Source organism: Aulostomus chinensis, chromosome 5 (genome assembly GCF_037954235.1).
Source record: "Aulostomus chinensis isolate RoL2024-O1b breed Wild chromosome 5, RoL_Achi_v1.0, whole genome shotgun sequence".
Classification (NCBI taxonomy): Eukaryota; Metazoa; Chordata; class Actinopteri; order Syngnathiformes; family Aulostomidae; genus Aulostomus; species Aulostomus chinensis.
In genome coordinates this window covers 10,838,962-10,899,909 of record NC_141324.1, presented here as the reverse complement: position 1 = coordinate 10,899,909, position 60,948 = coordinate 10,838,962, and the positions used below count along the sequence as shown (strand labels likewise).

Here is a 60,948-nt window from a genome sequence, read left to right as displayed (position 1 = left end):
GAGATGCTGTGGATCAGACCACCTCACCTCTCAGCCTCATTCATTCAGGCCTCCTCCTTGTTGGTTGCTGACTAGACTGGAAACTAAACTGTGTGAAATGTTGGTCACCCAGCAACAGTCACCTTCATACTTGAGACCAGGATTGGGAATGCTGACTATTCAATCCACCTGACATGATCAAACAGACAAGTCTTACTGAACAATGTACCAGTATTCCCTCTGATGAAAATATTCAGGGGATTTTAATTGCCTGAAATAAACAAATTCACGTTCATTTTAATGCAGGTTTGCTTTATTCTACAGGGAAACATCTACAGAGAGCAGTTGAAGAAGCAAGAAGGTCTCAGAGGGTCAGTGATGTCACTCCTCATCCAGTCCTTTCTGTAAGGAAGAAAAACACAGAGAAGTCTCACAAGATGTTGGAGTTGTACTGCAGAGCTCCTCTGTTCTGAAATGGTTCATGCTCACTTTAATACACTTGTGACATTCATGTGAATGTTATATTGATGGAATCATGTATGTATGACATTTTGTGTGTGTGTGTGTGTGAGTGTGTGATGATATCTCGACTCTAAACCTGATCCAAGTGGACACAAACTCAGGTCTGACTAAGTGTATTTATGTTTACATCAGAGCGAACCTGCTGTGCCATCCAACATGTGCTTGGCATGTTTATAGATATGATGTCATTAACATTGATATGATTTAAAATTGTATTGCAGTTGATGAGCCATTGATGTGAATGCATACAAGACTGTGTATTCAAAGTAGAGTTCTTCTGATTGTAATACTGCTCTTGGAAATGCCATTGATTCCAACAGATATTCTGTCATTGCATCAGTGAGCACTTTCGGCTTTGCCAACCCGGCACTACATTTTTATTACAAGAAAAAAAAAATTTATTTTATTAGAACCAGAACTTTGCTAACCCTGGCAGCGCTGCCGAAAGTTGCTGACCAAACAAAAAAATTGTTAGCTGCCTTAAAAAACCACCACAGGAGTTGGGTTTGCAACTCCTGTATTCGAGCAGTGAAGAAGAAGCAGCTAGCATTGGCTGTTCTGCTAGCTTACACTCCTGGAGACCTACGGCGTTCCTGTCAGGACACCCTCAGGTCTCAGAGTCAGGTCCCACAGCTCAGGTGAAAAAGCATCAGGTGTCAGGTACCCTTCACCAGCTGGTCCAAAAAAAGAACTCAGAAAAAAGTCCTAAAAAATAATGGGAAAAAAACGGCACCATTTCTTGATTTATTAACACATTAAATGACACTTGGAAAACAAAAAATATGGAACTCCAAATGTCCTTAACTGTTGTGTGTTATTTACCCACAATCCCACAAGATCACTTTGTCTTCTCTTATGTCCCATCACTCATTATTTTACAGCAGCAGCGTAGAGTTGAACATGTTGAAAGTTAAAATAATGAAGCATATGAGCAGGTTATGAGGTGAACAAATGTACGATTAATCTTGGAAGAAAACTCCTGCAGCAAGAGTTACACACAAGGCTTTTGACACCTACGCGCCGCCGCTCAGCAGCCGTCCTCCTAACAGCTGACTGGTTCCTGGTTGCTCTTGATGTGATGATGTCATGTCAGGACCGGAGAGGCTGCTGACATCCTCTCACACACGTCCATGCGAGCAGCAGAACTAAAACTGTAGTTGTCAATGCTACTCCACTTGGAGCTGCTGGAGAGGAAACCATGGTGGTTCTGCTGAATGGAATTCCAGACAAGAAGCTGCTCTGAGACCTGAGGGAGTCCTGATCGGACCACCGTACTCCCTCACTGTCTATTTTTATGTCTTTATCTGAAGTCGCGGCTGCACTGCAGTTGTAGAAATGACAGTAACAGGAGAAGAATCTTCGATCCGTCTGGATTGTGGCTCCACTCACATTTGCTCACGGTAAGTGAGGATCAGTTATCAATTCCTCAATTTGTGCTGTTCCTCAGGAGTGACTGCTTGTCAGATTGAACCTAAAGAAGCTCAGTGGCTTTAATTGTGTGCATTTGTTCTTCAAAGGTAGACAGATATTACCACATCAGTACAGGGCTAGTACTTTACAGCGCTTCATGATGATATTACTGGATAGAAATATATTCTAATGCACTGGTATCCAATTGGTCCTGGGTATCAGCAGATACTTGTAGTTCAGGAACCAGAATCTCTATCAAGATGGAAAATGGTACTGAAAGAACCTCTATAATGTGAAAGTTTGGAAGGATTTACAGTACGACAAACCAATCTGCACTCATCCATCCTTCCATCCATCCATTCATCCATCCATCCATCCATCCATCATCCTTCCATCCATCCTTCCATCCATCCATCCATCCATTCATCCATCCATCCATCCATCCATCATCCTTCCATCCATCCTTCCATCCATCCATCCATCCATCCATCATCCTTCCATCCATCAATTCATCCATCCCTCCATCCCTCATCCATCCATCCATCACCCATCCATCCATTCATCCATCCATCCATCCCTCATCCATCATCCATCCATCCATCCCTCCCTCCATCCATCCATCATCCCTCCATCCATCATCCCTCCATCCCTCCATGTTCCCCCTCTTCTCCTGTTCAGGGTGGTGGGGGTGGAGCCTATCCCAGCTGCCTTCCCCCTGGACAGGTCACCAGTCCATGGCAGGGCTTACACATATGGACAGACAACCACTGGCTCTCCCAGCCACGCCTACGGTCAATTTAGAGTATCAATCAGCCTCGTCCCCTCTTGATGTCTTTGGACTGTGGAGGAAGCTGGAGTACCAGAGAGAACCCACGCAGGAACAGGGAGAACATGGAGACTCACCCAGAAAGACCCCGTGCTGCAGCCGGGGCTCCACCCACAACCTTCTTGCTGGGGGCCACAGTGAGGACCACTGCTCCACCGGGCCGCCCAATACACTCATTTTAACTGGCTAAATAAAACACATTCATCCAAAAGAAAATCAATCTGCTCTACAAGTCTGCTTGTATTTATTTACCTTCATCATCTTTCGGGTGAACCCGAAATGAGTCAAAGTGAACCCAGAAATAAGCTATCGTTGTCCGATCTTAATGTGTTTGATGGTTCAGTTCTACATCAAATCCACAAGTAAACACCAGACCGGTGGATGGTGGAGGTTCAGTTCTACATCAGATCCACCAGTAAACACCAGACCGGTGGATGGTGGAGTTTCAGTTCTACATCAGATCCACCAGTAAACACCAGACTGGTGGATGGTGGAGGTTCAGTTTTACATCAGATCCACCAGTAAACACCAGACAGGTGGATGGTGGAGTTTCAGTTCTACATCAGATCCACCAGTTACAAACCAGACCGGTGGATGGTGAAGGTTCAGTTCTACATCAGATCCACCAGTAAACACCAGACCGGTGGATGGTGGAAGGTTCAGTTCTACATCAGATCCACCAGTAAACACCAGACTGGTGGATGTTGGAGGTTCAGCTCTACATCAGAGCTACCAGTAAATACCAGACTGGGGGATGTTGGAGGTTCAGTTCTACATCAGATCCACCAGTAAACACCAGACTGGGGGATGTTGGAAGCTTCAGTTCTACATCAGATCCACCAATAAACACCAGACTGGGGGATGTTGGAAGCTTCAGTTCTACATCAGATCCACCAGTAATAACCAAACTGGGGGATGTTGGAAGGTTCAGTTCTACATCAGATCCACCAGTAAACACCAGACTGGTGGATGTTGGAGGTTCAGTTCTACATCAGAGCTACCAGTAAATACCAGACTGGGGGATGTTGGACGGTTCAGTTCTACATCAGATCCACCAGTAAACACCGGACCAGTGGATGTTGGAAGGTTCAGTTCTACATCAGATCCACCAGTAAACACCAGACAGGTGGATGTTGGAAGGTTCAGTTCTGCATCAGATCCACCAGTAAACACCAGACCGGTGGATGGTGGAGTTTCAGTTCTACATCAGATCCACCAGTAAACACCAGACTGGTGGATGGTGGAGGTTCAGTTTTACATCAGATCCACCAGTAAACACCAGACAGGTGGATGGTGGAGTTTCAGTTCTACATCAGATCCACCAGTTACAAACCAGACCGGTGGATGGTGAAGGTTCAGTTCTACATCAGATCCACCAGTAAACACCAGACCGGTGGATGGTGGAAGGTTCAGTTCTACATCAGATCCACCAGTAAACACCAGACTGGTGGATGTTGGAGGTTCAGCTCTACATCAGAGCTACCAGTAAATACCAGACTGGGGGATGTTGGAGGTTCAGTTCTACATCAGATCCACCAGTAAACACCAGACTGGGGGATGTTGGAAGCTTCAGTTCTACATCAGATCCACCAATAAACACCAGACTGGGGGATGTTGGAAGCTTCAGTTCTACATCAGATCCACCAGTAATAACCAAACTGGGGGATGTTGGAAGGTTCAGTTCTACATCAGATCCACCAGTAAACACCAGACTGGTGGATGTTGGAGGTTCAGTTCTACATCAGAGCTACCAGTAAATACCAGACTGGGGGATGTTGGACGGTTCAGTTCTACATCAGATCCACCAGTAAACACCGGACCAGTGGATGTTGGAAGGTTCAGTTCTACATCAGATCCACCAGTAAACACCAGACAGGTGGATGTTGGAAGGTTCAGTTCTGCATCAGATCCACCAGTAAACACCGGACCGGTGGATGTTGGAGGTTCAGTTCTACATCAGATCCACCAGTAAACACCAGACTGGTGGATGTTGGAGTGGTGGAGTCTTAAAACCCTGGGTTGCTAACAAGAGTCTAGAGGAGCCTACAGAGGTGGCCTGCATGATCTGTGTTTCCCCTGATGAGGGGAAACACAGGAAGCCTGCAGCTTAGTGGTGGTGACCTTGAAGTCATGTGACCCTGTTGTAGCTCCTTCGTAGGCTAACATTAGCTTAGCACTGCTAACCGTAGCATCCAGGCTTCCAGCATCATCAGAGGGTTCATTCGTGAAGATGATCTTCATGAACTGGACCTGGAAGATCATCAACTTTTGTTTGCTGATTTCCTGATTCAATCACCCACAATGACATGGAGCAAGATGACCACTTCCTGTTGGTGGAGGAATCATGAGGTGACCAATTCCTATTGGACTGGAAACATACCTCATCCCTGATGTGATCATTTGCTGTTTAACTACAAAAATTACCCATCGCTCGCATGATAACTTCCAGCTGTACCACAAAAAAAAAAAAGTGATTCCTGACACAGCAAGTTCTTGTTAGAGTGCAAAGATGCATTAGCCAATATATGCTAACTTCCTGTGGGACTACAAAAACACCTAATTCTTGACATGCTAACATGCTGTTGTACAACAAAAACACTATTTTGAACGCAGTATTATTATATGTTCTGAATAGGTAAAGAATTAGAACAAACGCATAGAACAATGATTGTAAAAAGGGGCCTGGGGAGTTTCTATGAAGTTTAACGCAAGGTATAGATCAGCCTCTCACCTTTGAGCCGACATCGCGGCTCTTGGCGCGCAGCTTGTTGACCTGAGATTCAGCGATGTCGGCTCTCTCCTCAGCCTCATCCAGCTCATGCTGCAGTTTACGGAACTTGCTCAGATGAGTATTGGCCTGCTCCTCCTGCACAATTAACCACATAATTACACATAATTACATTACTAAGACACTGTGTACCTGGGGGAGTGTGTTTTGGAGCTATTCTGATGACTTTAGCCTCCACAAGACCCAATTTTGTAAACAGGCAAAGATGAGAAAACACATTGACACACTTACAGCCTCCTCAGCTGATCTCTTGTAGGCTTTGACTTTCAGCTGCAGTTTGTCAACCAGATCCTGCAGACGCACAATGTTCTTGCGGTCTTCCTCAGTCTGTAAAAGTGCAGGGAAAAAGAGAAAAATTCCATGAATGGGTGTTCACCTCTCTTCACTTGGCACCTTGATCTTTGATCAAAGAAGAAAGAGTGGGAAACACTGGGTGTGGTACATCAGAGTTGATAGTTTTCTTGATCCACACACACCAGGTGTTGTTGTATGACAGCGTTCACACCTGGTAAGTGAGTTCCTTGATGCGTCTCTCATATTTACGGATTCCCTTCACAGCTTCGCTGCTCTTCTTCTGCTCAGACTCCACCTCGTTCTCCAGCTCTCTCACCTGAAAACAGCAGTTGCTTGAACATTCAGCTGTTGCTTTGTGTCAAAGCACTTTGTGACTTTGTGTCTAGTTTCTAAAGGTGCTGTATGAATAAAGTAACTATTACCATTATTATTATCAATCTTTCATCTTTTTTGCAATATTTAAAGTAAAATATCTCATGAAGTCCTAGTAAATATAAAATATAACAGAAATGAATATACATACGTAAATCTGAAGAATATAAGACAGAAACAAGTGAAGACTGACTCTGCTTAAACTATGTATGAACATAGCCTGAACCATCCACCCATCCATCCATCATCCATCCATCATCCACCCATCCATCCATCATCCATCCATCCATCCATCATCCATCCATCCCTCCATCCATCCATCCATCATCCCTCCACCCATCCATCCCTCCCTCCATCATCCATCCCTCCATGTTCTCCCTCTTCTCCTGTTCAGGGTGGTGGTGGTGGAGCCTATCCCAGCAGCCTTCCCCCTGGACAGGTCACCAGTCCATGGCAGGGCCAACACATACAGACAGACAACCATTGGCTCTCCCAGCCACGCATGATGGATATTGGATACTCTAAATTGACCGTAGGTGTGGCTTAGTGGCTTAGTCCCTGCCATGGACTGGTGACCTGTCCAGGGGGAAGGCTACTGGGATAGGCTCCACCCCCATCACCCTGAACAGGAGAAGAGGGGGAACATGGAGGGATGGATGGATGGATGGATGGATGGATGGGTTAGTCTTGTTGTTGTTATTAGATTATAATTTCAATTGTGATTTAAATAATTCTTGTCAGTCTGACTCTGCTGAGGCATCCGTAGCTGAATCCAGTCGCTATGCTATTGTAATCTTAACTTTGGTCATTGCGGTGGCACCATGACTTTTCCTTCACAGTCTATTATGTATGTGCATAATGAGCATAATAAATGTAACATTACTACACACAGAATAAAATTGAAAAGGAAGTATTTTTCAAAAGGTAGTTACTCTTAATTTGTGATCGCGTTTAAAAAAAAACAACTTGTTTCAACAATTGTACGTACAAGCTGTTTTTGGACATGTACAGTGGTTATCGACTACTTGGCCTAAACATCCCTGAGATGTAGGTAGGCTCCTGCCTACCTGGACCCGTCATCCTGGTCTACGCGCCCTGTCGTCGCTATGCTCTGACTGTGAGGGAAGGCTGGTGCTCCCAGCCCATCGTGGCTCTGAGTCTCTAGCCTGACTCCTCCTCTGTTGGTCCCTCATGGTGGAATGTACTTCCCAACTCCATACGACCCTCAGAGCCCCTTTTTACCTTTGAAAAACGTTGGAAGGCTCAACTGTTCAGGGAACACGAGGCCCTCAAACCTGAGCCTCCTCCTCCTGGTCCTCAGGGTGGACCGAGTCAGGAGGTCAGAGACCGGCTCTGAGTGAACACTCAGCACTGACAGTGGTGGATACTGAAGATACTGTTGATGTGGAATTGTTGGTTGTGGTCAGTTGTGGTTGCATTATAAACAAAAAAAACTGTCCCTTCTTCTGCCACTGGATGGCAGCACCTGTGGCCAATCAAAGTTGAAGCACTTTGTTGTGCTTACTAAGGTTTTTCCCTCCGGTCTAAATTCTTGCTTGTGTTGTACATCACTTTGGACCAAAGCATCTGCCACATGAAATTGTTGATTTGTAGAATTCTTTAGAGCATAAAAAAGAGCGAGAAGGTCTTTAAATTGTAATGATTTTTGTGTATAAGGTGGCAACAGGATGAACATTTTGCTTCATGTCTGCTGGAGAGTCATAGATGTATGCAATACATGTATGTACATGTACTGACAGCATGATGGTGGCCACAAAAAGAGACCGCAGTGTTATAAATATGAAGCTGATCTTGTTCCTACAGTGGGAAAACTCACCCTGGCCTCCAGCTTCTGCACCTGCTTCTTCCCTCCCTTCATGGCGATCTGCTCAGCTTCATCCAGACGGTGCTGCAGGTCTTTGATGGTTTGCTCCATGTTCTTCTTCATGCGCTCCAGGTGAGCGCTGGTGTCCTGTTCTTTCTTCAGCTCCTCTGCCATCATGGCAGCATCAGTAATGGCCTTCTTGGCCTTCTCCTCAGCATTCCTGCACTCCTGAACTGCTTCCTCCACCTCAGTCTGAAGCTGGGACGCATCAGCCTCCAGTTTCTTCTTCTGGTTTATCAGACCCGTGTTCTGGATATTTTTTAGGACAACAGATGGAAGAATCAGAGAAAATATGTTTGCTGAACTTCAGAAAAGTAGAACTTGTGAGTTCTTTACAATATCCAAGACCATCTGAGAGTGAAGTGGGATTGAGAGTGTTCTCTGTGTCCGACCTGGGAGTGCAGTAGCTGCACCCTCTCGCTAACATCCAGCAGCTCTTGCTCAGCAAGTTTCCTGCTTCTCTCTGTTTGCTCCAGAGCAGCCCTCAGTTCCTCCAGTTCAGCTTGCAGCAGGTTGTTGCGTCTCTCCACAATGGCAATGTTCTCTCGAAGATCATCATTGGCCCGAACAGACTCATCCAGCTGAATCTGGCAATCCTGAATGGGAGGAAATCCACCTCATTAATGTTGAGCATCACTCTGAATTGGAACCGTCCATAGCAGGTCAGTTTCTCTCCCCACTTTACCTTCAGATGTGCGTGAACGGACTTCAGTTGTTTCTGGGCCTCAGCTGCCTGCCTGTTGGCCTGGCTTAACTGGATCTCCATCTCATTCAGGTCGCCCTCCATCTTTTTCTTCAGACGGAGGGCCTCGTTCCTGCTGCGGCACTCAGCCTCAAGAGAACTCTGCAGGGTGTCGATGGTCCTCTGCTGGTTCCTCTTGCACTGCTCCATCTCCTCGTCTTTCTCGGCTAGTTTACGCTCAATGTCAGCTTTAATCTGGTTGAACTCCAGCTGGGCTCTCAGAATCTTTCCTTCCTCGTGCTCCAATGAAGCCTGGTGGAGAAGGAGGTATGTTATCCATGGCAGTACCTTGTTTCAATCATACACTACGTATTCATCAATGAGGACCTTTACCTCAGCTTCCTCAAGAGCAGACTGGATCTCATTCTTCTCCTGCTCCAATTGCTTCCGTAATTTCTCCAGTTCGTGGATATTCTTCCCGCTCTCACCAAGTTGCTCAGTGAGATCAGAAATCTCCTCTGTGGAATGTCAAGCACTGTGATGAAGATGGCCTTGGACAGTGTCTATAATGCAGAACCTAGCAGACCATCTTACCCTGAAGGTTCTTGTTCTCTCTCTTCATGGTCTCCAGATGATCCAGAGATTCTTCATAAGAGTTCTTCAGTTTGAAGAGCTCAGTGCTCAGAGCTCTGGCTTCCTTCTGAGAGCCTTCCAGCTCACACTGAGACTCCTCATACTTCTGCTTCCACTCAGACACAACCTGAAAATAGTCCATGTCTTAGATGATCAATTGTGCCTTGTTTGAAAATAACAAGAATGAGATTAACACCTTGTCAAAGTTTCTTTGCTTCTTGTCCAGAGCAGCAGCAGCAGCATTCGACCTCTCCACATCCACCATGAGATCTTCAATCTCATTCTGCAGTCTGTGTTTGGTCTTCTCCAGAGAGGAACATTTAGCATTCACAGCTTCTACAGCCTCCTCGGCGTCCTGCAGACGCTGAGCCAGCTTCTTCCTTCAAAAAAAAAAAAAATTCCATGTTTCGGCAGTGTTGCTTGTGTCAGTCACCCTAATGATTTTAACTACAACTGGCTGCTCAGTCGTCTAACAAACAAACTTTTTGTTCGTCTTACATTTTAGTTGGAACATAACACAAACAAAAAGCTGATCTGCCAGACGAAATAGATTTTCTCTTTCGGAATTACAAATTTCTTTAGGATTTTTCAAACAGTCTTACTTGGCCTCCTCCAGTTCTTCAGTCCTCTGGATGGCGTCAGTTTCATACTTGGTTCTCCACTGAGCCACCTCAGAGTTGGCCTTGGACATGCTGCGCTGCAGCTCAGCCTTGGCCTCCTGCTCCTCCTCATACTGCTCTCTGAGCAGGTCGCAGTCATGGCGAGCAGACTGCACTGCATGGGCCAGGGCACTCTTGGCCTGATCGACAGGTGTACATGAATGAGCATTACTTTGATTCTATATTGTACATCTGCCGCGAATGACTATCCATGTCTGTCACTCATCACCTTGGTCTCCTCCTCCAGTTGTCTCCTCAGATCTTCAATCTGTTGAGTGTAGGACATTTTTCCTCTGGTAAGCTGAGAAACCAGCGAGTCCTTCTCCTCCAGCTGCCTGGAGAGCTCACCTGGAGTTTTGGACAGATGCAGCATGTTTTTAACTTTATTTGATCAAAGAACTAACATTTGTCACTCACCGATTTTTAAAAATTGTTCAGAACATTACTGTTAAAAGATGGAGAAAACTTTTTCAAGGCAAAAACTACCATTTTCAGTTTGAAGCTTTGCTTTTTGCATGTTGAAGTCAGTGATGCAGCGTTGAGCTTCTTCAAACTTGGTCTTGTATTCATTCATCTGATCTTCCACAGTTCTGCAGGTCTTCTCCAAATTTGTCTGCAATCAGATGAATCACATCAGGGTGCTCTTCATTCCCCTAGAAAGTAGCAGTCCTGACAGTCTCAGGTGGATCGTTAGTTCCCACAGGACATCGTATCGAACAGCGTGTATCACTTGTATGGGTTGTATCTGAAGCTACGTGAAGAGCTTCACAACTAGGAAATGACTCAGGACAGCTGTCTTCAGATGAACAGTACTGAACAAATTTATTAGACCGCCACCCAGTGGGAGTTTTATGCCACAGCTGCCCTTAATTAGCAGCGCTGGTCATTAACAAAATCCTTTTTTATGTTACTGTAATGGTTAATACAGCAGTATGTAGAAGCTGTTTGACCAAAATGATATTTTTAAGAGCAAAATATTATTATTATTAATTTTTTTATAATTTACTGTTTTACAAAAAAATAGAAAAAATAGTAATTATTATTTCTTGAGTAAGACATCAAACGGAGCTGTTTGCCTGCATTCCTGAACAGAAAAGTTAGTTTCAGTGGTTGAATGTTGTGCTTGATAAATTTCTGATTCCTCAGAGAAGCCCAGTGAACCGGCTCACGTTTGGGTATAAAAAAGTGAATTTGGGTTGAAATTCCGGGGTTCCTGCTCGGAAGGGTGAACGTGGAGAACCGACTAACCATGAAAGAGTTGTGTTCAGGCTTTTGTGGTGCCGGATGGTCTCTGAGATATACTGGGGAGACAGAAAGTGTCTCAGTGGGGTTGAGTGTGCTCAGAGTCACTTGCTCAGACTGGAAGTCACAAACACACCAAGAACGAAGCAGGAAACGGAGGTTAACAGGAGCAGATGACAGACGCCTCAGGATCTGAAGCACTGGAGACAGAGGGAAGACCCCTGCTGCTCTCCAGGCAGAGATGAAGCTTCTAGATCAGTCTGAGAACGTCTCAGGTTAGGGTTAACCCTGAGGGGAAGGGCTAACCCTAACCCTGACAGAATGAAGCTCGGAGGGAAGAACAGCTTCCAAGATCCAAACACCCAAAAACGCCTCAGAGGTGCCAGGAGCAGAAACACGGGCTGGTTGGTGACTGGCGGAAGGTTCTCTGGACAGACAGGTCTGCGTTTGAACTCCTTGTAAGCGTCTTCATGTTCATGTCCACAGAAAAGCTGGAGAACATTTGATGCTAGCTGTGTTGCACCCACAGTGGAACCGGCCGTCAAATTCTGGATTTTCTCATATTTATGACAGGTGGTCTAATATGTTTGTGAAGCACTGACGACGAGGCTAACTCAGCTGACTGTCTGTGGGCTCAAATAACAACGATGACCATGTAGGTACCCGCATATAAAACTATACGAAATCTAAAGATGCCTCTTTGCTAGCTTTGTGTCAGAGGGGGCTGCCCTGCTCAAACTCCTCTTGTGTAAATGTGAGAAAGAAAGTGAACATTGGTTTAGCCAACCTTTGTCTTGACGATATGTTCCATGTTTGAAACCACATCATCCAGTTCCAGTCTGAGCTCGCTCTTCTCCTTCTCCAGTTTCTGCTTGACCCTCTGCAGGTTGTCAATCTGCTCCCCCAGGTCAGCAACACTGTCAGCTTGTTTCTTCCTCAGTGTGGCAGCCGTGGCTTCATGTTGCAGAGTGGCCTCTTCCAGGTCTCTGCGGAGTTTCTGGAACTCAGCCTCTCTCTTCTTGTTCATCTCAATCTGGGCCGTCGTGGCTCCACCAGCCTCCTCCAGCCTCTCACTGATCTCCTCCAACTCTCTGGCCAAGTCTGCTCTCTGCTTCTCCACCTTGGCCCGGGCCGCTCGCTCAGCCTCCAGCTCCTCCTCCAGCTCCTCGATGCGGGCCTGTTCAGGTCGAACTTCTTAGTAATTACTTGTTGCTGAGTCTATTACCCATTTGAAATGTTTCATTTATTACCTGAAGCTCTTTCAATTTCTTCTGAAGCTGAATAGCGATTGCCTGCTCGTCCTCTATTTTATTATTGAGCTGACTGACTTCAAAGTCCTTCCTGTCAGTAGATAACAGGCATTAGAAAAAACAAGGATATTTCTGATATTTCAGATTTTGGAGTGCATGAAATATACACATAGACGAAGTCTTTACTTTTTCAGATGCTCCTCCAGTTGTTGCTTGTCATTCTCCAGATCCATCAGGCTCTCCTGGGTCAGCTTCAAGTCTCCCTCCAGCTTCCTCTTCGCTCTCTCAAGATCCATTCGAATCTTCTTCTCTTGTTCAAGAGATCCTTCAAGCTAGATAGACATTTATGGAAGATAACTTTACATTTCTTTCTCTCACATGCAACTGGAAATGATAGAGTTTTAAGTACATCAGGGTTCCCAAATAAGATTTCACCAAGGGCCAAATTCTGACCTGGGCACCAAGCCGAGGGCCACAGCACCCGTGGGGCACGCGGCAGCAGGGAGGGGGGCGCCACCGCACCCCCACTCCAGTGACAGTGCAGATACCAACATTGAATCTGCATTTATAGTGCATTATAACATTATCATTAGAGTCTAATGCTCCTGCATTTTTTAAATCAGTGAGCTGCGTGGAAAAGCACTCAGCAGCTGAAACCTCCACTCTTCTTGTAGCAGAGTCATGTGACACTGCACCTGTTTTAGCAGCTCCACAACAGTTTTCTTGGTTTTCTCATCGTGATTTAAAGCTTCACCAACCATTCAAATAGCACAAGTTTTAATTAACTCTGAACCAATGAATGGTTTCTTAGGCCAGGTTCCAGGCAGCACACAGCGATGCAGCTGTTGTACTCTCTTGTGCAGAAGTGAATTTGCTGATTGGAGCCACACAATTGTCGTATTCTTTTATGAGCCGTTTTATTTCCTCTTTTCTCTGTGCTGTTGTTGGAGGAAACTTAGCTTTGAAATCGCCGTGCAACTTGATGAAGTGTCGGTAGAGATTTTCCCTTTTACAGATGGCAACAGTCCTTGTGCAAATTAAACAGGTTGGCTTTGCATTGGCACGGCCCAGTAAAATAAAACAGAATGCATCAGTCCACTCTGGTCTGGACTGAGGGTTTTCCTGGTCGACTTGTCATTTTTTAATGCTGGCCATGATCACCACTCAGTCATTGTTGTTGTTTTCTCCTTTTTTCTCCTTTCATTACTGTCGCATCTGTCTGCATTATGAAGAATGCGCGCACAAATTACGTAATCACATGCGCAGGTCAGGTGGAAAGTGGGGGGTGAGGTGTATTCTGGGGTTCAGACCCACTTGGAGATGAATGCTGGGGGGGGGGGGGCTGTGATAATGTTATTTCGCACAGTTTCTAAGATGTTTATGTGAATTTGAAGCAGGGAATCTTATGGGGTTTTTTGTTTTTTTTTCAAATTTTTTCCCCCAAAAAATCCTTTTTGCTCACAAGTTGGTGTTGGCCAGTCTGCGTCCTCTCACGGGCCGCAAATGGGGAACCTTGAAGTACATGCATGCAGTAAAACCCTTACATCGTCCACTTGCTGCTCCAGTTTAGCCTTGGCCTTGGTCAGAGTGTTGACTTTGTCTTCTTCACTCTGCAGGTCATCCAGCGTTTGCTGATGAGCTTCCTGTAAGGCTTTCTTCTCCTTGGTCAACTTGGCAATGATTTCATCCAGGGCAGCCATTTCCTCCACCAAGTTCTTCACCTGAAAATTAGGAAATGAGTATTATAAACAAGCAAGGCAAACCAACATGCTTCTTGTTTACACACTGGATATTGAGGGCCCTAGAAATAATGCAGTTTTCACACCTTGTTCTCGGTGGCGTGTTTCTCTTTCTCCACTTTAGCCAGAGTTAACTCCAAGTCATCAATGTCTTTCTTCAGCTCAGAGCACTCGTCCTCCAGTTTCCTCTTCTTCGCCGTCAGTTCTGCATTCATCTCCTCCTCATCCTCCAGTCTCTCTGTCAGCTCTTTAGCTTTTGCCTCCATCTGAATTTTGTTTTTGATCAGACCTTCGCATCTTTCTTCAGCATCAGCAAGATTATCTTGCTCCTAATTTGAAATGGTCATTAAGTTAATCAAAATTAAGTTGATCGTCCATACATCATTGGTTTGTGCTTTATGCTGACATCAGACTTACTGCTTGAACTTGGAGTTGCAGGTCATTCTTCTCTTGGAGAAGAGAAACCATTTTCTCTTCTAGTTCCTTCCTACGGGCTTCAGATTTGGCATAAGCTTCTTTTAACTTCAGGAATTCTTCCTTCATGTTGGCCATCTCCTTCTCTGCCTCAGCAGATCTCAACAGAGGTTTGATCTTGAAGAACAGCTTCATCCAGGGCCAATTCTTGACCCCCATGAAGGCACGGATGTTCCATTGGATTACCAGTAGAGCATCCCTGTTGAAGTTCGAATACTAAAAGTTTACCACAAACAATCCCTACAACTTTTCCTCAAACCATTTTAAAGGCTTTCTTACCTTCTTTCGACAATCTTCTGGAATTCAACTCTGGCCAGAAGACCTCTTGATCTAGCCTGGATTCCAGTGATGATGAGTGACAGACGGTCATCCCTCATTTCCTCCAATTGCCCAAGAAGACCAGCCTTGAAGAACACCTGTTGGGGATGTCCATATAATCCACCAGATGCTTCACATGTTCTGAAGGTGTGAGTGGAAGGATTATCTCTCCCCGTACCAATATGGGTCCACGTGTTAGACTAAGTTCCTTGGTTCATTGTAATGGAAGCATGGAGCAATAGGTAGCAGCTCCATCATCAACACATAACCCTAACCTGAGTCTCCATCCCCAAGGTTCCTGGACTCTTAAGATGAATCCATTTGTAGATTACCTCAAGGTTCCACTGGAGGCCCCTTCTTATTCACACTATATAAGCTCCCATCAGGCTCCATCTTCAAGAAACTCAATGTCTTCTGCCACTGCTACACTGATGACACCCGATTTTATTTCCAATTACAACCTGGTGACAATAGCAATATTACAACCCTCCTGGACCCCCTCCAAGGGGTTTAATTCTACCTCCAGGTAAATGACAAGACCACATTGATTTTATTTGGTCTCCTGCTGCAGGGGGGAGATTAGCAAATTATTTAAGGCAACTGGCACAATACCCTCATGACCATGCTAGAACTCTGGGTGTCATTGATGACTCCAAACTAAAATTTTGTGAAGGTATCAAAACCATTGTTAAAGGGTACTTCTTCAGAATCATTTTCATCTCAAATAGAATACTTTTATACTTTTCAAATGGTGTGCTTTGGTTAACCAAATTTAGCTTTTTTCTTTTTTAAATTTTGGTTTTTTTGCTTTTTTGTTTTTATCACCAAACTCGTAAGCTGTATACTTTATTTGCTGTAATTATACACATGCATTGCTTTGGATTGACCATTGGTGAATTACCTTGGTGTGTCCAAACTTGTATTGGTTGTGGTCAATATCAAGAGACCCAAGAAGTTTCTCAGCTCCTTTCTTGCTGTCAATGAACTGACCCTCAGGGATGGCAGCAGGATTCAGGATGCGATATCTTCAAAGTGGGAGAGAATCAATCATCTGTGAATATGTAGTTTTCAAATTTTGGAATAAAATCAAACTCACAATACTTGACATGCAAGTATACCTCTGTTTGAAATCTCCATAGAGGATCCTGTTGGGGAAGCCCTTTCTGCAGATCCTGATGCCCTCCAGAACGCCGTTACAGCGCAGCTGGTGCATCACCAGAGGGTTCTCCATGGCCCCTGGAGTCTTGGTCTCATTGGGGATGATGCAGCGTACAAAGTGAGGGTGAGTAGACCTCAAGTTGGTCATCAGCTTGTTCAGGTTCTCCTGTGGAGGTTATAACATTTAGTGTTTAACATCGTACTGATTTGATGAATTTGTCATGTTCTACCAATGACATATATGTATGTAGATAGATAGATAGATAGATAGATAGATAGATAGATAGATAGATAGATAGATAGATACATAGATAGATAGAAAGATACATAGATAGATAGAAAGATACATAGATAGATAGAAAACACTAACCCTGTGCAATGCAGACACGGTTTGGAAGGATGAACCCTTCTTCTTGGTTCCTCCTCCTTTGCCACCCTTTCCACCCTCAGCTTGCAAAAGTGAAGTGTGCATCCCATTAGAACGCATTAATAGATCGAACAGAATTTATTCAGTCTAACTGTGGTCAGCCAGGTGAATATTGTGCATTACATGTATTTTTACCTGCATCGGCTCCAGCGTAATTCACAAACAAGAAAGACAAAAGCTTGAGAGTAGATTTCTGGTAGAGTGCAACGACAGTCTCATTCAGAGGGTCCTTGTTCTTCACCAGCCAGTTGTTGATGTTATAATCAACAGTCCCAGCATAGTGCATGAGAGCAAAATGGGCCTCTGGTTTCCCTTTGACAATTCTGGGCTTCTGGAAGTTGGCTGACTTCCCCAGATGGTTGTCATAGAGCTTAGCTTTGAAGGTGGTATCACTGGCTTTGGGGAACATGCACTCCTCTTCAAGGATGGACATGATCCCCATTGGCTGAGGAGAACAAAATATGTGCCTTATAAAATATATTTATAGTTATTCATCGCATTCTTGTACGGACATTTAGCAGCCACATCACTCACCTTTTCAATCAGGTCTATGCAGGCCTGCAAGTCCATACCAAAGTCTATGAAGGTCCATTCAATTCCCTCTTTCTTGTACTCTTCCTGCTCCAGTACAAACATGTGGTGGTTGAAAAACTGTTGCAGTTTTTCATTGGTGAAGTTGATGCACAGCTGCTCAAAGGTGTTGAACTGGCATGAAAACAGAACACAACACTTATTTCCACAGTAATCTCTTTGTTATGGGCAAGTACCTGAACAAGGAAGTAGAATGACGTCTTCTACAAGAAATAATTGAAAGAACTCACGTCAAAGATCTCGAACCCAGCGATGTCCAGTACACCAATGAAGTACTGGCGAGGCTGCTTGGTGTCCAGAGACTGATTGATACGCACAACCATCCACAGAAACATCTTCTCATACACTGACTTGGACAGAGCGCCGATCGCATAGTAGACCTAGAAATGAAATCCAGTCATTGATTTACATGAATTCAGTGGTTCTTCTGTAACATTCTTTCACTTCTTTTTTTTCAGGGTCATCCATGTAAACATTCACATTCTGTATTAGGTACCAGTGGTAAGGACCTCACCAATAAGGTAAGTCTCAGGATACATGGTTCACAATATACTGACATGATTTAATGCATACTTTGATACGCAACATGCTTCAAAGAAAACTTCAAAATAGAGCAGAAAGTACAACTTGCAGTATACCACTAATAATACGTACATCACATTTTACTGACATCATATCAAAAGAAAAATGCATATAAATTGTTGTGTCACTCAAACAGTAATATAGCTGCTGTAGTATACATGGGTCGTGCTATGATTACATCACAATATATTCTGATGATTGATACACGGTGCTGGAATATCGCTACACAGTCCTCTTCTTCATTTGCCTTTCAGGATAGCAACTGTGGTTCTCTGGGTCAGAACCCATTATTCTGGGCCTGGAGGGACTGCCTCAGCCTAACTACAGCTCAAATTGGCTTGACAGCACTGAAAAAAATACTGCAGTATTTACTGTTCAAGGTCGACCTAAAAGGGACTCAAATATTAAGGTTAATGACACAGACACGTCATTGCTCCTCTTACCTGCTGGACATTCTGTCCCTTGGTGACCCACTCGTTTCCTACTTTGACTCTCGGGTGACAGAGACCTTTGATGAGGTCAGCAGAGTTCATACCCATCAGGTAAGCTGCTTTGTCAGCATCTGGGAAAAACCACGCAAATGAAATTTCTCAGTGTCACACTTACATGTTTCTGACAGGTGACAGAGAGCCGCCCCTCACCTTCAGTGCCGTCGGCCTCGGCCTGCTCCTCGCGCTGCTTGTTCTTGAACTTCATGTTTCCGTAATGCATGATGGCGCCAGTCAGCTTGTAAATGCCGTTCTTCTCTTCTTGAGTGAAGCCCAGCACATCAAAGGCATCCTAGGTCAGTGTAAAGGGGTTATAGCCTAAACATCCTGTTATTGCTGAATCATCCTGTTATAGCCTAAACATCCTGTTATAGCTGAAACAGTCTGTTGTCGCTGAATCATCCTGTTGTCGCTGAATCATCCTGTTATAGCCTAAACATCCTGTTATAGCTGAAACAGCCTGTTGTAGCTGAATCATCCTGTTATAGCCTAAACATCCTGTTATAGCTGAAACAGCCTGTTGTAGCTGAATCATCCCATTATAGCCTAAACATCCTGTTATAGCTGAAACAGCCTGTTGTAGCTGAATCATCCTGTTATAGCCTAAACATCCTGTTATAGCTGAAACAGCCTGTTGTAGCTGAATCATCCTATTACAGTTGAAACAGACTTTTATAGCCTAAACAGCCTGTTATAGCTGAAACAGCCTGTTATAGCTGAAACATCGTGTTGTAGCTGAAACATCCCGTTGTTGCTGAAACAGCCTGTTATAGTCTAAACATCCTGTTATAGCTGAAACAGCCTGTTGTAGCTGAATCATCCTGTTATAGCTGAATCATCCTGTTATAGCCTAAACATCCTGTTATAGCTGAAACAGCCTGTTGTAGCTGAATCATCCTGTTATAGCCTAAACATCCTGTTATAGCTGAAACAGCCTGTTGTAGCTGAATCATCCTATTACAGTTGAAACAGACTTTTATAGCCTAAACAGCCTGTTATAGCTGAAACATCCCTTTATTGCTGAAACATCCTGTTATAGCCTAAACAGCCTGTTATAGCTGAAAGATCCCTTTATTGCTGAAACATCCTGTTATAGCTGAAACTGCCTGTTATAGCTGAAACAGCCTGTTATAGCCTAAACACCCTGTTATAGCTGAAACATCCTGTTGTAGGCGAAACAGCCTATTATAGCTGAAACAACCTGTTGTAGCTGAAACAGCCTGTTGTAGCCGAAACATCCTGTTATAGCTGAAACAGCCTGTTATAGCTGAAACTGCCTGTTATAGCTGAAACAGCCTGTTGTTGCCTCAACAGCCTGTTATAGCTTAAGCATCCTGTTATAACTGAAACAGCCTGTTGTAGCCTCAACAGCCTGTTATAGCTTAAGCATCCTGTTATAGCTGAAACAGCCTGTTATAGCTGAAACATTGTGTTATAGCTGAAACATCCCGTTTTAGCCTAAAAAGCTTGTTGTAGCTGAAACAGCCTGTTGTAACTGAAACAGCCTGTTGTAGCTGAAACAGCCTGTTGTAGCTGAAACAGCTTGTTATAGCGGAAACTTCCCATTGTAGTTGAAATAGCCTGTTATAGCCCCAACAGCCTGTTATAGCTGAAACATCCCGTTATAGCCTAAACAGCCTGTTATAGCCTAAACAGCCTGTTATAGCTGAAACAGCCTGTTATAGGTTAAAACAGCCTGTTGTAGCTGAAAGTTCATGTTATACCTGAAACAACATGTTAGAGCTGAAACAGCCTGTTGTAGCTGAAACATCCCGTTTTAGCCTAAAAAGGCTGTTATAGCTGAAACAGCCTGTTGTAGCTGAAACAGCCTGTTGTTATACCTGAAACATCCCATTGTAGCTGAAACAACCTGTTATATAGACACAGATACATTTCATTCATTTATCTGCTTGAAACAAAATTCTCTTCCCTCAGAATAATTTTGTGTGTGCCTGTGACCCTAACCTTTGACCAACAAAATCTTTCCTTTCCTTCAATCCAAGTGAACATTTGAGACAAACTGGAACTCCAAGGACCTCCTCACCATGGACTTTCTGGTTATATGTGACAATCATCAGGCATGTTGTTAGCTGAAACATATTGTTTTGACTCACATCAGTGGCCATCAGCTCCTCAGCATCATTAATGGAGGCGACTGTCGTCTCTCCTTGGGAGATGAAGGCGTAGTCGTAGGGGTTGTTGGTGATCAGCAGCATTTCTAAAATGTAAGACCACAACGTACAATTTGGTATCATAAAGCCTGCAGTGACGGGGAGTCCTGGTCACTGGTCTGAGGATGATGGTTCGTGTTTACCCAGCAGCTCAGGTTTCTTCTGGGACAAAATCTGGTAGAAGATGTGGTAGTCTCTCTCAGCCTTCAGCTGAAAGGTGACGCGCGACTTTTCCAGCAGATCTGTAAAGACATTTGGATTGAATAGTTCGGCAGGAAAATGAGCATTGTGATGACTGCTGAATACCAGATGAAATATGTGAAAGACTTCATACATGTCTCAATATCAGCTGACGCCAGCTTTCCACTGGCAGCAAAATGAATTCGGATGAATTTGCCCTGGGGACAGAAATCACATTTAAAAGACTGTACAACAAACATGAAGGGCTTTTACTAAAGACTGGACTTACGAATCTGGAGGAGTTGTCATTCCTGATGGTCTTGGCATTCCCAAAGGCCTCTAACGCTGGGTTAGCCTGGATGATCTGGTCCTCCAGGGTGCCCTGAGAGGGTAAATTAGCAAAGCAGTTGCTTCATCAACTCTGAAACAGAAAACAGTATGACGCTGCAGGCTCCATATTCGAAAATCTGATGTGAAACCTTCTTGTCTGAGACTTCCTTCCTTCCACTTCCTGCTGCAATGCTGGCAAAGTACTGGATAACTCTCTTGGTGTTCACAGTTTTCCCAGCACCAGATTCTCCACTGAAGAAAGCAAACACTTAGATTTTCATTGGTACATTACAATGAAAAACGATTGCAATGTTTAATTGTTCTGCTGCTACACCACTGAAACGTCATCGAGCGGTGATGTATTTTTGGAGGCGAAGTAGGAACTTAGCATCACCAAAGTTCCCCTTCACCAATGAGAAGTAAACTGTGTAAAACAAAAGTAAATGAGACTTCATTAACTTTTTGTTTCGAATAATGATCTTAACGAATGAACCCCACTGTCCTGATCAATTATTGGAGGTACAAGCTAACGTTTGGCTATGCAAGAATAAGATTCTGGACTTGATCACTACAAGCGTCACGCTTCTTCTGCTTCTGCTGTATTTCAGCCTCCCTGTAGGATCCTTCTGCTCCGTGGTGTTGCTGAGCCCCTCGCACAGAAGAAAGAATTAAAGTGTTAAATGAGCGGAAACTGCAGGTCTCATGTCAGGTATTAACCAAACCCACAGACGTTGAAAGGAGCTTGTTCTTCTTATTGTTGTTGCTGTTGTTATTATTGTTGTTGTTGTTGTTATAAACTTTGTTACATAGCACCTTTCAAAAACAAGTTTCCAAAGTACTTCACAGACATAAAACACAATTCATTTCCACATTGCAGTAAATCAAAACAAACAAACAAACGAGGTGAGACAATAAAACAAATGAAAGCATGGGTACTAAAAAAGAACTCGGTTAAAGGCTTCTTGGTCGTATTGGTTGTGTATTCATTAAAAAAGATGGTCCTATTATCTTACAACAGGCTCTGTGTTAGCAATTTGATGGCGCAGAAGTGCAAAAAACAAACTCACGTGATGAGAATTGACTGATTTTCTCTGTCTGGGGAAGAAAGACAGGATCGCTTTAGATCATCAAGGTCCCACACCATGTTTCTACCTCAACTACATGTGACCATCCAGAAAGTAAAGTTAGCACCAACCAGTTAGCATGTACTGGTAGGCGTTGTCAGAGATGGAGAAGATGTGAGGCGGAGCTTCAGTCCTCTTCTTCCCTCTGTAGGCAACAACCACCTCCTGGTTGTAGACTGGCAGCCACTTGTAGGGGTTGACGGTGACACAGAACAGCCCTGAGTAGGTCTGACACAGAAGAGAGGATGGAGCTGTCACATGCTGACATGTCTCTGTCTGTGGACGCAGGTGAACCATGAGACCACGGGCTTACATAGATCATCCATGCTGCGTAACGCTCTTTGAGGTTAAACAGCACCGCTGGTTCATGCAGGAAGGTGAACATGGCCATGTCTTCAATCTTATCAAACTTGGGTGGGTTCTGAGGGTGTACGTCACACTCCTTCACTGTCACGGTCTGCACAAATGACACAGCACATCAAAAGGGATTTTGTAAAACTTCTCCAACTCTCTTTGCTAGATTTCTGAAGGAGTGTGTATGTGTGTATTAACCTCCCTCACAACCAACAATGCATTTGTATTGCTGCCCTTAGCTTAATCTGTCCATGTGAAAATGGGATATTCTCAGCGTGAGAGGAGTATTCTGAATAAAGGAGGAATTACATCTGTAGCTCACACTTGGATTAGCGAATATTCAAGAGCCAAAACTTTGTTCTTCTGCTGCTGTTGTGTTTTGCATCTTCCAGTCCAAACTTTCAGCTACTGAAACCTTTCAAATATCAAAACTGTAACATCTTCAAGCACTTTGAATCCTGTTGCTGTTCAGACTTCTACCATTTATACTTTTGAAAGTATTCAGGCATATTTTCTTACAATGGGAGCCAACAGAATGTCAAAGAATTTTAGAATGTTTGGCTCTTTAATCTTGCATTCAAGTGTGTGCAGAACTCAGACAGTCCTGGGAATTTAAACCGAAACTCCTCCTCAGTCCAAGAGAAATGCATTGTCCTCCTTGTTACCAGATTTAGTGTCAGGGTCAAGTTCAGGCTAAGGGCCAGGGTCAGGATCAGGGTTAGGGTTCATGCTCACAGATTGCAGCTTCTCATTCGCATTGCATTTCCTGCAGGAAAAGTTGTTGCAGTTGATAATTTAATTAAAACTTCAAAAGATTAAATTTGAGTCTTAACGATTAAAGAAATGTGGAACCAGTGTAAAATACTCAAGGCAGCTTGTTCAGAATAATATCTCATCCAGTAACTGTTAGTAGCACTGAGGTTTTGGCATGTCTCTTAGATGCAGAGCGCCTGGCGCTCAGGAGTCGGTCCGAGGGGTGGGAATCTTTCCTTTCAACTCAGCTGTGTCTGTAGGGAGCCTCTTGGATCCCGGGAGGCTGACTGACCTTCCCCTTCTCAGTCTGAGCGGTGACTTTGTCGCCCTCCCGGCTGGTGATGGATGCCTTTACATACTCCTCATCAGTGTCAGGAACAAAGCATTCCTTCTTCATGTCAAAGGGACGAGTTTGAGCCTCCAGCCGTTCCCTGTCTGACTTCCTCAGATATGGAGCAGCAGCCCCAAACTCTTTCATAGCAGCATCACCCATTTTTCACCCTGTCTACAGAAGAAAAATCCAAATGCAATAGTCAATGACATGCAGTATTATCCAAGACGATATTGCAGTGGCTCTTACCTTTCTAGCCCCTACTGATGAGCGTGAGCTGTTCTGGTCCTGAGGAAAGGAGAGGAAGCAACTGGTGAGACAACTCTGCTGGGCTTTCCCGGTTCAGCGTCAAAGTGCTGCGTCCTCACACCTACCTTGAGATAGAATGGTGACCTATTGAGGCTTTCATCATCAGTACGCTTTATAAAGGAAGCCCCTCTGCCAAATATGGAGGGCCTTCGGGGCCCAGGAATGTTATTGTGTCTGAGTGGGGTTGGGGGTCAGTGAAGGGAGGGGTTAATGAGTGGCGGAGAGCAATATAAGAATCAGCAGGTCCGAGTCTTATCAGTGACGGCGTCTCCTAGCGAGGCCATATTAGGAGCTCCATGTGGTGCAGTGATTAATCATAGGTATCCTCAAGCAGCCAGGGAACACGACTCTGCATCTCTAAATAGACACTGGGAGGAATTCCTCTCCCATCATCCCTTAACTGAGCTTCTGTTAGAGGAACAATGGTCTCTCACAGAAGCATCCCCTCAGAGCAAAGACTGGTCCGACTCGACCACAGACTTTCACTAAACACAATCATCATTACTATTCATACTATTCTGTCGTCAAAAACTGTACAAATTAAACGTGTGGGTCATGGACAAACATACAGTCCATCTAAAACTCACTGGTGGGCTGCGAATTTCCCGCTGAGGCCTTCAGCGATGCCCTGCTTTGTCCTACCTAAATGAATACGCCTCAAAATAGCGTCACAGCTGGAGGATCCATGCAGAATCACACTCACACGGGACATCTCCTTGACATAAACTAGCCCAGCAGCACTCAATGTCTGGAGCATTTAAAATCCAAAAGCTAACAGTCACAATCACGAGTAGGAAACGAAGGTCACAGACACTGTCAAAACTCAAAAATAAGAGGCAATTCTAAGAGATTCGTCATCAAAGGTTTAACGAGCCCACTAAAAGTACACTGTATGAGTTTAAACAAGTTTGTCCACTAAACTGTGCGTTGTTGCCGTTTCATATAAGACGCCAATGAGACAATAACGAAACAAACTATTCATCGAAAACTAAAGTCAACAGATTATTTTTTAGCTGTCGAATAATGATGTAGGCAAATGTGCTCTTATTATTAAGGAGGCAACAGGAAATGGATGTATGCAGTGTTCGCTCAGGTAGACGAATAAAGCATCTCTGTTCTGTTCCAAGGCCGAGTGAGTATATTTTCCTCCGTTACAAAACTTAAGATTTTTACAGTCCTTCATCATGACAACACCACCACATTTTGGAGAAATGCAGCAGCAAAGCAGTTGAACATGTTGGCGCAGCACCAACGCGCCGCATTATTTACATTATGAATTGCGGATGATCAGAATTTATTTTTTTGTCATTTTATTTTGTTACCCTTGATTTAATACAAAAGAAATAATATGAAGGGCAGTGTGGCACAGAGGTGGCTGTCCTGCAACCAAAGTGTTGCGGGTTCAATCCCTACTTCCATCCTCCTTGCTTTCCTCAAGACTTCAGTGCTCTGGTGTTTATCTGTGTGTTTCAGTTTCATCCATAAGTCCTTTTCGAGGGACATGGAGGCGAATGAAAGCTAGCACAGGGGCTGGGCAACTTCTACTCATGAGATCCAGCCTTCCTCTGAACCTCCAACATCCACCGGTCGGGTGTTTACTGGTGGATCTGATGTAGAACTGAACCTCCACCTTTCACCGGTCTGGTGTTTACTGGTGGATCTAATGTAGAACTGAACCTCCACCATCCACCGGTCTGGTGTTTACTGGTGGATCTGATGTAGAACTGAACCTCCAACATCCACCGGTCTGGTGTTTACTGGTGGATCTGATCCATCCCTCCATCCATTCAACCATCCATCCATCCAGCGATCCATACATCCATCTCTCCATCCATCCATCCATCCATCCACCCACCCATCCATCCACCCGTCCACCTATCCATCCATCCATTCATTCATTCATCCATCCATTTATCCCTCAATGCATCCATCCATCCATCATCATCCATCCACCCATCCATACATCCATCCATCCATCCACCTACCCATCCACCCACCTGTACACCTGTCCACCCATCCATCCCTCATCCATCCATCCATACATCCATCCACCCCTCCATCCATCCACCCCTCCATCCATCCATGTTCCCCCTCTTCTCCTGTTCAGGGTGGTGGGGGTGGAGCCTATCCCAGCAGCCTTCCCCCTGGACGGGTCACCAGTCCTTGGCAGGGCCAACACATAGAGACAGACAACCATTGGCTCTCCCAGCCACGCCTACGGTCAATTTAGAGTCTGGATTAACCTGGTCCCCTCTTGATGTCTTTGGACTGTGGAGGAAGCTGGAGTACCAGAGAGAACCCAGCAGGAACAGGGAGAACATGGAGACTCCACCCAGAAAGACCCCGTGCTCCAGCCGGGGCTCCACCCACAACCTTCTTGCTGGGGGGCCACAGGGAGGACCACTGCTCCACCGGGCCGCCTTGATAAATGTCATGACTTAAAAACAAACAATAACTCTTTGGTGCTGTACTACTGTGAATGGGTTTTTTTCTCTTAGTGTTGGTGGATCTCTGATCCTTCATCTGGATTAAGGAGACCTGGACTATACCAGATGACCTGGAGAGCCAGTAAAAAGACATTGTGGACAGTTTTGCTGCTTTTAGCATAGCTACATTAGCTACACGCTTAATATGTGGCTGGCTCTTTCTGCATTCTGGAGTCCCAAAGAAGTGATGCTGAAGGGAAAATAACATTTGGAGGGAATTCAACAATGGGAAGTAATTTCTGTATTTTAGGGCTCTTTTTATGTTGCTTTGTGTGTTTGGTTCACAAATGACCACTACTGTTTTGTTTTGTTTTTCTAAAAGCAGAAAATATCTGGGGGATGTTGAAGAGAAGTTATGTGTTGAATGGGTTTCAATTACTCCCAGGGCTTTCATGCCGTTGGTAACATGTTGTGTTTAGTTTAATGTAAGGGAGAGGAGCATCAGATACCGAGTGGGTCAGTCTAAATACAGAACGTTAGTCTGAGAGATTACCCAGGCGACAAGTGTGAGACAACAGAGACAGAGGTCTTCCACAGGTGACATGCTTGAGATCCATGGATGGCAGTTATGATGACACACAATAGAGGACTGTGCCAGCGTGACATGCTCCAATGTGATGCCAAGGTCAGCAGGGAAGCTTCCACCCATTATCAGGCAGCAGCCAGCAAACGCTGCTCCCTGGGGCTGTTGACACAGCATTGTGTCTTTGGACAAAGATAACTGTGTGAAATTCCTGCAGGAAACTGACACTGATTGAGAAGAGCAGCCAGTTGGACCTCCAGCTTCTGCCTCTGCCCACAGCAGACAACTAATATCCCGAGATTGACAGGTAGAGGGACAGGTAGAACCACGGCACCACGCTCAGCCTCAGCATTGCCTGTCCAGGTCTACTGGCCCCGCAGGCGAGCCTCTCGCCTCTCAAGCTCCATGTACTGTTTGTTTTACATTTTATTGACTGACCCCTATTTTAATCACCATGAATCATTTTGAATTTTCAGACATGAATGTATACAACATGCATACATAGCAGCTGTAATGCAGAGCCAGTCACTGGCACCAACAATCACAGCCCCTCCAAAGGTCAAGAGATAAAAGGAGGGTCAACAGCTGATGACAAGTGCTCAGATTATTTCCATTCAGATAACTTCCCTGTTCCTGACAGCCGGCGTCACCGTGCCAACTGGAAGTGAGAGATTCCATGACACCCCCACACACTAAACACCAAGTGATGATATCAGTGACCTTACGGGAGAAACTGTTTTGTTTATGTCAAATATACGTTGTCACCTCATAGACCACATTAACAAGTATGTAGATGCAGTACTCAACAACATAACTGCAGTGCTGCTACAGCAGTCCGGACCAGGAACCAACCACTCCTCTGATTTGACTTCTTCCTCTATTGTTTTGTTTTTTTGTGTTCAACTTGCTTTAGAGCCAACCCCTCATTTACTCACTGACCATTTTAGGGGAAATCTATAGAAACTCCATCAGTCATGGCTGGAGCAGATTCACACCGCAGTTCAAATATCTGTGCTTTTATCTCTTTTGTGTGGGTTTTCTATAATCAATGGCACTGAATTACTTATCTGGTTTTGCTCCCTGTTGTACAATGTAACTGGTGCATAGTGAATATAACTGGACCAAATACTTGGAGCAGTAGAAGTAGTGTGTATTTCTGCAGAGAGGTTGTGCGAGTCACTGTTGCTGCTGGACACTTGAAATACTTCATTTTGTTTCTGTGTGTGAGGCCAATGTGTCCATAGCACTTCAAAAACTGGTCCTGATCTTGAAATCCCACTTCCTCACTCTGCATTTCAAAATCAAACTAAAATATTATACTTTTGTATGATCGCATTTATCTGCTGCGCTGAGACCAGTGTGCAGTGTTGGAGGTGTTAAACATAGCCAGGACTGCAGCTGCGGCAGCCCGTTATACTGCCAGCCATGCAGATAATCCTCAACACGTCATGCGCGCTGCGGCTCTTTCTGCAGAGGTGTGAACGTGTTTTCATTAGCCTACAGATACCTGTCTGTCCCTCGAGGGACTTCATGACGTGACCTGTAATCAGAGAGGAGACGAACTCCCCGGATAACACTCTAAGGGCCTCTGGGGTCTCCGTCTACTCCCCTCAAATCATTGTAGTCTCCAGCAGTGGACTTAAGGCCCTGACACCAGCACCAAGGAACAGGGTAAGGTACTGACACCAGCACCGAGGAACAGGGTAAGGAACTGATACCAGCACCGAGGAACTGGGTAAGGAACTGACACCAGGGAACTGACTGGAAAGGTACCATTTCCCTGCATGCCTCTGTACTGGTCATTACTTTGAGTGATACACTGACTACTAAATACCTCCAGTCGGAGTATCCTAGTACTAATCCATTTAACATGTGGCTCACAGGGGTTTTAAGGAGCACCCTAATGGAAATGAAAGAAACACGGTGCTGTAATTTGTTTTTCCTGGGTTTTTTCTCCATTTGGACAAACAGGCGGACTTGAGGGGACTCGCTGAGCAGCTGCCTGCGATTATGTCTGGTATTACTGGATGCCTGACAGTGAGCGCTGGCTTATTGTTGCTGACCTTGAGGCCCCGGCTCTTGGGCTTTGTGTTCTCTATTTTAAGACCCTGACATTTAATTTATCTTTCTCTATTTTAACTGTCACTTTATCCACACTTTTTGATCGTCAGACATGTCTTTGTCCTGCTCGGGCAAAACTGATGCAACAGAATCAAACAGATCCACTTGTAAAAGTTCTTCCCTGTAAAAACTTGATTCCTAAAATACCTTCCATGCAACTCAACCCAAGGGATTTGTCAGCGCAATGTTGGTAGCAGCTAATGCAGTCACAAGCTGCTAGCCTCCATGACAAACACGCAGGCCAGCTACAGCCAAGTTCACACAGCACACGGGGAAATTTTGCTTGAAGGATTTCTGGCAGGTAAACCTGTGACACCTGTCACTAACAAGTTATGTGGTTGTGCCGGTCAAAACACACCAAAGGCTTCCTCCCAGAGGGCTGTCTTCCATGTTCATGGAACAGGATTCAATCCCAGGAAAGGGGAGGGTAATACTGCTCCTCTTGGTGTACTACTACTACTACTACTCTTTATGTATATTAAATATCTTTTGTAGGTGTTAAAACCTCAAATCTATGGACTTTTAATTGAGGCTGTTGGCTTGGATGGTGAACTCTGACGGGGAACTGAGCCGGTTAAGTTGCCCCCATCACCAGAGTCTTATCAGACCCATCACACACGTGTCAAAAGGAGCCATACGATGAGTAGATACTTCATATATCTGTGTGTTTGTGTGAATTTACATGATGACATGATGACATGACAAATGTCTGATGAAGACGCTCATTCCAAAAAAAAAAAGGGTACAATTGTTTTGCAATGACAAATGAGATTTTATTAAGCACTACAGGTGGTGAAGAGTAACGTTTGAGGGGATCTACTTCACACAGCAGGCACAAGGTTTTCTGCAGACCCCAAAGCTTCACTCCTCATCAAAGCCTTTCTGTTGGAGTCGGGGAGGTTGGAGAAAACAAGAGAAACAGCTTTAGGGCTTCAGATTAGTACTGTTTTAGTACCTCAAAGCAACATATTCATAATCAGAATAACCATTTAACATGGCACATATTTATGCTAATCATGAGGTTGCAGAGCATCATCCAGATTAAATGCAGCCAAGAGAGCAGTGGGTTCATGCTTCAAACCTTGGGCCCGACATCACGGCTCTTAGCACGCAGCTTGTTGACCTGAGACTCAGCGATGTCCGCACGCTCTTCAGCCTCATCTAACTCGTGCTGCAGCTTGCGGAACTTTCCCAGATGAACGTTGGCTTGTTCCTCCTGTTCAGGTAAAATTAAGTTAGTTGGGTGTAAAATGGGACAATGACACAAAGACTTGACGCCTCCACACATACAGCCTCTTCAGCAGATCTCTTGTAGGCCTTCACTTTGAGCTGCAGCTTGTCCACCAGATCTTGGAGTCGAGCAATGTTTTTGCGATCCTCCTCAGTCTGTCAAAATAAGAGTTAAGAGTTAAGTTCCTCATTCATGTGTCCTGAAAACACAGTTAAAGGCAAGTTATCAGCATGAACAGTCATCCATCCATCCCTCCCTCCATCCATTCAACCATTCATCCATCCATCCATCCCTCCCTCCATCCATTCAACCATCCATCCATCCATCCATCCCTCCCTCCATCCATTCAACCATTCATCCATCCATCCCTCCTCCATCCATTCAACCATTCATCCATCCATCCATCCATCCCTCCATCCATCCATCCATCCATCCCTCCATCCATTCAATCATCCATCCATCCATCCATAAGGGCGGCATAGCTCAGGGGTAGAGAGGCCGTCTAGCAACCAAAGGGTCGCTGGTTCGATCGCTGACCCCGGTGACCATGTCAAAGTGTCCTTGAGCAAGATACTGAACCCATAATTTCTCCTGATGAGCAGGTTGGTGCCTTGCATGGCAGCTCCACCATCAGTGTGTGTGTGAATGGGTGAATGAGACGACACTATAAAGAGCTTTGAGTACCGCTCAGGTAGAAAAGTGCTCTATAAAACTGAGTCCATTTACCATCCAACCATCCATCCCTCCATCCATTCAACCATCCATCCATCCCTCCATCCATCCATCCATCCATTCCTCCATCCATCCATTCCTCCATCCATTAAACCATCCATCCATCCCTCCATCCATCATCCATCCATCCATCCATCCATCCATCATCCATCCTTCCATCCCTCCATCCATCATCCATCCCTCCTTCCATCCATCCCTCTTCTCCTGTTCAGGGTGGTGGGGGTGGAGCCTATCCCAGCAGCCTTCCCCCTGGACAGGTCACCAGTCCATCACAGGGCCAACACATAGAGACAGACAACCATTGGCTCTCCCAGCCACGCCTACGGTCAATTTAGAGTCTGGATTAACCTGGTCCCTCTTGATGTCTTTGGACTGTGGAGGAAGCTGGAGTACCAGAGAGAACCCAGCAGGAACAGGGAGAACATGGAGACTCACCCAGAAAGACCCCGTGCTCCAACCGGGGCTCCACCCACAACCTTTTTGCTGGGGCCACAGTGAGGACCACTGCTCCGCCGAGCCACCCATGAACTAGTCATTTGTATTTTACAATCCACACACTCTAGTTACCCTCAAAATGCTAAATCTTCGACGACAATGTGTGGGTTAAACGCTCTTTACCAGTCACAGGACTGAGTGTGACACTAGCATCGTAAGAGGAGTTCCAGGAAACATTCTGTTCTACAGAATGAAACGTTTGCCCACGCTACATCATGAGTGCAGCTCTGGCACGGCCCTCTATCACAGCCACCACTCAACCAAGTTGTAGAATCTCCCTTTGCACATCCATAGGCAGTATCTACATCAACATTTCTGACATTTACAGCTGCTCTGTTTTATTTACTGATATCCATCTTAAGTTTTCACACATTTGTTTTGTTTTTTCACGAAGAAGTTTCAGTTATTAGGCCTATTTTCGTGTACATACAAAAATTGAATGAAATCATTCTTACAGAGAAACATTCTATTCATAAATGACAGGAATTAGTTTCAGTGGATCAATCATCACTCCAGCGCAAGGCTCAGCAGCTAAGCAAAGAGTACTCTCATCCAGGAAAGAGAAATAAAGGTAATACTGCTGTTGTTGTACTACTACTCTATGTACATTTGCCACATCTTTTGGAATGTCAGTGTTAAAACGTTGAATTTGTCAACAGAACGTGCTGAACTTTGCTCAGCACTTTTGAGAATGAAAGCTTTCTATTCAGACCACAGCCATTTTGCTTCTTCAAAAAGTTGTATGATGAGACAAGCCTCCTCGTCTCAAGTCACCCCGTGAATCAATAAAAACTCTTTTTGTGCACCATCCTACAGTCTGCATTTGGGTCTACTTCACCCATCACCACCCACACGTAACAGCTGGCTGGGTTTCATCCCAGATCCAGTATGTGAGGCATTCCAGAGGTTCGTGAGTGAGCAACAGAACGTGCTGAACTTTGCTCAGCACTTTTGAGAATGAAAGCTTTCTATTCAGACCACAGCCATTTTGCTTCTTCAAAAAGTTGTATGATGAGACAAGATGGGCCGGCGTTGACTCATTTGGGTGCTTACAAATACTCCCTCTAGGATTTACATGGATATTAGAGTTTACAAGCTACCAGTGGCAACCTGATAGGTGAGTTCCTTGATGCGGCGCTCGTATTTCCGGACCCCTTTGATGGCCTCGTTGCTTTTCTTCTGCTCCATTTCCACCTCATTTTCCAGCTCCTTCACCTGGTCGGGGACAACACTTTGCAAATAAATTTCAAAATATTTTTCATTCATGTTATTTCTACCAAAAATAACCTAGGAACACTCACCCTGGCCTCCAGCTTCTGCACCTGCTTCTTCCCTCCCTTCATGGCGATCTGCTCAGCTTCATCCAGACGGTGCTGCAGGTCTTTGATGGTTTGCTCCATGTTCTTCTTCATGCGCTCCAGGTGAGCGCTGGTGTCCTGTTCTTTCTTCAGCTCCTCTGCCATCATGGCAGCATCAGTAATGGCCTTCTTGGCCTTCTCCTCAGCATTCCTGCACTCCTGAACTGCTTCCTCCACCTCAGTCTGAAGCTGGGACGCATCAGCCTCCAGTTTCTTCTTCTGGTTTATCAGACCCGTGTTCTGGATATTTTTTAGGACAACAGATGGAAGAATCAGAGAAAATATGTTTGCTGAACTTCAGAAAAGTAGAACTTGTGAGTTCTTTACAATATCCAAGACCATCTGAGAGTGAAGTGGGATTGAGAGTGTTCTCTGTGTCCGACCTGGGAGTGCAGAAGCTGCACCCTCTCGCTAACATCCAGCAGCTCTTGCTCAGCAAGTTTCCTGCTTCTCTCTGTTTGCTCCAGAGCAGCCCTCAGTTCCTCCAGTTCAGCTTGCAGCAGGTTGTTGCGTCTCTCCACAATGGCAATGTTCTCTCGAAGATCATCATTGGCCCGAACAGACTCATCCAGCTGAATCTGGCAATCCTGAATGGGAGGAAATTCACCTCATTAATGTTGAGCATCACTCTGAATTGGAACCGTCCATAGCAGGTCAGTTTCTCTCCCCACTTTACCTTCAGATGTGCGTGAACGGACTTCAGTTGTTTCTGGGCCTCAGCTGCCTGCCTGTTGGCCTGGCTTAACTGGATCTCCATCTCATTCAGGTCGCCCTCCATCTTTTTCTTCAGACGGAGGGCCTCGTTCCTGCTGCGGCACTCAGCCTCAAGAGAACTCTGCAGGTTGTCGATGGTCCTCTGCTGGTTCCTCTTGCACTGCTCCATCTCCTCGTCTTTCTCAGCTACTTTGCGCTCCATCTCTGCCTTGATTTGGTTGAATTCCAGCTGGGCTCTCAGAATCTTGCCCTCCTCGTGCTCAAGGGAGGCCTGTGACAGACACAGACTGGTTGGATCAGTTGCTTGATTTTACAACAATGGTGGTATGTTAAAACAGCTTTGTAACAACACCATGGACACTGAGGCTCCTGTGAATGTTGGTCCTACCTCAGCTTCCTCAAGGGCAGACTGAATCTCACTCTTTTCCTGCTCCAGCTGCTTACGAACTTTTTCCAATTCATGAATAGTTTTTCCTCCCTCACTAAGTTGCTCAGTGAGGTCAGAAATTTCCTCTGTGTGTAGAAGAAGTTTGCATTCATTTGGTTATTTGAAAACTCAATCACATGCTGTGTGTACTGTTATTTCCTGCCAAGACACACTGACTGATATCTTACCCTGAAGGTTCTTGTTCTCTCGTTTTATGGTCTCTAACTGGTCCAGAGATTCTTCATAAGAGTTCTTCAGTTTGAAGAGCTCAGTGCTCAGAGCTCTGGCTTCCTTCTGAGAGCCTTCCAGCTCACACTGAGACTCCTCATACTTCTGCTTCCACTCAGACAGAACCTGGACATTTGAAGGAAGTTGTAAGATCTCGCGTTTCCAGATCAAGCTGTCCACAGTTGGTGGAATCAAGATGCTCCATGCTACAGTGTTGTGTTTACACCCTCCATGGAGCCAATTCTTCCTGTTGGGTGGTGGGAATATGCAATGTTCTTGGTGTGACTGATGCTCCACATCACTGCACCAATTGGAATTTCTCAGCTTTGAGTGAGAAATGAGCTTGAAGCAGATTGGTTTGAAGTTGCTTCTCCAGATCGTGGAGGACCAGCTGATTATTGCTTGTGTCACACAGTCCCTTGTTTGTGCGCTCGTAGCTGATCTGTCAGTCATGTGTCGAAACTAATGGGGGCCAAGCACAGCGGCCCTGTGGCGGCCACAGCCATAGGGGATTGTGGTTGCCAATTGCCTAGTCATTAGTGCTGAGCAGTTTTATTGATCCTGTGACATTTATTGATAGTTTCCTCAGAGTATCGATTTTTCAGCCATGAATATCGATACATTGACCCCCATTTCAATCCCTCATGTCCAGCACTTTGCAGGAAGAGCAGTTCTATCTGCCAGCCACTGGTGTCGCTGTAGAGCATTTCTAGTTACCCAGACGACTACGCCTTTCTCATCAGGTTACAGCTGAGACATTCAGGAGAATGGCGGTGAGTATAAAGCCAGCGCCTGCAGGCTTAAACGCAGATGTGTGGGAGCATTTTGGTTCAAAGACAAAAAGGACAGTTACGATTCAGACAAAAGTGTGGCGGTTTGTGAGCTGAGTCACACAAACGTGAAGTACCCTGGAAGTACCACCAACCTGCGAGCCCTCCTAAAACGTCACCACCGGACAAGGAAATGCTAACTGAGACTGAGCCCACAAAGCTGAGGCGCGACCCCACACAAACCACGCTGGACAGTGATGGCGGTTGTTGCCACAAGTTCCCATCGTCTTCACCGAGGTCACAGAAAATGATGGAGTCCATTGCTGCTTTATTAGTCAGGATTTGAGAGCTTATTGGGTGGTGGCAAACACCGACTTTAGGCGCCTGGTGAACGCGATGGAGCCCCGCTATGCTACTGTCACCTGTCAATTGAATTATTGGCTGCCATCGTTTATTTCTGGTGAAGCTGGTGGCTGGACTGGCTAGCAGCTCCCTCCTATGTTCAGTATCAAGCTAAAACGCTGCCTAAGAAGGCCACTGGCTGCACTTTAACTCTCAATGTTCACCTCACTTTTCTAAAGCTTGAAAGCTACAATTTGCACTCAGTTTTAAAAAATGACACTAATTTTCTCACCACATCTTTGATTCATTTTGTCCAGCATTTGTGAGCTGCCAGTCAGAGCCTCATGTTGTGTACTTGATGCTTTCAGTTCAGTTCATTCAATCCAAGTCAACGGAACTCACAAGATGTCACCAAAATCACTTTGTCCTTGAACACCTTCCAGAAAAGCATGTAAGTGTAGCGAATCGTATCGTGAGACAACTATCGTGATATATATATCGTATCGTGAGACGACTATCATGATATATATCATATCGTGAGACGAATATTGTGATATATATATCGTATCGTGAGACGACGATCGTGATATGTATATCGTATCGTGAGACAACTGTCGTGATCTATATATCGTACCGCGAGACGACTATCGTGATACATATACCGTATCGTGAGACGACTATCGTGATATATATCGTATTGTGAGACGACTGTCGTGACATATATATATCGTATCGCGAGACGACGATCGTGATATATATATATATATATCATATCGTGAGACGACGATCGTGATATGTATATCATATCGTGAGACAACTGTTGTGATATGTATATATCGTATCGCGAGACGACTATCTTGATATATACCGTATTGTGAGACGACTATCGTGATATATATCGTATTGTGAGACGACTATCGTGATATATTTTGTATCGCGAGACGACTATCGTGATATATATATATATATATATATATATATATATATATATATATATTGTGAGACGAATATCGTGCATCATATCGCAAGATTAGTGTATCACTACAGCCCTATTAGTCATCAGGAGTGTGGATCAGCTTTGGGCATGCTAGAAACCTGTCATAGCCGGGAGTTCTTAATCAATGATGTTAGGGTTTCACATCTCCAAAACCTCGGTTACAGTATATCTCATGAAGCAACATCTCAGCTTGTGGTGAATTTTGGGATTATACAGCAAAGTGGGGACAAGTTCCGGGGCATTTGTCTGTGGGGACAATACTTGCAGATTCCTGTTCTTAAAGAACAGATGATCCAGTGGCCAAACTCATGTCAGAGAAGCAAGGCTGAATTTTGCTCCACATTGAGTGTCAACATATTGAGCTGATGGAAGTGAGAGCACAGATGGGATGTTGAGGGAGCAGACACTGAACGACTGCAGGACAATTTTCTTGTTTGCTTCGATGAATATTTTGTGTTTGAAATAAAAAGTGTAACGTTGCACAAGTCCCACTGCTCGCTCACTAATACAACTCCATACATTTGGGCAGCTGGCCGTTAACGAGCAAGACACGGTGTACCGCAAGTTTTAAAACTGCTGTAAAAACCCGACGTGAAACATATACTGTATACTGACTATAAAGATCAGCATATCTCATATGTCTTAATAGGACAATGCTATATTCAGAAAAGACCAGACTCCAAAAATCAAACCAGAATAGGTCATTCGCATGACCCATGTCAATTAGGAATATTATAATTTTCAAATTAATAGTGGTATGTCAGTGTGCATGTAAGTGTAGCCAGTGTTACACCTTGTCAAAGTTTCTTTGCTTCTTGTCCAGAGCAGCAGCAGCAGCATTCGACCTCTCCACATCCACCATGAGATCTTCAATCTCATTCTGCAGTCTGTGTTTGGTCTTCTCCAGAGAGGAACATTTAGCATTCACCGCTTCTACAGCCTCCTCGGCGTCCTGCAGACGCTGAGCCAGCTTCTTCCTGGATGATCATGGAATTTATGTAGTGAACTGCTGTCAAACTTTGACAAGTGAGAGTAGCTGTGACTTACTTGGCCTCCTCCAGTTCTTCAGTCCTCTGGATGGCGTCAGTTTCATACTTGGTTCTCCACTGAGCCACCTCAGAGTTGGCCTTGGACATGCTGCGCTGCAGTTCAGCCTTGGCCTCCTGCTCCTCCTCATACTGCTCTCTGAGCAGGTCGCAGTCGTGGCGAGCAGACTGCACTGCATGGGCTAAAGCATTCTTGGCCTGATGGCATTCAGGAAATGTGGATTATTTCTTTGCTGGAAATTACAAGAATCAAAGCCATCTAGGGCTTTTCGTACCTTGACTTCCTCCTCCAGTTGTCTTTTCAGATCTTCAAGTTGCTGGTTGTAGGAATTCTTTCCTCTAGTCAGCTGTGAAATAAGTGATTCTTTCTCTTCCAACTGTCTGGAAAGCTCATCTGGAATGGTAAAAATAATATTTTATATATTAATTCATTAAAGTTTTATGATTCTGAACAAGGATGATACACACCGTTTTCAGCTTGAAGCTTGGCTTTCTGTGTGGTGTAGTCATTTAGTGATCTTTGATTTTCTTCACACTTATTCCTGTATTCATTCATTTGATCCTCCAAGGTTCTTGAGGTCTTCTCCAAATAAGTCTATAAGATGAACATACAGTATAGAGTGCAGAAACATTGTCATTCTTAATCAACATATCCAGCAGCAATAAAAGCAAGCGGACTAAAATCTACTCTCAAACATATTATCTTAGATAATTTTCACCAACAAAATGCACAAGAACAGATACACACAATCTATCAATATTGTATTGATCTCATGATATATCAATACTGATGTTCCATTATTATATTAGCATATGTGTTTTCTTTTCCTGCCTTTTACCCTTTAAAAGCAGCACCACAGAGCAAACTGGTTTAAATGTTTGTCACATGGTATATGTTTGATCCAGTTATTTATCAGAGTGGGTACACCATGAGGTGGCCCGGTGGAGCAGTGGTCCTCACTGTGGCCCCCCAGCAAGAAGGTTGTGGGTGGAGCCCCAGCTGGAGCACGGGGTCTTTCTGAGTGAGTCTCCATGTTCTCCCTGTTCCTGCGTGGGTTCTCTCTGGTACTCCAGCTTCCTCCACAGTCCAAAGACATCAAGAGGGGACCAGGTTAATCCAGACTCTAAATTGACCGTAGGCGTGGCTGGGAGAGCCAATGATTGTCTGTCTCTATGTGTTGGCCCTGCCATGGACTGGTGACCTGTCCAGGGGGAAGGCTGCTGGGATAGGCTCCACCCCCACCACCCTCAACAGGAGAAGAGGGGGAACATGGAGGGATGGATGATGGATGGATGAAAAGATGATAGATGGGTTGATGGGTGGGTGATGGATGGATGGATGGATGAATAGATGGATAGATGGGTTGATGGGTGGGTGATGGATGGATGGATGGGTGGGTGGATGGCCGGGTGGATGGATGGATGGATGAATAGATGGATAGATGGGTTGATGGGTGGGTGATGGATGGATGGATGGAAGGATGGATGGATGGATGATGGATGGATGGGTGGACTGATGGATGATGGATGGATGGATGTGTGAATGGATGGATGGATGGGTGGGTGGACGGACGGATGATAGATGGATGGATGTGTGAATGGATGGATGGAAGGGTGGGTGGACGGACGGATGATAGATGGATGGATGTGTGAATGGATGGATGGACGCAACAACCCCTGTTAAGATTTAACTGAAGTCAATTCAAAAACAGCCAATTCATCAGCTGGTTCCATCAGAGTGAAAATTTGCATTCAGATGCACAAACCTTTGCTTTCACGATATGTTCCATGTTTGAAACCACATCATCCAGTTCCAGTCTGAGCTCGCTCTTCTCCTTCTCCAGTTTCTGCTTGACCCTCTGCAGGTTGTCAATCTGCTCCCCCAGGTCAGCAACACTGTCAGCTTGTTTCTTCCTCAGTGTGGCAGCCGTGGCTTCATGTTGCAGAGTGGCCTCTTCCAGGTCTCTGCGGAGTTTCTGGAACTCAGCCTCTCTCTTCTTGTTCATCTCAATCTGGGCCGTCGTGGCTCCACCAGCCTCCTCCAGCCTCTCACTGATCTCCTCCAACTCTCTGGCCAAGTCTGCTCTCTGCTTCTCCACCTTGGCCCGGGCTGCTCGCTCAGCCTCCAGCTCCTCCTCCAGCTCCTCTACACGCGCCTTGAGTCAAAACACCATGAAACCTGAAGTACTTCATACTTGAGGAACTGTCTTCATTTCAACATGGAAGGCAATTTTTTTTACCTGCAGCTCTTTAAGCTTCTTCTGCAGTTGAATGATAATGGTCTGCTCATCCTCAATTTTACCATTCAGCTGGTTGATCTCAAAGTCTTTCCTGCAAAAGAATTCAGTGTCAGGATAAACCAGTTACAATGACAGAGAATAACTGTTGACCAAACCACGCATCACTTAATGTTTACTTTTTCAAACGCTCCTCCAACTGCTGTTTGTCATTTTCTAAATCCATGACAGTTTCCAGAGTCAGCTTCAAGTCTCCCTCCAGCTTCCTCTTCGCTCTCTCGAGATCCATTCGAATCTTCTTCTCTTGCTCAAGAGATCCTTCAAGCTTAATGAAAACACGAATAATTGTAAAATCTATTAAAAACAACAATATCTCCAAAGTTCATTTGATATGGATTCTTACATCATCCACTTGCTGCTCCAGCTTAGCCTTGGCCTTGGTCAGAGTGTTGACTTTGTCTTCTTCACTCTGCAGGTCATCCAGCGTTTGCTGATGAGCTTCCTGTAAGGCTTTCTTCTCCTTGGTCAACTTGGCAATGATTTCATCCAGGGCAGCCATTTCCTCCACCAAGTTCTTCACCTGAAAATTAGGAAATGAGTATAATAAACAAGCAAGGCAAACCAACATGCTTCTTGTTTACACACTGGATATTGAGGGCCCTAGAAGTAATGCAGTTTTCACACCTTGTTCTCAGTGGCATGTTTCTCTTTCTCCACTTTAGCCAGAGTTAACTCCAAGTCATCAATGTCTTTCTTCAGCTCAGAGCACTCGTCCTCCAGTTTCCTCTTCTTCGCCGTCAGTTCTGCATTCATCTCCTCCTCATCCTCCAGTCTCTCTGTCAGCTCTTTAGCTTTTGCCTCCAGCTGGATTTTGTTTTTGATCAGACCTTCGCATCTTTCTTCAGCGTCACACAAATTATCTTGCTCCTGCCAAATAGTTATTGCCATCAGTGTTAGCGGATAGACTGATGATGCTGTCATCGAAAAACTAAAGTGGGCTTAGTGCTGTTCTCACCGCTTGAACTTGCAGCTGCAGGTCATTCTTCTCTTGGAGAAGAGAAACCATTTTCTCTTCTAGTTCCTTCCTACGGGCTTCAGATTTGGCATAAGCTTCTTTTAACTTCAGGAATTCTTCCTTCATGTTGGCCATCTCCTTCTCTGCCTCAGCAGATCTCAGCAGAGGTTTGATCTTGAAGAACAGCTTCATCCAGGGCCAATTCTTGACCCCCATGAATGAACGGATGTTCCATTGGATTACCAGTAGAGCATCCCTGCCAGATATTTTCAACAAAATGCAATCATTTATAACATGTACATCTTTGAATCCTAAAAGACAAAGATGATCAACTATAATTGTAAAAAGTACCTTCGTTCCACCATCTTCTGATACTCAATACGAGACAAAAGCCCCCGGGATCTGGCCTGAATGGCAGTGATGATTTTGGAGAGACGCTCATCTCTCATTTCCTCAAGAAGACCCAACAATCCAGCTTTGAAGAACACCTGGCAAAATCAGCAATTGATTTTTGGATGTAGTTATTGTTTTTCCTTGTTCTATCTATTGGGATCAAGTTTTATGGTTCATGTTCCTAAATGTTACAGATTACCTTGGTGTGTCCAAACTTGTACTGATTGTGATCAATGTCCAGAGACCCAAGAAGTTTCTCAGCCCCCTTTCTGCTGTCAATGAACTGACCCTCAGGGATGGCAGCAGGATTTAAAATACGATACCTGTAGAATAAATTCACATCAAGGCAAGTCAATTTAATTTATTGAGCAATTTTACTTATTAATATCCCAAAATTGTGGCAATTTAATTAGAGAGCTTCAAGATGCTGGTGCCTGACCATGAACGACTTTGGGTGGATGAAGAGAAGGGTTTTCATTTTAATTCTTGATTTTAATATACCTCTGTTTGAAATCTCCATAGAGGATCCTGTTTGGGAAGCCCTTTCTGCAGATCCTGATGCCCTCCAGAACGCCGTTACAGCGTAGCTGGTGCATCACCAGAGGGTTCTCCATGGCCCCTGGAGTCTTGGTCTCATTGGGGATGATGCAGCGTACAAAGTGAGGGTGAGTAGACCTCAAGTTGGTCATCAGCTTGTTCAGGTTCTCCTTTAATAAAAATAAGTCATCATATATAGATTGGGGTAGTTATTACTGCTTTGGATCAGTACATCCAAGGTCAAAAACAATTCGACAGTACCCTGTGAAGGGCTGACACGGTTTGAAAAGAAGAGCCCTTCCTTTTCTTCTCTTTTTTGCCTTCAGTGCCATCAGCCATCACTGTTCAAAATAATTAGAGTGTAACATGTTGGAACATAGCAAATAAACAATTATACAGTACAAACACAATATCCATCAAAGGGAGTACCTGAATCAGCTCCAGCGTAATTCGCAAACAGAATAGACAAAAGCTTGAGAGTAGATTTCTGGTAGAGTGCAACGACAGTCTCATTCAGAGGGTCCTTGTTCTTCACCAGCCAGTTGTTGATGTTATAATCAACAGTCCCAGCATAGTGCATGAGAGCAAAATGGGCCTCTGGTTTCCCTTTGACAATTCTGGGCTTCTGGAAGTTGGCTGACTTCCCCAGATGGTTGTCATAGAGCTTAGCTTTGAAGGTGGTATCACTGGCTTTGGGGAACATGCACTCCTCTTCAAGGATGGACATGATCCCCATTGGCTGAGGAGAACAAAATATGTGCCTTATAAAATATATTTATAGTTATTCATCGCATTCTTGTACGGACATTTAGCAGCCACATCACTCACCTTTTCAATCAGGTCTATGCAGGCCTGCAAGTCCATACCAAAGTCTATGAAGGTCCATTCAATTCCCTCTTTCTTGTACTCTTCCTGCTCCAGTACAAACATGTGGTGGTTGAAAAACTGTTGCAGTTTTTCATTGGTGAAGTTGATGCACAGCTGCTCAAAGGTGTTGAACTGGCATGAAAACAGAACACAACACTTATTTCCACAGTAATCTCTTTGTTATGGGCAAGTACCTGAACAAGGAAGTAGAATGACGTCTTCTACAAGAAATAATTGAAAGAACTCACGTCAAAGATCTCGAACCCAGCGATGTCCAGTACACCAATGAAGTACTGGCGAGGCTGCTTGGTTTCCAGAGACTGATTGATACGCACAACCATCCACAGAAACATCTTCTCATAAACAGCCTTGGACAGAGCGCCGACGGCATAGTTCACCTGTAAAACGGGCCAATTATTTAACCTCATACAATATCCTCCCCTGTGCATAACAAGGCCGAAACTTGCATTCCCTCACCTGAGCAACAGTTTGTCCCTTGGTAACCCACTCGTTTCCTACTTTGACTCTGGGATGAAGGAGACCTTTGATGAGGTCAGCAGAATTCAGACCCATCAGAAAAGCTGCTTTATCAGCATCTGAGGAGGAAAAGCATAAGCTGTCAAGTTCACGTTTTCTCAGGTCAGAATCTGAGCCAACGCTGTAGTTACCTCACCTTCAGTGCCGTCGGCCTCGGCCTGCTCCTCTCGCTGCTTCTGCTTGAACTTCATGTTACCGTGATGCATGATGGCGCCAGTCAGCTTGTAAACAGAGTTCTTTTCCTCTTGAGTGAAGCCCAGCACATCAAATGCGCTCTGTGGGGAAAGACAAGTTAATACTAGGTTATATAATCCTCCTGAAAGTGATGCTTGAAAAGCCTGTTCAACGTTTCAAATACTCACTTATTGGAGTCTTGAGCACAGATGCTTTTCCCTCCTACAACATTTCTGAGTGACTACAGAATGAAGGAAGAACCAGCCACATATATTTAGCTTGAAGCTAATGGAGACTGCGACCTGTCCAGGGTGAACCCCGCCTCTTGCCCGTAGCCGCTGGGATAGGCTCCAGCCCCCCCGCGACCCTTAATAGGAATAAGCGGAAGAAAATGGATGGACAGCTAATGGAGACTGATGGCTAACAACAGCTAAACTATCCAAAACATCAATCTATCCTTCCATCCATCTCTCCACCCATCCATCCATCCCTCCATCCATCCATCCTTCCATCCATCCCTCCATCTTCCCCCTCTTCTCCTGTTGAGGGTCGTGGGGGTGGAGCCTATCCCAGCAGCCTTCCCCCCCGGACAGGTCACCAGTCCATGGCAGGGCCAACACTTAGAGACAGACAACCATTGGCTCTCCCAGCCACGCCTACGGTCAATTTAGAGTCTGGATTAACCTGGTCCCCTCTTGATGTCTTTGGACTGTGGAGGAAGCTGGAGTACCAGAGAGAACCCACGCAGGAACAGGGAGAACATGGAGACTCACACAGAAAGACCCCGTGCTGCAGCCGGGGCTCCACCCACAACCTTCTTGCTGGGGGGCCACAGTGAGGACCACTGCTCCACCCTGCCGCCCTGTCCAAAAACATTCGTTTACAAGTTCTCCAGGTCGTCTGGTACAATCCAGGTCTTCTTAATCCTTGAGCTCTAGCGTTAAATTTAGTAACACCATCACTAAAACTGGGTATATTTTATCTGATATAATATTCCTGATTAAATATAGTTTTGAACTTCCAGATGGTCCCACTAATCAGGCTTCTTCACAGTAGAGCAGAACTGGAAATGTTATAGTCTGTTATTGAAATTTTCACTGATCATTGGTCTGGATTAAGATGATCTGGATTATACCAGACAACCTGGGGATTTTGTTTTTGGACAGTTTAGCTGTTTTCTATCAGTCTCCATTAGTTGGAAGCTAAATGTACATGGCTGGTTCTTTATCCATTCTGGAGTCAGAAAGAAGCAAGTCAGGAGGGAAGAACATCTTCGTGACCTCAGGAATCCTCTTACTGAATACTTGGAAGGCTGAATACACTTTTTGGGTTAAATGTCACTCTAACTGACTGTAATTTTTTACAAATGTTATCACAAAGAAGCACAGGTCAGAAGGAGTCTAACATCTGTTGCCATCAATTCTTCTGCATCATCAATGGAGGCCACTTGGGTTTCCCCCTGAGAGATGAAGGCGTAGTCGTAGGGATTATTTGTGATCAACAGCATCTCTGCGGGATGAAAATGGAGACCCTTCTTTCACTCGGTTGGTCTTTTACTTCTTCATCAGCCAAGCAGCAGCAAGTAAACAGTACTGACCCAGGATTTCAGGCTTCTTGTTGGACAGAATCTGGTAGAAAATGTGATAATCTCGCTCTGCCTTGAGCTGGAAGATCACTCGAGACTTCTCCAGAAGGTCTGTCACATGGAGAGAGAGAAGATGCTGCCTTGAGTTCCACCACCTACAAGCTGTCAAAACTTTCATGATATTTACATGATTAATGCCGTTATGGAGAATGTTTGTTCTTACATGTTTCAATATCAGCAGAGGCTAACTTTCCTCTGGTATCAAAATGAATTCGGATGAATTTACCCTGAGGAAGGACAGATACATTAGCATCTGATTCTCCCGCTCGTTGTTTTTTTGCTGAATTGACATTTCACAGTTGGCACTCACAAATCTGGAGGAGTTGTCATTCCTGATGGTCTTTGCATTCCCAAAGGCCTCCAGAGCAGGGTTAGCCTGGATGATCTGGTCCTCCAGGGTGCCCTGTCACACAGCAACACAACTTCAGCGGCCCCTGGTGGCATCACACGGTCAGTGTCTCACCAGTGGTGTGACACCAGGAGGAGTGCAGCTGTAACCAGCTCACGATGTGGAAAATGCACAGTTTTTTGATACGAATTCACATCAGACCAGAGAGGAGAAACACTGGAGGGTGCGTGGAACAACACAATATACTGTTGGGTACAAGACCCACACATCGACACTAGAAGAACTCTGTCTTTGGTTATTATTAACAGTAGTAGCAGTAGTAGTAGTAGTACATTTTAGAATATACAGTGATCTTTCTGGTTGATAAAAAAGGGGGAAAATGTTCAACATTGTCAAATACTAAAAAATACATATGTGCATGTGTACAGTATACACTGTAGGAGTAGTGTATACTGTACATAGATGGGAAATGTATTGATAAAATACACTCGACACAATGAAGTAGAAAAACTTCCGCTCAATTTTAGTTAAAGTGAGAAATTGGCTGCAACACATTTTGCTTTATATCCATGTAATAGTTGTTCTCACTTATTTAAAGCTTCATAAATTCCTACATATGATATAGTGTAAGTACACTGTATATATAATGAATATATACTGTCGAGTACCTTGTCTTTCGCATTGGGGTCTTTTTTCATGCCTCCAGCTGCAATACTTGCAAAATATTGGATGACCCTCTTCGTGTTGACGGTTTTCCCTGCACCGGATTCTCCGCTGTGATGGCAAAATTGGTGATGAAGGAATGTACAAGGTTACTTTCACAGTATGTACATACTGGTTTGTCCCCATCATCATGTCATAAACACAGAATAATATACATACGTGATCAAAATGGACTGGTTTTCACGATCTACAAAACAAAGGATTCAATTTTGTTGTCACCAGAATTAAGCACATTGATATGTGTGTGCCAGAGGCCTGGCGAGGGTCGTCACCTGACAGCATGTACTGGTAGGCGTTGTCAGAGATGGAGAAGATGTGAGGAGGAGCTTCACTCCTCTTCTTCCCTCTGTAGGCAGCGACCACCTCCTGGTTGTAGACTGGCAGCCACTTGTAGGGGTTGACGGTGACACAGAACAGCCCTGAGTAGGTCTGACACACACGTATACACACACACACATACACGCACACAAATACAAACACACACACACGTACAAACACACAGACACACAAACACACACACAAACACACACAGACACACAAACACACACACACCTATCACCAATCCTCATAGTTCCACACGTTCTACAGATCTACTTGTAGGGAACAAGTGTTCGTGGTCTGGAGTTCCTCTCAGGTGTTCCTGGTAGTTTGATCTCTATTCTGCTCAGTCAAAGCCGACGCCGAGATTTGATCCTCCGGTTGAAACCGGCTGGATCAGCGGCTTCACATAGACACGCGGGTGCTGGGTCAGTGGACCAGCAGAAACCTCTCCAACATGTCCAGGACTGAGTCCTAGTAACCGTCTAGTGCCGCCGTTTGAATAACGTCATACCGCCCACCTGTAGAGTTACTGAGTTTGATGTTAAAGTGTTTGCCGAAGCTAACAGTCTCCGTTAGCTTTGAGCTAAATATACGTGGCTGGAGCCACGAAGAGGTGATGCAGGAGGGAACAACCTCATGGTGAACTGAATACTCCTATTGGTGAGGACTGGGAAGGTGAACTACACCGTACTGCAGTTTTAGTTGAGTGTCATGGTGTGTTCTTGTATCTGCTTCGTAGCTGCACACGTGTGTTTTTAAGGCTCCTGCTGTTAGCAGCCCACAGGAGGACTCACTTGGACGCTGGTGACTCATACTCACGTAGATCATCCATGCTGCGTAACGCTCTTTGAGGTTAAACAGCACCGCCGGCTCGTGCAGGAAGGTCAGCATGGCCATGTCTTCGATCTTATCGAACTTGGGTGGGTTCTGTTGCAGAATCTGGGAGTCTTTGACAGTCAGAGTCTGTGGAAAAATGTTGTTTAAAAGGTTAATTCAGACCGTTGTGCTGTACTGTGCTGCTGTGCTTCTCTCAGCTGCAGAGGCTGCAGATACACAGTAATTGGAACTTCTATTAGCACCCGCTCAAGGATCAACACTCAGCGAGGTGGATTATCACCTGCTACCCAAAACTCCACATCAGATCCAACACATCAGTGAACATGATGGCGTGGCACCACTGGAGCTCCTTCCCTTTTCATCATTGTCACATCTCAGATTTTCGTAGGGTGACCGCTAGAATGTATTTTTGCTCCTCACTCTGATGCAGAGCGGGAGAGGGTCCTTCCACAGAGAGGACTGAGTCTTGGTCCAGGCATGAACAGCCTGCTGCCTACCTCTGGCTCTCCTGGTATCACAGCGTTTGCAGTATTTTCACTGGTATGCTTACACTTGTCTTTGTAGTTCAGCATTAATTTGTATTTTCAACCTTGCAGCCGTCATGAGAGTATGCTGTTACTCTGAAGGGAACGTCTGACCTTCCCGTGCTGCGTCTCCACAGTGACCTTGTCTCCATCCCGGCTGCTGATGGTCGCCTTTACAAACTCCTCCACTGGATCCGGGACAAAGCACTCCTTCTTGATGTCGAAGGGGCGCGTGGAGGCCTCCATACGCTCTCGGTCGGACTTCCTCAGGTAAGAAGCCGCCACCCCGAACACAGCCATCTCTGCATCCCCCATGGCTGCACAGTTCACTTACTGGAGGAGATGAGGACAAATGTGTCAGTCACTATCACATCATCTCACCAGTCGGACTCTTTCCACCCAGGATCTGTTGATGAGCTACAGAGAACAGACGCAATGTTCAGCAGATGTTACCAGCAGGTGACAGGTGAGCTCAGACTTGGCCGTGCCACTCAGAGATCCACCTGCAGGTGAAAGAGAACAAAATCTTGAAAGGTGATATCAGAATGCCTGAAGTTCAGCTGGTTGGTCCACATGTACAAGGACGTGAATCCTGTTAGTAAGATGAGGAGGAACACAACACCGGTAAGTACCGAAGACGACGAGATGAGGAGACGCCAGGTGAAGAGGAAGCAGCATGTGGACCTGCAGGGATCAAATATATAACCCCAGATAACCCTGCCCTACAAGGCCACCACCCCGACCACTCACACACACTCTCTCTCTCTCACACACACACACACACACACACACACACACACACACACACACACACACACACACACACACATTTTTGGTAATCGCCATCACTGTCATCGCTCTTTATGGCCCTCGTGGTGTCTGGCTGCCCTCTCTGCTCGTTTGTCTCCACCTTTCACATCCAAATAATGCGTTTTTTTGGGAGCGGAGCCAGGAACTCTCTCCTGCATAGCTCATCGGTGACTCACCCAAAACACAAAGACTCTCTATCAGTAATGTGGCCACACTTTTTCCCTCCTGTCAACCCTGATGCTAAATTCTTCCTGAGGTGGTCAACTGGTGATGGACAGAAACCAGAGTCCAGCACGACCTCCTTCACACTGTATCAAAGGAGAATGATTAAATAAACAAGTCAATACTGATTAAGAGTTTATCTCAGTGATTTTAACGAAAATGAAATTCGATTTTTGCATCTGAGCTCATATAAGTCTTTCTGGTGGTTCCCACTCCTCCTAGAACAGGGACCCCTTAGACCTGAACCAACCCCCCCTACAGCAGGCACTCATTCTCCACCTCCCTGTCAGCAGGAAGAGGTGAGGAGACTTAAATTGGTTAAACCTGGGTATCCATCCTGATGCTCAGGGGAGGTGCACCAGTGCACCTGTGTCCAGCCTCCCTCCAGGGGACTCAGGCAGAAGTGACAGAGGGTCGCCCATCTTGGACCACTGGTGCTTTTACCACCGCGTCAAAAAATATGTTTTAGGTGTGGGTCTTGAAACTCAAACTCAAAAACAGAAAATAGAAATTAATCCTACTGAAAGTAAATAATTTCATTGCTTGATGACTGTAGATGTGTGTAACGACTGAGGGAACCTCCTCAAGTCCCCGCTCTCAGCCGCTCAGACACCGGAATGTCTCTGAATAGCAGGTAGCAGCAAGGATGGTGAGGTGGTTCTCCAGTGATACACGTTCCCTTTTCAATAAATGGTTAGTTATGCTTCGGCTAAGCTTACTACGCACTCTTGTATAGAAGCAAGCACTAACAAACCCTTACTGTAAGGCTTTAGCACACGGCCCCTCTGTGAGGCATGACTCTGTATCAAGTGATGTTTGGGAGCGACACACTCCCAGTCTCCCCAGGAGGCCTGTCACTGATGCTAATCCTGGACCAGGGATTAAAGGATTTTTTCCATGTAGTACACATGATGTTATTTTATTTTTTTCCCCTGAATCCCTGAACGATGCTATAAACCCAAAAGAATGAGGGGGCAGAATGGGGGCTGTGCCAGACATAGCTGAGGTTTGAGCTGCATTCTGGACGGACGTCGTATTCGATTGCTGTCGGGTACCGTTGTTACTGCTGACAGAAGCGGAGCCCTGGGACCTCGGTGCTGCTATGCTACACGTGTCACCTGTGTATGTCGAACTGTACATAATAAATGGTTAAATCCGTGACATGTGAAATTAATATAAATATCCAAGTGTCTCTTTCCAGAAAAGTCAAGTTCAGCCAGGACACTAACAGCTTCTATTCTTGGTCACCAGTAGCTGCAGTCCTCCTCCTGGTTCAGTCAGGCTCTGTCACTCCCATCGGGGGTATTCTGCAACCCTAGAATACAGAATACTCCTGACCCATCCCCGCCATGGAACAGTGCTCATGTCAGGCACTTGGGACAGACCACATGAGATGGACACAAATGCTAAATAGAAATGTCAACAGACGTTACCAGTAGGCAAAATATCACATAACGCAAATGTTTTAATGCAAGTGATTTCCCATTTATTTGAGACGACTCAGTAACTTTGTTGGTAGTTGACTTGGAGACAGAGTTTGACATTGTGGTTCAATACAGAACAATTGGACAACACCCCATCGTTGGCCCTGGCTAATAGTTAGCTAATGCTAAACCCCATTTGTAAAGTGGTGAATTATGAGGCAGAAGAAACAACTTGATCTGCAACTCAAACATCATTGTGGTTAAGAGTTGTGAAGCACGCTGTAGAACCACTCAGCCGTTAGCTATGGTTAACGATGCTGCAATTGAATCATCATAGCTGTCCAAGTTAATGCAGCTTTTACCACCTGCCAAGTAAGCGATGACAAGCGTTTACTCTTAATAACAGGTTATTTAGTGGCTACGTTGCAACTCATCATCACATGCTAGCCGTTAGCTCTACTCAACACGTCCGTGGACTCCTGGTTTGTTGCTTACTGCAGCTGATTTTGGGCGGCATGTCTCAGAGGTAGAGTGGCTGTCTAGTATCTGGAGGGTTGCTGGTTCAATCCTCACTTCTCTCAAGTGTCCTTGAGCAAGATCCTGGACCCCTAAAAGCTGAGCAGGATTGTTCCCTGCATGGCTCTACCATCAGTGACTGAGTGACATGACACTGTAAAGCTCTTCGAGTGGCGCTGAAGTAGAAAGGTGATGTGTAGAAATGAGTGTGTCCCTTGGGCCTGATGGCAGCCTCATAGAGGTTGTTCGCCTTTTTCTTTCTGGATGGACCACCTGGCACATGTTCAGTACGAATTGGTTTCATGTTGCAGTTATTTTGGTAGTATTTTGATTGATAAATTGAGATGAAATCACAGCATATTAAAAATTTGATGCAGATGCAGATCAGCGAGATCAGCCAGACAATGTGGTAAAGGTCATGTGATCACTGGAGTTTTCCGTGTATCTGGGACACAACAGCAGGTCTGTGGTCATTATGGCCCAGAAAGTCAGAAGCTGCTCATGGAGGTGCGACTCCCTACTGTTCTCTGACCAGTGGCCCTGTCACTGGGGCCTGACTCCAGTTTCACTGGCGAGGTTCCATAAGATGGATACCCTGCTCACCCCTTGCCTGCCCCCCCAGTCCTTAGGATTGGTGATGGAGGAGCTCCACCAGCAATCATCTTTGTACCGGTTCAGGTTATTTATGGGTACGTGTTCATCGGCTATGTTTTGTAACTTTTCTAAAAACAGGTTCATTGAAGAGTTTGTGTGTTTTTCAGAATAAATGTTTGATTCCCAACAGCTAAAAGAATGGAAGCTGAGAAGGTCACTGGCACTTGTGTACATGTCCTCAGGAACAGAAACTACCTTGAGGCGATGTGAGCTGGATGAGTGTTTCTTTCCTCCTTGGTTCTTCCCATCACACCTGAAGGTGTAACTCAGGTGTGTATGTATGACCACCCACTGATCAAACCAGTTAAACTAGGCATGTTGAGATGAGGGCTTGAAGCCAGAAGCGAGCTTCAGTTCCTTCACATATGTCGTGGCCGAGGAGATGGTAAGGAAAGAAGAAGAAAACTTAAGCGTTACTTCCTGTGAGTCCATGACGCGCTGCAGGTGATGAGTCTGTGCAGGTTACAGGAGGAAGATAAGGATGTCAGAGGGGAAGCAGACAGGAAGAGCCAGCAGGGTTTGCTTCCTGCCTGGGAGACGAACTGGAGGGATGAAAAGTTGTGTGTAAGGATGTTTCATAGATGAGGGTGACCATGTTCAGGAGAAGTCTTTGTTGAGCAGCCTGGCTCCGAGGAGAACTAGCTAGAACCACATAGAATGGACCAGGGCCCAACCCAGGACCCAGTCCCAGTGTTTCTGTACAATGAAAGTGGACGTATCTCTCGTGTCTGTCTGGCTGTCTTGTGCCCAGTTGGCAGATGTCTGATCGCTGGAGGAGCTTTAAGAGAGGACAGAGTTCTTATCGTTATTGTAGTATATTATTATTATTGTTGTTATTATTAGCATTATTATGACATCCTGAACTGAAGGACATACTTCAAACATGTATGAGCTTGTTACCGGCCTTTCCTGGAACCAGCAGAGCGACTGGGCTATTCCCAGAAACCCACCAGTGTTCCGTCACCGTTGTGGTATTGAACATTTGGGCTGGTTATAAATACTGAGGGTGTGATGGGTATTAATAAACCTTTTGTTTGAGACCTGGCCTGACCCACAACACACACACACACACACACACACACACACACACACACACACACACACACACACTCGGTGGCATGTGAGCCTGACAGCAGCAGCCAGCCTGATACGACTCCTGAGCTGATCTGTTCATCTGGTAAAGCACAAGCAGGACTGCAGTGCTGATGACCTTCATCATTATCCTCATCATCGTCATCTCTTTAGCCTGAATGACCTGGGTTTTGTCCCAATGGGATGTAGCAGTCACCTGATGCGAGGCCACCCGTCCACGCCTGTCACTGCACTCGTCCCATCTCAGGAACAACTTGAGGGGATTTCTTCAAACTACGCACGAATGTGCAGTGGGACTCAAGTTTGACCGTACGGTTGATTGTAAAAGGTTTTTGGTGGCTAAAGGTCAAAGGGCAGCATCAGTGTGACCTTGTGTGTGAGATCTGTCCCAATCTTGTGATATTGACTTCTGTGGAATTCTCTCCAATTAACCACAAACGTCCACTGGGACAGAGATGATCTGGTGGTCAAAGGTCAGAGGTCAGCTTGAACACAGTAGTCTGGAGCTGGGAAACCTCACATACACATCAAAACTCAAGGACCATCTTTTGGTGGTCAGAGGTCAAAGGTCATCAACACAACTGAGATGCAGGATTTCTAATCGCTTTAACTTTCCATGTACTTTAACCATGTGTTGTTGTAACGGTTCTACCGTGCTGACTGGTATGGAGCCACAGCTCTGGTGCTTCCAGCTGCTCCGGCCTCTGTTTAGCTCTCTGTGGTGGAACGTTTCAGCAGCACGGAGCCCATCGGGCCAGCAGCTGCTGCTGTTGACAGTCGGCGCTATGGAGGATTAGAGCTGGGATCACAGGCTGCCTGCATGCCAAACTGGTGCTTTGACTGGATCTGAACCGGGAGAATGCTGTGGAAAGTCCTATTTTAACCAGGGCAGATATGTTCTAAGTTTCCTCTTTTGTTACAGAAAACTGACAACATAGACAGAGAAGCTGCAGGCGCAGGAGGGAGCTGATGAGCGTTGTTGCTGTTTACTGTCTGAAGGACTCTGACATGGTGCTGCACCATCAGCACACTACAGTTGAGTTATCAGGAACTCCAAGGGTGTGAGGACGCGGTCCAATTCTGTCCAAATCATCTGATAAATAAGTGATCACTGCAGACAAAGAGGAAAGTTTGGAACTAACGAACAGGATTTGGAAGAAATCCTGCCTCACAAAGTACAAATACACACAAACAAGTATACTCCTAACCAAAGACTTGGGTGTACTGAGGCTCTGAATACTCCATCCATCTTCTTCTGCTTATCTGGCGTCGAGCTCGGGGGCAGCAGCCTAAGCAGAGAGACCTTGATGTGCCCTGAACACCTCCTGAGGGAGGCGTCCTCACCAGATGCCTGAACCACCTACACTGACTCCTCTACCTGGAGGAGCAGGGTTCTACTCTGAGTCCCTCCTGAAGGACTGAGCTTCTCACCCTGTCTCTAAGGGAGAGCCCAGCCTCCCTGAGGAGGAAACTCATTTCAGCCGTTTGTATTTGCGATCTTGTTATTTCAGTCATTACCCAGAGCTCATGACCACAGGTGAGGGTTGGAACGTAGATCGACAGGTAAATCGAGTCTGCGTTTCGCCTCAGCTCCCTCTCCACCACAACAGACCGATGCAGAGTCCGCATCACTGTAGATGCCGCACCAAACCCCGCCTAACCGACGAATCTCATATGAAATATGAAAAAATACAATGCTTAAGAATCAGTTTTTGCTTCTTTATATGTATATTTCATTACATTCTTGACACTTGTAACTTCTCATTTGAGGCATTTCTTCTATTTTGACTTAATTTTTAAATACAGAGTTTCAGTATTTTATAAAGAACATAACATATAAACCAAACAATGCCGAACATTGAGGTCACTGAAGGAGCTGAAGTACGGTGTGTCCAGATAAGAAGACCAACCAGGCACAGTGTGGGGTTCCAACAATCCATGGGTGAGAAACAGTTAAAGTAAATAAATGAATGAAGAGTATTAACAAAGAAAGTAAAAAGAGGAAACAGCAGAACAGCCTGAACACATATATACAAATATGTGTATATATGTATATACACATATATATACACCAATATATTTATATATATATACACATATATGCATATATATACATATAGGTATATATTTGTGCATATGTATACGTATATACATAGGCAAGGCAAGGCAAGGCAATTTTATTTGTATAGCCTGTTTTCACAAACAGTTTGTCTCAAAGGGCTTCACATGGCATCATAACAACATCCTCTGCCCTTTGACCCTCACATCGACTGAGGAAAAACTCCATAGAAAACCTTTCACAGGGAAAAATCTGAGAAACCTCAGGGTGAGGAGGGGAGGAGGATCCCTCACCCAGGAGGGACAGACGTGCAGTAGATGTTGGTACAGACAAGAAAACAATTTATAACACAGAATGAAGGAAACATGGAAATGTTAATAACAGTTGAAGAAGGAAGCTTTTGGTAGGGGAGGCAGGGAGAGCAAGCCAGCTTGATGGGGGACTGGATGGCAGACTGGTTCATGGGAGGGGAGGCAGGGAGAGCAAGCCAGCTTGATGGGGGACTGGATGGTAGACTGGTTCATGGGAGGGGAGGCAGGGAGAGCAAGCCAGCTTGATGGGGGACTGGATGGTAGACTGGTTCATGGAAGGGAGGCAGGGAGAGCAAGCCAGCTTGATGGGGGACTGGATGGCAGACTGGTTCATGGGAGGGGAGGCAGGGAGAGCAAGCCAGCTTGATGGGGGACTGGATGGCAGACTGGTTCATGGAAGGGGAGGCAGGGAGAGCGAGCCAGCTTGATGGGGGACTGGATGGTAGACTGGTTCATGGAAGGGGAGCGCAGGCCAGTGTAACAGTAGGGAATAAGAGGGGGGGGGGGGGCGATGCAGGCGGCGGTTGGGGCTCTGGTGGATCTGTGGAAACACAGAGAGACTGCGAGACACCAAGGCCAAACTACAAAGTGCAACAAGTAATGGTAGTGACAGTTCCAAAAATGTGCAGGGAGGAGAGGAGGAGAGAGGGGGAGAGGAGAGGAGAGGAGAGGAGGGCTCCATGTAACCTGATGTGTCCCCCAGCAGTCTCAGCCTGTAGCAGCATAGCTATCAATGGTTCAGAGCTACCTGAACCAGTCCTGACTGAAGGCTCTGTCATAGAGGAAGGTCTTAAGCCTGGACTTAAACGTAGTTAAAGTGTCTGCCTCTCTGACCCATGGAGAGATGCTGGTTCCACAGTAAAGGAGCCCGGTAACTACAGGCTCTACCTCCCAGTCTGATTTTATTGATACTGGGAATCACTAAAAGACCTGCATTCTGGGAGCGGAGTGCTCTGGTGGGACAGTGGGGACTAATGAGTTCTTTCAAATAGGATGGAGCTTTATCATTGAGAGCCTTATAAGTCAGCAGAAGGATTTTGAAGTCGATTCTAGATCCTACAGGAAGCCAGTGGAGAGAAGCTAAAGTGGGGGAGATGTGTTCTCTCTTCTTAACTCCCGTCAAAACCCTCGCTGCAGCGTTCTGGACCAGCTGGAGACTCTTTAGAGAGTATTTAGGACATCCTGACAGGATGGACATATACGTACACATATGTGTATATATACACATATATACACACATGTGTATATATATGCATATATATACTTATACACATATATGTATATGTACATATATTCATATGTAGTCAAATATGTACATATACATATATGTATATATTTGTGTGTGCATATGTGTATATATCTACATGTATGTATAATATACACATATGTATATATATATTTGTGTGTGTATGTATATATATATACGTATATATAGTAAATGGACTCAGTTTTATAGAGCGCTTTTCTACCTCAGCAGCACTCCAAGCTCTTTACAGTGTCGTCTCATTCACCTGTTCACACACACCCTCACTCACTGATGGTGGAGCTGCCATGCAAGGCACCAACCTGCTCATCAGGAGCAATTATGGGTTCAGTATTTTGCTCAAGGACACTTGGACATGGTCATGGGGGTCGGGGATCGAACCTCAACTTCCGTCAACTTGGTTGCTAGACGGCTGCTCTACCCCTGAGCCATGCCGCCCGTATATACACATATATACACATATATGTAGGTGTATGTGTAGATGTATATGTGTGTGCATATATACGTATACACTAGGGCCGAAATCGGCCGATTATAGCCCGTTTGAGAATAATCGGTAATCGGCCTAAACTGCCCGATAATCGCCGATTTTTTTCAGACATAAAATGCAGGGAATAAGACATGGTTTCACTTTGAAAGGAAAGGGCTTGTGAGTATTTCAATTTTGTTCTTATAATACTTGCCCCACTCAAAATACCTCATTCTTTTGCAGTTGTTTTTTCATTGTTTGTTTTCAAAGATGTGAGATGATGAACAAAATAGTTGGATGTTATAAGTACTGTTCTGCACATTATTATTGTTATTATTATTATTATTATTTTAAAAAGCTAATGGTTCATTGTTGTTGGCCTTTTGTGAAGGATGGTTATTGTGTTAATAATCTGCTGGCTTCAGCAATAAAAAGGATTTGAAATTAGTTTTCTGCCTCTAATTTACATCCTTGTAGAAGTCTGAAAGGCTCAAAAGCAGCCATTTGTTATATTTTTATATTTTTTCATATATATATATATATAAAATATAAATATATATATATATAATATAAATATATATATATATATAAAATATAAATATATATATATATATATATATATATATATATATATATATATATACACTACCTATATACCGATTAATCAGTTATTGGATTTTTTTTCCTCCAATAATCGGCATCGGCATCGGCTTCAAAAAATCCATATCGTATATATATTTATATTTATATTTATATATATATGAAGTTGTGCTGCTTTGTGGTAACTCTCCAAACACGTGAGCAAAATCCATCCTTCATCTGTTGATAAGTGTCAGTTTTTATTGGAGTCATGTCACAATAAGGCGACTTCCCCATTTAAAAAAAAAAAATTAGAGATTTTCCATTAAACTTCATGTTCTTTGTATGAAGTGGATGTTATGATGTTAGAAATGCATGTTGGTCAAGCTCCCACACTTTTTATACCCTGAGTGGGAACTGCCCATGTATATGTGGATCGTGATGATCGCTACATGGACCGTGAGACTTCAGACCGCTTGATGGAGCACCTGACAAGAGTTGGACTGCTGCTGCAAAACGAATCAATCATGTCGCAGTGGTTCGATGACTGTGCAAGGAAAGGCAAGTTTATTTGTATGGCACATTTCAGCAACAGGGCAATTCAAAGTGCTTTACATAAAACAAACATAAAAAGACATTCAACACAATTAGAAGAGTTACATTGCAGCTAAAGTAAAGTGAGAGATAGAAGCTAAACAGGCAGCTATAAGTTACAGTGCAGTGTGAGATACTGAACAGAGGCCGCAAGTTTGATTTCATAATAGGCCACGGCAAACATATGGGTTTTCAGCTGTGATTCAAAAGAACTGAGAGTTTCAGCAGACCTACAGTTTTCTGGGAGTTTGTTTCAGAAATGTGGAGCATAGAAACTAAATGCTGCTTCTCCGCGTTTGGTTCTGACTCTGGGGACAGAGAGCAGACCTGTTCCTGACGACCTGAGAGGTCTGGATGGTTTGTAATGTCCCAGCAGATCAGGAATGTATTTTGGTCCTAAACCATTCAGTGCTTTATGAACCAGCAGTAGTATTTTAAAATCAGTTCTTTGACAGACAGGAAGCCAGTGTAAAGACCTGAGAACTGGAGTGATGTGATCTACTTTCCTGGTCTTAGTGAGGACTCGAGCAGCAGCATTCTGAATCAGTTGGAGCTGTCTGATGGATTTTTTAGGGAGGACTGTGAAGACACAGTGACAGTAGTCGAGTCTACTGAAGATAAACGCATGGACAAGCTTTTCCAAATCCTGTTGGGACATCAGTCCTTTAACCCTTGATGTGTTCTTCAGGTGATAGGAGGCTGACTTTGTCATTGTCTTTATATGGCTGTAAAGATTCAGGTCTGCGTCCATGACTACACCAAGATTTCTTGTTTGGTTTGTGCTGTTTAACATTACCGATTGAAGCTGAGCACAGACTTTTAATCGCTCTTCTTCGACTCCAAAAACAATGACTTCAGTTTTATCTTTGTTCAGTTGAATAAGATTCAGGCAAATACAATCATTGATTTGTTCAATGCACTTCCTTGGTGTTTGTATTGGGTTTTAGTCTCCTGGTGATATGGTTATGTACGTCTGTGTGTCGTCTGCATAATGTTTATTACGACCCCTCGCACCCAGGGGGTCTTGGGAGTATAAACAGTCTGCGTAAGGCAGCTAGCGAGACAGGGGCTGCTACAACTGACTTGGACAACGTTAAAACTTTTTTAGTGGGCCAGGACGCCTACACACTCCACGCCAGGGCTTTTAAACACTTTCGCCGTAATAGAGTACTGGTCAGTGGTATTGAAAAGCAATTTCAGGCTGATCTGGTTGATATGGGCGAGTATTCTGAAGACAATAACGATGTGAGATACTTGCTAATGTGTGTAGACGTGTTCAGTAAATATGCGTGGGTCCGGTGTCTAAGATCTAAAAGCGGGGCAAGTGTGACAAAGCCGTTTGCTGACATTTTGAGCAGTGGATGCGTCCCTGTAGAACTCCAGACAGATGTGGGAACAGAGTTTTAGAATAAACCCTTTCAGAGGCCGATGAAGACACATAACATCGTACATTTTTCCACCCTGAACGGGACCAAGGCGAGTGTTGTGGAGCGGTTTAACAGAACCTTGAAGACACGTATGTGGAGGAATTGAACATGTGTTCATTCAAGGAGATACGTGGACGTGATCCAGGAGCTGGTCAGTGCCTACAACAAGTCTTTTCACAGATCAATTAAAATGGCTCCTTGTGATGTGAACAGTGCAAATGAGGCCATAGTCTTTCACAACTTGAACAAAACAAGACCAAATTCCAAAGTCACACCTTTGAACTGTAAGGTGGGGGACACAGTGTGAATATCAAAGCTGCGAGGTGTGTTTAGAAAGGGTTATGAACAGACTTTTACAGATGAACACTTTACCGTGACAGAGCGCCTGGCCAGAGACCCGCCCGTACACAGATGAACAGACATGGAGAGAGAGCCGGTTAGAGGAACATTTCATGCCCAGGAGCTGCAGCATGTGATAGTGGATAAAAACAAAAGCTTTAAAATTGAGAAAATACTGTCCTGGAAAAAAGAGGCGGGCAAAAACACGGTGCTGGTAAAGTGGTTGGGGTGGCCTGAGAAATTTAATAGCTGGGTTGACGCCCGTGATATCGTTGATGCATCATAAATGTCAGAGCGCCATCACAGTGTTAACCACTCTGCTTTCTGGCGCCACGAGATGGATAAAAAGAAGGGGTTCTACATCACGCTGCCTAGTAATGCCTCAGCACGCCTTTATCCTAATAACAAGAAATGGAACTACCGGACAAAACTGGCCAGGACTGCTGTTTGAAATGAGCCATACCAGGTGGGTGTTAGTGAAGTACAATACCCCAGGATTTGGGCTTGTTTTCCCGCCTCCAACGCCGTCATCACCGTCACCAGTACCACTTTGTGTACAACAACATCAGCAATAGGGTTTACATCGGGTGGTTTGAACCGTCTACTAACAAAACGCAAGATGCTCCTCTAATGACCACCGTCACGCTGCGCGGGCGTCTAGCTGAAATACTGGGTTTTACCCCGGGTGAGGAGTTTGAGATTCATTCGGCAGTTATTCCTATGAAACATATCGCCCCCTTCCCCGCAGACATCCATGGGGGGCGATCCAATATTTTTATCTATAGCAATATCGTGGATTACCAGCTGGTCGGCGACAGCCATGTCCCGCTCTTAAGGTGTATAAATGTGTCTGACGAGCCCCGACACAGGCCCACATTGACTTTTGACAAGCAGCACGACACATTGCTCTCCAAATCTATGATAGACGAAGTGGAGATAACTTTCAAAAACGATCAAAGCGATCACATACCGTTTATGTACAGGAAGGCGATCGTGAAATTACACTTTAGACCTGTGAAGAACAATTTTTAAATAAGATGCAGCCATGTATGCCCCTCACGTGAGCGACGATGGGCGATATATGACACATTACATGGACCAGGCAGGTGGGGCTATGCCTGGTTTCATAGGGACGAGCACCCAATATGGTAACGGCCTGGGGGGGATGTTTCTCAGTTTATTCAGGGTGGCCCTGCCACTGCTGTGAAGAGGTTTAAATATAGCAAAACCTCATTTTAGGACAGCAGCCACCGGCATTATGGGAGATGTGGTTTCAGACATAGCGAGAAGTGCCATGCTGGGCATCAGGAAGGAAATGGGCTTCTTGTACGCAGCGTGAGACCAAGAAAAAGACCCCCCAGTGTCACCGCCCCTAAAAGGAAGAAAAATAAAACACCTGCCAAAACACAGTTGTTCCAGAAAGAAGGCGGCACCCAAGAGGAGAAGAACATCATCAGCTCGCGGCGGACCAGCGATAAGAGACACATTTTAACAAAATGTTGCTGATCCACACCCAATCAGGAGAGTGTGTGAAAACTGAGCTTGACCTGCTCACAGTCCCATACACACAGACGTCTATTGAGAAATCTACATATGAGGAGGTAGCACCAGTCTCAGCTCTCACAGAGAATGGCCCCCTGGAGTTCTATATTTCAGCATGCAGCGAGGATTACCTGGATTGGAACGAC

At 44.9% G+C, this 60,948-nt stretch overlaps 2 protein-coding genes across 2 annotated transcripts; both read right to left on the bottom strand.

Annotated features, from left to right (window-relative positions):
- Positions 1-279: 279 nt before the first annotated feature.
- Positions 280-23,985, bottom strand: LOC147261173 (myosin-7-like). Its single transcript, XM_086203102.1, has 39 exons — positions 23,937-23,985; positions 23,812-23,850; positions 23,524-23,736; positions 22,438-22,581; positions 22,196-22,352; positions 22,068-22,095; positions 21,150-21,252; positions 20,960-21,052; positions 20,825-20,888; positions 20,634-20,732; positions 20,434-20,537; positions 18,473-18,611; positions 18,275-18,393; positions 17,480-17,629; positions 17,193-17,363; positions 16,794-17,103; positions 16,602-16,681; positions 16,192-16,397; positions 15,975-16,098; positions 15,035-15,171; positions 14,699-14,954; positions 14,368-14,610; positions 14,087-14,263; positions 12,729-12,874; positions 12,543-12,633; positions 12,080-12,469; positions 10,537-10,663; positions 10,280-10,398; positions 9,994-10,190; positions 9,588-9,771; positions 9,353-9,518; positions 9,152-9,276; positions 8,762-9,070; positions 8,469-8,672; positions 8,029-8,325; positions 6,031-6,135; positions 5,757-5,852; positions 5,469-5,603; positions 280-381 (listed from the first exon to the last, which is right to left on the bottom strand). The coding sequence occupies exons 3-39, from the start codon at positions 23,722-23,724 to the stop codon at positions 361-363; spliced, it is 5,817 nt and encodes a 1,938-aa protein (XP_086059228.1). The 5' UTR covers positions 23,725-23,736; positions 23,812-23,850; positions 23,937-23,985; the 3' UTR covers positions 280-360.
- A 5,771-nt stretch (positions 23,986-29,756) lies between these two features.
- On the bottom strand, positions 29,757-48,161 carry LOC147261172 (myosin-7-like). The gene is made up of 39 exons (XM_086203101.1): positions 48,133-48,161; positions 47,954-48,003; positions 47,615-47,833; positions 46,959-47,102; positions 46,091-46,247; positions 45,978-46,005; positions 45,764-45,869; positions 45,057-45,149; positions 44,910-44,973; positions 44,699-44,797; positions 44,507-44,610; positions 43,064-43,202; positions 42,868-42,986; positions 42,639-42,788; positions 42,352-42,522; positions 41,953-42,262; positions 41,785-41,864; positions 41,488-41,693; positions 41,186-41,309; positions 40,945-41,081; positions 40,594-40,849; positions 40,263-40,505; positions 39,982-40,158; positions 39,758-39,903; positions 39,582-39,672; positions 39,108-39,497; positions 37,810-37,936; positions 37,617-37,735; positions 37,343-37,539; positions 37,089-37,272; positions 34,147-34,312; positions 33,920-34,044; positions 33,494-33,802; positions 33,201-33,404; positions 32,761-33,057; positions 32,570-32,674; positions 30,292-30,387; positions 30,083-30,217; positions 29,757-29,883 (listed from the first exon to the last, which is right to left on the bottom strand). Exons 3-39 carry the CDS (start codon positions 47,813-47,815, stop codon positions 29,863-29,865), a joined length of 5,820 nt encoding a protein of 1,939 aa, XP_086059227.1. The 5' UTR covers positions 47,816-47,833; positions 47,954-48,003; positions 48,133-48,161; the 3' UTR covers positions 29,757-29,862.
- Positions 48,162-60,948: the final 12,787 nt, after the last annotated feature.

Coding starts and splice junctions, on each gene's coding strand:
- LOC147261173 (XM_086203102.1), bottom strand. CDS start 23,724: ATGGGTGATGCTGCTATGAAAGAGTTTGGGGCTGCTGCTCCATATCTG. Junction 16,398..16,601: donor CCGTGTCTGCATTGCACAGG/GTTAGTGTTTTC, acceptor TAACCTCCACAG/GAGAACCTGAACAAGCTGAT. Junction 6,136..8,028: donor TGCAGAAGCTGGAGGCCAGG/GTGAGTTTTCCC, acceptor TGCTGTTTTCAG/GTGAGAGAGCTGGAGAACGA.
- LOC147261172 (XM_086203101.1), bottom strand. CDS start 47,815: ATGGGGGATGCAGAGATGGCTGTGTTCGGGGTGGCGGCTTCTTACCTG. Junction 41,310..41,487: donor TATGGAGATTTCAAACAGAG/GTATATTAAAAT, acceptor TTTATTCTACAG/GTATCGTATTTTAAATCCTG. Junction 40,850..40,944: donor CAGAAGATGGTGGAACGAAG/GTACTTTTTACA, acceptor AATATCTGGCAG/GGATGCTCTACTGGTAATCC.